Here is a 70,840-nt window from a genome sequence, read left to right as displayed (position 1 = left end):
AAAGCGAGAATCATTCGAGCCATTTTAACGCCAGCAAAGTTACTCTTGATTTACGAAGGGAGGAAAGAGGACGGGAACAATTTTCGCCGGCCGTGTGGCTCTTCCTTGTGCTGAGTTGTAAGGAAAATAATAATAATGCATACGGTAGTTACAGGTAGGTAGCCGTGTTGGTCTGAGAAGAAACAAAATTTTTTAAAAAATCCTTCAGTAGCACCTTAAAGACCAACTAAGTTTTCATTTTGGTATGAGCTTTTGTGTGCATGCACACTTCTTCAGATAATGCATGTTTTCACTTATATAAAAGGTAGGGAAATAGGAGGGTGTTGCACAATTACGCCTGTCTTACTTTGAGGTGTAACTTCTTTTAAAAACAGGAGCAACTTCCAATTTTGAAAGGGCTCCTTCTCCTTCAGTTCCACCAGGACCTCTTTTGAAATCCTTTATCTATATACTGTGTCGACCACAGCAAAATATGGCAAGTTCTTAAAGAAATGGGAGTGCCTGATCACCTCATCTGTCTCCTGAGAAATCTCTATGTGGGACAAGAAGCTACAGTTAGAACTGGATATGGAACAACTGATTGGTTCAAAATTGGGAAAGGAGTACGACAAGGTTGTATATTGTCTCCCGGCTTATTTAACTTATATGCAGAATTCATCATGCGAAAGGTTGGACTAGATGAATCCCAAGCCGGAATTAAGATTGCCGGAAGAAATATCAACAACCTCAGATATGCAGATGACACAACCTTGATGGCCGAAAGCGAGGAGGAATTAAAGAACCTTTTAATGAGGGTGAAAGAGGAGAGCGCAAAATATGGTCTGAAGCTCAACATCAAAAAAACCAAGATCATGGCCACTGGTCCCATCACCTCCTGGCAAATAGAAGGGGAAGAAATGGAGGCAGTGAGAGATTTTACTTTCTTGGGCTCCATGATCACTGCAGATGGTGACAGCAGTCACGAAATTAAAAGACGCCTGCTTCTTGGGAGAAAAGCAATGACAAACCTCGACAGCATCTTAAAAAGCAGAGACATCACCTTGCCTACAAAGGTCCGTATAGTTAAAGCTATGGTTTTCCCAGTAGTGATGTATGGAAGTGAGAGCTGGACCATCAAGAAGGCTGATCGCCGAAGAATTGATGCTTTTGAATTATGGTGCTGGAGGAGACTCTTGAGAGTCCCATGGACTGCAAGAAGATCAAACCTATCCATTCTGAAGGAAATCAGCCCTGAGTGCTCACTGGAAGGACAGATCGTGAAGCTGAGGCTCCAATACTTTGGCCACCTCATGAGAAGAGAAGAATCATTGGGAAAGACCCTGATGTTGGGAAAGATGGAGGGCACTAGGAGAAGGGGACGACAGAGGACAAGATGGTTGGACAGTGTTCTCGAAGCTACGAACATGAGTTTGACCAAACTGCGGGAGGCAATGGAAGACAGGAGTGCCTGGCGTGCTCTGGTCCATGGGGTCACGAAGAGTCGGACACGACTAAACGACTAAACAACAACAATCTATATTATAGATTGCCAACACCATCAACACCTGCTGTCACTTGGCTGGACGCTCCCAGATGATGCTCTCACATACCTCTGAATTCTTCCACCACGTACAAGTTTTCCAGGTAGACCATCCTCCCATGGTTGACATTGTACCCAAAGAAGTACAGGGCATGGCCAATAGGACGAGCTGCATTGGGGAAAATAGCATTCATACAATGGAGTAGCTACAGGTAGGAGTAATCGGCGGTAGGAGAAAAAAAATCTCCCTCTTGCTCTGTCCCTTCAACTTACTAGCACTTTACACCTTGGAGTAATTTACACCAAGGAGCTGAGCTTAGGGTGGGGGTGGCTCTCACCTGGCTTGCATCCCTTTTCCACAGGCTGCTCAGCCAGGAGGCATTTGAAGAAGGGGTCCTTGCCAAAGCCGTCCGCTTTTAGAACTGCGTGCCGGGAAGGAAAACAAGGAAGGAAAAAGTGTTTTAGGTCGAGTGCGCTCTGGACCTGGCCAAATGGAATTGCAGAGTTGGAAGGGACCCCCGAGGTCATCTAGTCCAACCCCCTGAAATGCAGGAATCGCAATTCAAGAATCTCCAATAGACGGCGATCAAACTTGTTTAAAAACCTCTGAAAGAGACTTCACCACCTTCCAAGGGAGTCCGTTCCGGTTTCAAACCACTTTCACCATCATAAAGTTCCTGCTCATTTTTAGTTGGCCTCTCCTGTTTTGCCGTTGGTTCAGGTGCAGTCGCAACCCATGAAAGAGGCAGAGCCAGCTAATTGTGGTAGTGTGGTGTAGTGGTTAGAGGGTTTCAAGGACTCAAGAAGAGCATTCTTATTGATGATTTTATTGTTTCAACCTTTTTTTTGGAAGCGGTTTTGAGGTTTGTTTGTTTGTTTTACAATCAAGGAGTGTACAGAACTTATCAAATAAATACAGTAAATAGGAAATAGAAAAGTCCCAGTATATATTAACTATATTAACAAGTAGGAACTTAAACAACACTTGGGACTGCATCGCCACTTGCTTAAGAGCAATGGGTTGAGTTGTATTTGCAACTTTTTTTTTGTAACAAGTTTAAAGGCAGTTTGCAGCAAAACTTCCTGGAACTCTTTCTAGGCACGGAGAGAGCACCCCCAGCTTTACCTTGAGAACTGATCGTCACGTCCTCCAGTAAATGGTGATAGTCAGCAATTTCCTGGGCGGAATGAAGAACGGAAAGCAGGCGTTCAAGTCAACGTTCAAAAGCTCCCTGGAGCTGGGCCAGGCCTTGCCCGCGATTCTCTGTGCACCAGACTTCTTCAGAGAAGTGATCTACTATGAGTGGTGTAGAATCACAGAACGGTAGAGTTGGAAGGGACCCCCAAGGGACATCTAGCCCAACCCCCCTGCAATGCAGGAATCTTTAGCCCGACGCAGGGGCAGACTCGAACCCGTGACATCCTGAGATGAAATGTCTTGTGCTCTACCGACTTGAGTCCAAAACCAGGGCCAGATTTAGGTTTGATGAGGCCCTAAGCTACTGAAGGTAATGGGGCCCTTTATATGTCCAGCTCATAGCTGTCAACCCTCCCTTTTTTTGCTGGAAATTCCCTTATTCCAGCGGCGTTTCCCGCTGCTATCCTGGATTGTTAGATATACCGTAGACTGTCCCGGGACAGGTGAGGCTGCTGCTGATCCCTTATTTTCAAATCCGAAAGTTGACAGCTATGGTCCAGCTGTCCTTTGTCAACGACAAAATGTTGCTGTTTTTTGTGTTGAATATAGGCTATATGGTAATTTGTGGACCTCACGGGTATCTAAAGCCATTTGCACATAACAAATAGGAGCCTACACAACACAAAGCACTGTTGCTGTATGTAGGTTTTATTTGTCTTTTATATTTTGAAAATGTAAATCAGGGGTTTTTTCCTTTAATTTTTTTGGGGGGGCCCCCCAAGAGAGTGGGGCCCTAAGCTATAGCTTGTTTAGCTTGTGCGTAAATCCGGCACTGCCCAGCAGCACCCTGTTCTCACAGCGGCGAGTAACCTGTCATTGGGATTCGAACTCAAGACCGCACTCACATGTATCAGGCTCATGAGGTTCTCGCAATCCTCGACGGTGGCTTCTCGGATGACACACTCCATCCTCCTCCGCCGCCGGCGACGCGGGTCTCCAAAACCTCCCCCTGAGTTATAGGGATGGAAGAACCGCTTTTTATTATACGCCCCACCCCACCCGTGGCAGGCGCAGCCTTCCCGATCTCTCGTGAAAAAGTGAGATCTTCTCCCACCTGGGATTCGTGTCAGGGAAAGGTGAAAAAGCGCGACTCCGCAGTCGCGTCCCAAAGCGTGGGAGTTTTAACACCAGCGGAGGAGCGCGTCTCTAACACGCCTGGGGCGGGAGCGGAGGGGGCGCCCGCCCACGCAAGGGGGCGGGGCAAGCGGTAGAGAACAAAGGGAGAACGCGCCCCACCGCCGCTGGAGCGACCCCAGCCCTGAGCGGGGGGGGGGGTTGTTGCGCCCTTCTGCCGCCCCCCTCCCCAGATCCGAGCATGGGCCTTGCCATGTGGGTGGGCAGCTGTCCCCACCCCCGTTAGATCAAGTAAGACAGTAAAAATATACTTAATCTAACTGACCAATCACGTCGGTTCTGCCCCCCTCCCAACAAAAGTCCTCCCCCCACCCCCCCAAAAACGTCCTGGCTACCTCCATGCGTCCGAGGAGGTAGTTTCACGCTGTAGTTTCAGGGTAGTTTCACGCTGAGGGTGGGCCCGGGAGGGGGGTCGGGCATCCTCCTGGCAACTAGTCGGGCAAAATAAGAGAGCGGTCGGGACAAGTCGGGAGGGGCTCAAAATTGCCTTTTACCTGGTGCAGAAATGCCTTCAAAGCAATCCATTACAGTGGTACCTCGGTTTATGAACACAATTGGTTCCGGATGTCTGCTCATAAACTGAAGCGAACTTTCCCATTGAAATAAAATAAAAAAATTCCTTCAGTAGCACCTTAAAGACCAACTAAGTTTTTATTTTGGTATGAGCTTTCGTGTGCATGCACACTTCTTCAGATACAGTGAAATAGGAGTCCCCAGGCACTTATGTAGAGAAGGGGGTCGCCATCTCAACCCTTGCTTTTTCATGCAAAACCATTTGCAGTCGTTTTCGGTCATCAACAGCTATCAGTCAGTCAATCACCCATTTCCACCACCCTTCTGAGTGATCCCCCCTCCCCTCCCCATCCCCACCCCCTCCCCACCCCTTCTCTACATAAGTGCCTGGGGACTCCTATTTCACTGTATCTGAAGAAGTGTGCATGCACACGAAAGCTCATACCAAAATAAAAACTTAGTTGGTCTTTAAGGTGCTACTGAAGGATTTTTTTTATTTTACTTCGACCCAGACCAACACGGCTACCTACCTGTAACCTTTCCCATTGAAAGTAATGGAAAGTGGATGAATCCGTTCCAAACGGGTCCGCGGAGTACTCAACCTGAAGCGTACTTAACCCAAAGCATGGGTGTAATTGGTTCCGGAAGTCTGTTCATAAACTGAAGCGTTCATAAACTAAAGCGAACTTTCCCATTGAAAGTAATGGAAAGTGAATTAGTGCGTTCCAGATGGGTCCGCGGCGTTTGTAAACCGAAAATTCGTAAACCGAGGTGGTCATAAACCGAGGTTCCACTGTACTATGGGTCGTTTCCGGTGCTCCTAGAGGAGACCCAATGAAATTTGCGGATCTAAGTTAGCAATGCGCCGTAATTTCAGTGACTCGCATCCTCTCCACCTGCTGAATTTCTACCTGTCAGAAGAAGGGTAAATGTAGAAACCCGGCCGGGGGAAAAGGAAGAGGGGTGAAGATCGCAACGAATTCTGTTTCTCTCGCTCACAGAGCTTTGCCTACTGTATTCAGCAGCGCTGTGGTGCAAAGCTCCCTCCGGCGCCCCCGTTTCCCCGAGTTTTTTAGGGAGGACAGCGCTGCCGGTGGCGCTGGAGGAGGCAGGCAGCAGTTGGAGGGCGGCTGGCTCCTCCGGCGGTGAAGAGGCGGAGGCTGGACGCGGCACCTCCCAGCTCAGCTGGCCGCTTCGTGCCGCGGGGGCCACGGCAGACGGAGGCTCCGGGCGCGGTGCTGCTTCGGTGCGGCATGGTGGAGGTGGGCAAGGGCAGATGAGCTGATGCCGAGAGGCGACGCGTCCAGCCTCCGCCTCTTCCCTGGCGCCCTCCAGAACTTGCGCCACTAGCCTCTATGGACAAGAAGCCCCTGGCACCCTGCATGTGAAGACAGGCTCTCTGGTGGATTGAGCAGAGGAGCCCAAGAGTAAGTTTTTCTCCCTCTCATAACCCTGGAACACGTGGGCAGCCAAATGTTGTGAAATTTAGCACAGAAGAAAGAAAGGATTTATTCGTGTGGCGCAGAGTTAAACTATGGCAGGGGTTCCCAACAAAATTTTCTCGAGGACCCCTCATCGAGCCGCTATTGTGACAAGGACCCCCATTAATTCCTAATCCTAAAATTAAAAAGTGAGAGCCAAATTAAGAGTCTTTTTATATTTTATATTTATACGTTTTTTACAGTTACAACAGAGTACTCCATCAGTATACAGTTTGTTTTAATTTTCAGCTCTTAATGAGATGAACCACTTTTTAACCAACGGTCCATTTTTAACTACGCGAACTGTAGCTTCCGCGAAAAACAACGCTTTGTTTACAAACACTACTGTTTTGCAAAGAGGCAGCGCGCGCCAGGGAGGAGGGAGGGGGATGGAGAAGACAGGGTACCTGCGCAGTAGCGCACAAATGAAGCCGACGCGCACAAAGCATCTTGGGGAGGTGAGCGTTAGTAGAATGCGCGCGCTGCCTCTTTGCAAAACAGTAGTGTTTGTAAAGCGCCACCTAACGGCATACAGCAGAACTACTGCCTCTATCTAATTCTAGTTTTGCGCTAGACTCTGCTCATGCAGGAAGCGGCCAAAACAAAAAATCTGTTATCATACGAAATATATTTAATATATTTTTTATTCTAATAGCATCTTGAGGACCCCTCTGGCATAGCTCGTGGACCCCTGGGGGTCCCCGGACCACCTGTTGGGAACCACTGAACTATGGAACTCCCTGCCACAGGAGGCAGTGATGGCCGCCCACCTGGATGGCTTTAAAAGAGGATTGGGCAAATTCCTGGAGGAGGAGAGGGCTATCAAGGGCTACCAGCCACAGGGGCTATACTTTTCCTCCCTGGTCAGAGGGAGCAATGCTTCTGAATGCCAGGTGCAGGAAACCCTGGGAGGGGAGAATGTTGCTCTTGTTTTCGAATCCTGCTTGCAGGTTTCCCATAATGGCCACTGTGAGAACAGGATGCTGGCCTAGATGGGACCTTTGCCTCATCCAGCAATCTACTCTTATGTCCTTCTTATGTTCCTTTCATTGATTTGTTAATTATCTATATACCAGTATATAATAATGTAAACTGGCCATGTCCGTTAGTATCCCCTTTTCACCAAAACCGCTTGACCGATTGCGTTCAAATTTTGACACAATGCCACATGTGAATATGAGAGTAACCCCAAATGGTTGCGTAGCAATATGTCACACCTATGCCAGGTAAAACAAAAACAAAAACCCATGTTTCAAAACAAACCACTCAGATGAAAATGCATGTTGGGAAAAGAACCAGGTTGCAAACCAGCACCCTCTAGTGGCAGCTACACTGGTACTGCACCTATAAAACCTTCCCTCTCAACAGCACCTCGGCTCCCATTTACATACTAGGCCATGGGTCCCCAGACTACGGCCCGCGGGCCGGATGCGGCCCAATTGGCCTGCCAATCCGGCCCGCGAAAGGTCTGGGGGTCAGCATGGCCATCCTGCACTAATTTTTTAGAGCCGAGAGCCAAGCCGAGAGCCATTTTTCCCCCTTCGTCGCCATTTCCCCCCTCCTTCATTGTGGCTGGCCAGTAGCAGCCAATCAAAAAGTTGAAGTGCTTCAGGCCCCAGCCAATGGGTGGGCAGCAGCTGCACGTGTACAGGAGGAAGGGGGCTGTGCTAAGCTGGCTGATCGCCATTTGCAGCAGCCGCTTCTTACCAGAGCAGAGCCAGCCGGAGAAACCCCTTTCTTTGCTGCCGCTCCACCCTCCGCCGCAAGGAGCCCCTGCTGCAAGACACAGATAAGTGTTTTGTGTGTGTGTGTGTGTGTGTTTCAGCGCTCCTTCTGCAACGCCCTGCGCAGCTGCTTAGCCGCGCTGCTGCTCCCGCCGCCGGAGCCGGGCTGGCCCGACCCGCCGCTTGAAGAGGAGTTGGCCTGGCGCCGCCGCCTCCCCCGCCGACGTTCTCTTTCTTGAGGCCCCTGCCGCGGCCGCCCGGATAGCCCCGCCGCCACCGCCGCCGCCTCCCCCTCCGCTCTCTTTCTTGCAGCTGCCCGGATGGCCGCTGCCGCCTCCCCCTCCCCCTCTGCTCATTTTCTTGCGGCCGCTACCGCGGCCACCCAGATAACACCGCCACCTCCCCCTCCGCTCTCTTTCTTGCAGCCGCTACTGCGGCCGCCCAGATGGCCACCGCCTCCCCCTCCTCCGCCGCTCTCTTTCTGCCGCGGCCGCCCGGATGGCCGCCTCTGCCTCCCCCTCTGCTCATTTTCTTGAGGCCGCTACCACGGCCGCCCGGATGACCGCCACCGCCTCCCCTCCCCCTCTGCTCATTTTCTTGAGGCCCCTGCCGCAGCCGCCCGGATGACCCCACCGCCGCCGCCTCCCCCTCCGCTCTTTGTCTTGCGGGCGCTACCACGGCCGCCCCGATAGCCGCCTCCGCCTCCCCTCTCTTTCTGCCGTGGCCACCCGGATAGCCGCCGCCGCCTCCCCCTCTGCTCTCTTTCTTGCAGTCGCTACCGCGGCCGCCCGGATGGCCCCCTCCGCTGCCGCTCTCTTGTGGCTCTCGGCGCCTGGATCACCTCAAAGAGCTGGCTTTGGGATCCTCCTCCGGTGTTGCCCAGGCCCCTGGCCCACCCCCAGTCCCGGTCAGGCTGCCGTTAGCCCCAGCCCCGGCCCCATCGCTGCCACTCAGCCTGAGCGCTCCAAATATGGCAGGCGGAGGTGAGCGGGAAAGCGGCTAGGGGCGCTGGGGTCTGGCGGGCTCCTGGCGGGGCTCTGTATGGTGTTGTTTTATTTTAAATATTATTTTGTGTTTATTATTTTGTGATTAAAATCATTATTTTAAATTTAAATATTGTATTGTTTTCCTGTTTTTTGTGCACCAAATGCAGTATGTTCAATGCACATAGGATTTCGGCTCCCCCCCACCCCCAAAAATATAGTCCGGCCCAGCACAGGGTCTGAGGGCGGTGGACCGGCCCCCGGCTGAAAAAGTTTGGGGACCCCTGTACTAGGCCGAAGCCTTTACAGACTAGGCAGAATGGAGGTACTGAGTCGCCTGGGTGGGGGTTGGGGGGAGGAGGAGATGGGATAAGTCAGGGCACGGTGGGACCAGTCACAGGGATGAGCGGGGGGGGGGAGGAGGTGGCGTGATACGTCATGGGTCGGGACAGGGTGGGGGGAATCACAGGGATAAACCGGGGTGGGGGGGGAGGGGCAGGATACGTTATGGATCGGCACAGGGTGGGGGGAATCACACTGATTAGCCACAGCAACGCGTGGCCGGGTCAGCTAATATTACATATAATTTATGCTGTACTCGTGACATTTTGTTGTGTCCCCGATATATATTGTTTAGGATTCATCTGGATGGAAAGCGACATAGAAATGTATAATCAATCAATCAATTAACCAATCAATCTGGGAGTGGCCGGCTAGACCACATAACACCGGTCCTGAAAGACCTTCATTGGCTCCCAGTACGTTTCCGAGCACAATTCAAAGTGTTGGTGCTGACCTTGAAAGCCCTAAACGGCCTCAAAGGCCCAGTATACCTGAAGGAGCGTCTCCACCCCCATCATTCAGCCCAGACACTCAGGTCCAGCTCCAAGGACCTTCTGGCAGTTCCCTCCCTGCGAGAAGTGAGGTTACAAGGAATCAGGCCTTCTCAGTAGTGGCGCCCGATCTGTGGAACTCCCTCCCACCAGATGTCAAGGAAATAAACAACTATTTGACTTTTAGAAGACATCTGAAGGCAGCCCTGTTTAGGGAAGTTTTTTTTTTAATATTTGATGTTTTATTGTGTTTTTCATATTCTGTGGGGAGCCGCCCAGAGTGGCTGGGGAGGCCCGGCCAGATGGGTGGGGTATAAGTAATAAATTATCATTATTGTTATTATTATCAATCACATGCTATCCTAGCTTACTTGCAGCTGCCATCAAGGGTTTTTCCTGCATGCAACTCCCCCCCCCTCAGTCTTATAGCCAAGCACATTTAATACAGCCGAAGCCCCATGACCAGGCATAGGCAAACTGCGGCCCTCCAGATGTTTTGGGCTACAACTCCCATGATCCCTGGCTAACAGGACCAGTGGTCAGGGATGATGGGAATTGTAGTCCAAAACATCTGGAGGGCTGAAGTCTGGGGATGCCTGGCCTATGCCTGCCCATGACACTCTCCTGACACGCACAAAAATATGTCAGTCTTTAAGATGCCACTGGGGTTTTCTTTTGTCTCTGAGTCAACGGGATTCTGCTCCGTGTGTGAACTCTGTGGTCGCCCCTTTACGAAATCTAACATAATTTTACATTTATGGACATAAATGGACATAAATGGACATAAATCTGACATCAGGAACTACAAGGCAGAGAAACCAGTAGGAGAACACTTCAATCTCCCAGGACATTCTATACAAGATCTCAAAGCAGCTGTTTTATTACAGAAAAATTTCAGAAACAGACTGGAAAGAGAAGTTTCTGAATTGGAACTCATTACCAAGCTTAAAACCATGGAGCCACCTGGGATGAACAAAGACATAGGATTCTTATCTCATTATGCATGATCAAGCTTTCTTTAGCGCCTCAGCCCTTGTTTTTCCCCGCAGGACCTATTGCAGTCATCAGCAGTCGTTAACAGCCATCAACAGGTTTACCACTCCTATCACCCATTCCCACCCACCCCCACCACCCTCTGAATATACATAAGGGTCTGGCTCTTCTGTTTCAGTGTATCTGAAGAAGTGTGCATGCACACGAAAGCTCATACCAAAATAAAAACTTAGTTGGTCTTTAAGGTATTTCTGAAGGAATTTTTTAATAATTTTACACAATCCAGATTACATGATCCAATTTACATGCATATTATGCCTCTGTCCCTGATATGTTATCGGCAAACAGGTATTTAAACCTTGTTTGGCAGCGTTTTCCCTTTTATATGCGTCAGAGAACCTAGTTGCTGAGTTAGGAGAAATTGTGGCACAGTGGTCGGCTCCTCCCCGTTCTCAAGGAAAAGGTTCGGTCCAAGGCGCAGCCTCATTCAACTCCCGTCCGACTCAGCATTTTCTTGACTGCGCACCGCTCCAGAGGTGGCTGCAATCGAAGGGGGCGTCTCCACTGACAACTTGAACCAGGAGGGGTCATCTTCAGGGATAGTCAAATAAATGGCTCCGAGTGGCAATGGCTGCTGTTTTTTCCTGCGAGATCCCATTTATACCTCCCCTGACCATAACACTCATTCTGCATTCGTAGGAAATCAATGCTTTAGTGTGGCAGCACCTGCGCTGTGGAACTCCCTGCCAATTGACACCACGCAGGCACTTTCACTGCGCACATCACCTGCTAAAAACACGCTTCTTTAGCCGAGCCGACCCAAATATGGAGAAAGAGGTACGAGGTGGTCCGAGGAGTCCTGGTTGTGTGGGAAAGGAAGCAAATTGGGGGAGATTCCCCCACCCCATAAAGAACACACTATAAATATATACATACACCCCCACTCCAATCCATGCAACTCTGCAAATTACCCACGATGCCTGCCTGGCAGGGGGTTGGACTAGATGACCCCTGGGGTCCCTTCTGACTCTACAGATCTATGATCAGCCAGGGTAAAGAGGGGCACCTGCAGCATTATTTGGAAGCTGAAAATGAAGTGGGGAGGAAGTTCCTCAGTTTAGCAGCCACCACAGAGGCACTTATTGGAGGGCAGTGTGGTGTAGTGGTTAGAGTTTTGGGCTAAGACGTTGGAGACCAGGGTTCGAATCCCTGCTCAAGCCATTAAGCTTCTTGATGACCTCGAGCCGGTCGCTCTCTCTCAGACTAACCTATCTAACAGGAACAAAATAAAAAAATTCCTTCCAGTAGCACCTTAGAGACCAACTAAGTTTGTCATTGGTACTGTATGAGCTTTCGTGTGCATGCACACTTCTTCAGATACCAATGCATGCACACGAAAGCTCATACCAATGACAAACTTAGTTTTTTATTTCGTTTTAGCTTATTGGTGTTAAGTGGGGTCGCCAGAAGCGGTTTAGTCATGCTGGCCACATGACCCGGAAAAACTGTCTGCAGACAAACACCGGCTCCCTCGGCCTACAGAGCGAGATGAGCGCCGCAACCCCAGAGTCATCCACGACTCGACCTAACGGTCAGGGGTCCCTTTACCTTTACCTTTATCTTGGTTTAAGAACAGCTTAGTTCATGAACAACTTGGATTAAGTATCTGACGAAGTGTGCATGCACACGAAAGCTCATACCAAAATAAAAACTTATTTGGTCTTTAAGGTGCTACTGAAGGAATTTTTTTTATTTTGTTTCGACTCAGACCAACACGGCTACCTACCTGTAACTAGAACTTGGATTAAGAATGCTGCAAACCCGGAAGTGGGTGTTTTGGTTTGTGAACTTTGCTTTGGAAGCAGAACATGTTCCGCTTCCTGTTGTGTGTGTTCCATTTGTAAACTGAGTCCCCCGCTGCTATGGGAAAGCACGCTTTGGTTTATTAACGGACTTCTGGAACGGACTAAGTTTGTAAACCAAGTTACCACTGCATGTTGAATATTTTAAATAGCTGCTTTTAAGTGCTTTTTTTTTTTACTGTGCAACTAGGACCAGGGAGGGACCCGGGTTCAAATTCCCACTCAGCCACGAAGCTCACTGGGTGACCTTGGGAGCCAGCCGCTGCCCCTCTCAGCCTAGCCTACCTCGCAGGGTTGTTGTGGGGGGGGGTTAATTGAGGAGTGGGGGAGAGCTGTGTACGTTGGGAGACAGATGCAATCGTCCCAAGAACATTATCGTCTTATTCTGTTCGTAAACTGCTTCGAGGTGTGTGCGTGCGCGCGCTTTACAATCAAGCGGTACATAAGAGTCTGCAAAATAAAGCATAGGATCGTAGCGTTGGAAGGGACCCTCAAGGGTCATCTAGCCCAACCCCCTGCAAAACTGAGCACGAGAACACTCCCACCGCCTTGCAGATCAAAGATGCATGAGAAGGCGGCGTAGGGGTCCGACCCCCTTTCTCCACACCTAGCGCTTCCATCTCCGCAAAACACGGGGAATGGTGCTGTCTTGATAGCCGCGTTTCTCAGGCAGCTTTTGTGCAGAAAGAAAGGAACGAAGGAGGAGGAGGAGGGGGCGATGGCAGTCACACAACAGAGACCTTTGAGCAGCGGAGTTTCAAGGTGTCTCCAGGTGAGCGTACCTGCCTTCCAAGCACTGAGAGGAGAGATTTCAGACGGATGCACCTTGGAACAGAAGCCAAGGGTTCAAGTCTGCCTTTACTGGGAAGGAAGGTGTGACGAAAGTCCTCTACTTTCCGTCTTTATTGTACAACCTACCGGTACTTCTCAGATTGTGCAAGGCTTTAATGGGGATGCCCTGAGGTAAAGTTCACCTCCCACTATCCCAGTTATTCTCCTTATAAACCCCCTCACAACCCTTGGAGTTTAAAGGTAAAATGAAAGTGCTCTTCCAGCCCAAAACGTGGCACGGTTTCTTTTAAGCTCTGAGGGGAAATATGAGACTATTCTTAATGTACACAACAGTAAGGGGTTCTCCTCACTCGAGCTTTACCCCCACTTGAAGCTTTCCTCCCACCTGAGGAAACTTTGTGTCACCCTCGAACCAGTCTCCCTCTTCCTCCACCTCTCGGTGCACTCAAGGGACAACAACCTTGAGTTTTGTCCTTCTAATGAGGATCCCCACCAGATGAGCCATAGATACCGTGTTTCCCCCTTTTTAAGGCGTAGTCATAAAATAAGCCATAGCAGCATTTCTAAGCATTTGAGAAATATAAACCGTACCCCGAAAATAAGCCATAGTGATAGGCGCTGTGCGGAAGAGATCACTGAGCTCCCCGAGTCAGCAGCAGCAACGCCGGCCGCAGCAGTGTTTGCTGAGTCCTTTCTTGCTTTTGGGACTTGGTTACTGTGCTGGCTTGGGATGGTGTGTGTGCAATTGCTGTTGCTGCTTCGTGTTTTTCAGCTGGATTCTCTGGGTTCTAAGCACTTTCCCCCGTTTGTTTGTGAAGCAGCACTCGGCTGCAGCCCCTGCCTCTCCCGACGGCTGCATGAATGCGAGGCTGGAGTTGATCGCTATCTCCTTTTCCATTTCTTTTGTCTTTGAGCACCCGGCCCCGCCCCCTCTCCCCTTCGTGGAATGAAGAACAGAGTTTTAGCAGCATTTCCTCATTATAAAAAAAAGGTCAGGAACTTTTACTTTAACCTCAAAAATGGGATATTTCCTCTCTCTAAAAACAACTCTGACCTGAACACCAATAAAACGGGGGTAGATCACCTCCAGTTTATAAATCCGCAAGTAGATCGCAGTCTCTTGGAAGTTGGGCTCTATACTTTGGCTGATTGCAAGCCTTTGCATCTTTAAAAAACAAAAACCATGCGCTTCTCAGTCTTAATTTTCCTTTAATTCATCCCCCTATACCCTCCTCCAACCATTGTCTCCTTCCATTCCTTACCCCCCTCCCTCTCTCCCCACTTCCCTCACTCCTGTGCGATCTCATTTAGTCATATACTTGCTTTTTCTGTTGTGTTGTCTATTTTATATTTAATATTATTACCCTTTATGATGTTATTTTTCCCCTTGCGATAATTATTTATTTTTTATCTTTAACTAACTTTCCTTTCCATATTTTTCCATATATAACTCAACACTTTCCCATTCCTTCTTAACTCTTTGGATAGAGTGCCCCCCCCCCCCATTATTGTTGTTAATTTTACAATTCCTGGATTTTTTATGGAACCGAACAGCTCGGGTGCTTCAGAATGTGCCTTCTGTTGCTACAGGGCTATGGGGCTTCACTATTTGACCCCCCACCCCAGGTTGGGATTTTTAAAGTAGTTCTGTGGGTCCCAGGGCACAGAATCACCCCGATCCTTTCCTTTGTCTAAACAGACCTCTTCCCCCCTGACTTTGGAAGGCTGTGCTTCAAGGGTGATACCAGGGGTTTTTTAAGACCTGCGCCTCTTAAGGATTGTTACGGTCCATAACTTCCATTGCTTTCTACAGGGTTGGGGGTTTAAAGCACTGCCACCCCCACCCCACCCTGCAGGCGCTCGGAACTGGCAGCGCCAACAACGCGCCCAGCAATGTGCAGAAGAGAGCACCGAGCATCCTGAGCCAGTGGGTCCCAGTTGTACCAGCACTTTTTTAAAAAAAAAAGACACCCCCTGAAAATAAGCCACTGTGTGTTTTTTTGAGGGAAAAAAGTTATAAGACGGTGTCTTAAAAAAGGGGAAACACGGTACCTCTGCTGGAAAGACCACACAGAAGATAATATGATAGCCATGATATGATAGCCATGCTCAAATATATGAAAGGATGTCATATGGAGGAGGGAGAAAGATTGTTTTCTGCTGCTCCAGAGAAGCGGACACGGAGCAATGGATTCAAACTACAAGAAAGACGATTCCACCTAAACATTAGGAAGAACTTCCTGACAGTAAGAGCTGTTCGGCAGTGGGATTTGCTGCCAAGGAGTGTGGTGGAGTCTCCTTCTCTGGAGGTCTTTAAGCAGAGGCTTGACAGCCATATGTCAAGAATGCTTTGAAGGTGTTTCCTGCTTGGCAGGGGGTTGGACTGGATGGCCCTTGTGGTCTCTTCCAACTCTATGATTCTATGATTCTATAATACAGATGGAACTTTAATTTAACATTTACAGTGGTGCCTCGCTTAACGAATGCCCTACTTAACGAAATTTCCGCTTAACGAAAGGATTTTTCGAGCGGAGGTTGCCTCGCTAGACGAATGAAAATTCGTCTAGCGAATCGCGGTTTCCCATAGGAATGCATTGAAATTCAATTAATGCGTTCCTATGGGCAAAAAACAATGCGAAAAAAAATTCAATGCATTCCTATGGGACTCGCTAGACGAATTTTTTCATTATAAGAAAAGACCCGTGGAACGAATTAAATTCGTCTAGCGAGGCACCACTGTAATGGCTTATGAACTTAATGGTTGCATTCAAGGTTCATGTGTACGAGCATGTGGTTTCAATGGAACTGTTCTTGTTAAACATATAACTTCAAACCTCACTAATTCCTCACCTAACACTACTCTATAAACCTATTCCACCCTCACCCAAGCTCACACGCCCCTGCTTCATCTCCCTCTCTCTCCCAACTGTCCACTGTCACTAACTGCCGTTTTGTCCTCATAATGTTCATCACTCCGCCCCCACAAGCATGTGATGTAACTCAGGGCAAGAGATGCATTAACCCATATACCGTACATCCAGGCTGAGGCCAAATATACCATCCTAGGGTTATTTCATTACAGAAGGTTTAGATAAAAGAGAACGGTTTGTGGAGGGGATTTTTTTTTATTATTTGCAGATTCAGAGGAAAACAGTACTGGCTGCAGTTTATTTCGTAGTTATTCTGTTTCTGTCCTGCTTTTCCAGCTCAAGGTGGCAAGCATGGTTCCCCCCCCTCCCCATTTGATCGTCACAACAACCCTGCGAGGCGGGTTAGGCCAGGGGCGTGGGGAACCTGTGGGCCGCAGACCAAGTCCACTTTGGTCCACACACTTGCCAGTCACTGAACATTGATGAGTGAAAGGGGGGGGGTTTCAGCGCTGCTTCAGCTGAGCACACCAGTTCCCTGTGGGGAACTGAGGAGTGAGGGTGGGGGTGGTTAGATCCTGCTTAGGGGAAATCTAAAGGTGGGGAGGTAATCCAAAAACAGCCCATGGAGGACCAATTTTGCTCAGCACAGAGCGTTGCGTTTTAGGGAGTATTAAAAAGGGGGGGGGGAGAAGGAATGGAATGGAGTGTACGGGAAGGGAGCGTGGCTCATGGAGCCCTAAACGGGATTACTCCATACCACAGGGAGAACCAATGTGGCGCCCTTCAAGTGTTCGCTGCTGGACTGCAGCTCCCATCGGCCCCTGCAACAGCCAGCCCAGCCAAGGGACAGGGCATCCATTTGTCTCGGGAGACAATGGAGTGTGCCTCCGGGGGTGGAGTCAAATCGCTGTGTTCGCAGCACCAAAGGGACCTCCTTGGGGTGCAAGCCTGGGGGGGTGGAGGTCCTGGGCTGCCCAGACAACGAGACCCCCATCTCGTGGTCCAAAGGAAAGCAGAGCAAGACGTTTGGCCCAAGCTTGGCTACAGGAGTTTGTGTCAGGTTTACTCCCGAGCCTTTTCTTCTCCAGGACAGATCCTGCAAGGAAGTGGAAGTTTAGAGTCAGAGCTTTCCTTCTCCAAGATGGGCTCCCCTCCCAGGCTGATGAGCCCCCCCCCATGCAGAAACCGCCTTCTTGACCATTGGATCCCTTTCTTTGCAGGCAGATGAAGTCCCTAACTCCCCGAAGGTTAGAGACCCATCACCTCCCCTCACCTGGTTTGGCGGCCAGCCTAAGCTGTTTCCAGGGTGTGGCTGCTCTCATAGAATCACAGGACTGTGGGGTTGGAAGGGAGCCATAGGATCATCTAGCCCAACCCCGTCCAATGCAAGAATAGTTTGCCCAGCGTGGGACTTGAACCCAGGACCCTGAGATTAAGTGCTATCCTGGCTGTACTGTAGTCCCATACCGACAGCTTGCAGGAGCTGCAGGTGAAATCTTGAGTGCAGTCTGAGGACCAAAGGGGGCAAAGCACCCCAAGAGGAACATGTCCCCCCCCCCTGAGGCACCACCCCTCTCCTAATACACTGGTTGTATATCCCAACAACATCTGGAAGCTGATACATTGCTTCCCCCCCCCCCCGTCCCCTCCCACCAATTCTGCAAATAGTTCCCCTTTGGACTTGTATTTCAGAACAAAACTACTTTTCGTCCTTATGGTTTGGTGTCTGGTGCCACCTTGTGATCAGGGAGGGGAAAAGGACATGGAAGCTGTGTTTGGTCCATCAGGAGAGAGAGAGACAAAATTTAAAAAATCCTTTATTTTGTTTCGACTCAGACCAACACGGCTACCTACCAGCAACTAGGAGAGAGAGAGAGATCCACAAACTATCGATACCTTTTGTTGTTGCTGTTGTAGTCATTTACTCCTGTCCGACTCTTCGTGCAAATATTACCATAATAAAGGACAAAAGTGGAAAGGACCTAACAGAAGCAGAAGACATCAAGAAGAGGTGGCAAGAATACACAGAGGAATTATACCAGAAAGATATGGAGGTCTCGTACACCTCAGGTAGTGTGGTTGCTGACCTGGAGCCAGACATCTTGGAGAGTGAAGTCAAATGGGCCTTAGAAAGCACTGCTAATAACAAGGCCAGTGGAAGTGATGATATTCCAGCTGAACTATTTAAAATGGTAAAAGATGATGCTGTTAAGGTGCTACACCCAATATGCCAGCAAGTTTGGAAAACTCAGCAATGGCCAGAGGACTGGAGAAGATCAGTCTACATCCCAATTCCAAAGAAGGGCAGTGCCAAAGAAAGCTCCAACTACCGCACAATTGTGCTCATTTCACATGCTAGCAAGGTTATGCTTAAAATTATACAGGGCATGCTTAAGCAGTATGTGGACCGAGAACTCCCAGAAGTGCAAGCTGGATTTCGAAGGGGCAGAGGAACCAGAGACCAAATTGCAAAAATGCGCTGGATTATGGAGAAAGCTAGAGGGTTCCAGAAAAACATCTACTTCTGCTTCATTGACTATGCAAAAGCCTTTGGCTGTGTCGGCCACAGCAAACTCTGGCAAGCTCTTAAAGAAATGGGAGTGCCTGATCACCTCATCTGTCTCCTGAGAATTCTCTATGTGGGACAAGAAGCTACAGTTAGAACTGGATTCAAAATTGGGAAAGTACCTAAGGGCCAACCAAAATATTACTAATAAAATAGAAAAACTCCTTCCAGTAGCACCTTAGAGACCAATTAAGTTTGTCATTGGTATGAGCTTTCGTGTGCATGCACACTTCTTCAGATACCACACGAAAGCTCATACGAATGACAAACTTAGTTGGTCTCTAAAGTGCTACTGGAAGGAATTTTTCCATTTTATTTTTATTTTGTTTCAATGGCAAACCAACACGGCTACCTACCTGTAATATTACTGAGTCACTAGGAAGCTTCCAGGTTCTACAGAACGCTTCATCAGGCTGGGGTTTAAACACAATAGGGAGGGCAGGGAGAAAGCTTGGCTTGGGGTATGCAAAGAGGAACAGAGGAATCATTGGTCTATTAAGCTCAGAATTGTCTCCCTCTTTTTTTAGTTTTTTATTTATACTTTTCAAATTTATACACTTTAATAAGTTTTACAATCAATTTTACATTTCAAAGTTTGACTCCCATTCCCCCTCTTTCTGCGGTTCCTTAAATTTATTTTTTAATATCTTCTGCATATCCAAATTCATTTGATTTACTCATTTGAATTATCTACTGCAGAGGTTCCCAACAAAATTTTCTCGAGGACCCCTCATCGAGCCACTATTGTGACAAGGACCCCCATTAATTCCTAATCCTAAAATTAAAAAGTGAGAGCCAAATTAAGAGTCTTTTTATATTTTATATTTATACGTTTTTTACAGTTACAACAGAGTACTCCATCAGTATACAGTTAGTTTTAATTTTCAGTTCTTAATGAGATGAGTTAAATCTGTCCTTTGAGTCCATTATTTCTGAAATATTAGGTTCCAAACTTGAAACTTTCACTCTGAAATCCGACCGCATGTCGAGCCGATTCCTATATTTGTTTTTCATGAAACACATGGAAGAAAATGCTTGCTCACACCGATATGTGGTTGCAAATGGAAGGATCTTTTTCATTGTCTTATTTCCAAGTTTCTTGTTTACAAACACTACTGTTTTGCAAAGAGGCAGCGCGCGCCAGGGAGGGGGGAGGGGGATGGAGAAGACAGGGTACCTGCGCAGTAGCACACAAATGAAGCCGACGCGTGCAAAGCATCTTGGGGAGGTGAGCGTTTAGAATGCGTGCGCTGCCTCTTTGCAAAACAGTAGTGTTTGTAAAGCGCCACCTAACGGCATACAGCAGAACTACTGCCTGTATCTAATTCTAGTTTAGCGCTAGACTCTGCTCATGCAGTAAACGGCCAAAACAAAAAATCTGTTATCATACGAAATATATTTAATATATTTTTTATTCTAATAGCATCTTGCGGACCCCTCTGGCATAGCTCGCGGACCCCTGGAGGTCCCCGGACCACCTGTTGGGAACCACTGATCTACTGTTAATATATACTCTTATAAAACTGCAGGTTATTACAATAATCCTGCCAATGTTTTTTATCTGTTTGCAATTTATCTGTAAATATTCAATAAGCCATTTCCATTCTTTTATTTAAAAAAAGGTTTCTTATTCTTCCGGTAAGTTTCGCCATTCCTGCATATGCCATAAGTTTTTGTATCCATTCTTCCTTTTCTGGGACTTCTTGCTTCTTTCCATTTTGTGGCAAGTAGCATTTTTTGCCGCTGCAGTCGCAGACATAAATAAATTTCTATACAATTTAGGTAGCTCTGTCCCTAGAATTCCCAAAGGAAAAGCTCAGTGCTGTATTGTCTACAGTACAATGACCATTGGACTGCCCTTCTTGAAAAGATATTGCATAAAAGTGTGTCTTAAGGGCAGAGCTCAAATGACTACATTTATATCTATATCTATATCTATATCTATATCTATATCTATATCTATATCTATATCTATATCTATATCTATATCTATATCTATCTATCTATCTATCTATCTATCTATCTATCTATCTATCTATCTATAATTGGTTTTATAACAATTACAAAAAATATAAAAAGAAAGAAAGACAAAAAACAAAAATTAGGAAAAAAGAAAAAAGCATAGAATAACTAATACTTCTTCACATTTGAGCTAACATATCATCAAACTTAGATTTCCTTAACAATAAAGAGCTCAAATATACTTTCTTACTCTGTCGGCTTCCTCCTTCCTCCCCCTCCACGTTTCTATTTATAATTAATATAGCACTCTCTACTTCTTAAATCATTTCTTCTTCTAAAATACTCATTATAAATCTTATTCTTGAGCCATATCCCCAAATTTCCAATATTTCAAAATATCGTTTGGATCTAGAAATCATGTTAATTATTTTACATTTAATCTTATTTTCTCCTACTATGTCTATTTGCTTCTTCAGCCTCTTTATACTTCCCCTTCCCTCAAATGACTACATCTATCTAGCACGATTTTATTTATTTTTACAAATATTGTGTCCCACATGATCACCCGGTGCCACCTATATATGAAGATGTTTGGGTCGTTTAAGGCAATACAGAACCTTTTATTCTGTTTGTTTGGCGAACAAATAAACAACTATTTAAAGGGTTAACTCTGAATACCAGACACCACACTGGGAGCTGACTGGGGGAGCTTTCCTCTGCTGGAGACAAAATGCTGGGCCACCTGATCGAGCACAAAGGGCTTTTGTTATGCTTTTAAACTGGAGGAGCCCCCCCCCTCCCCGTTTAGGAAAGTACCTGGAAGAAAAAGAATGAGTCATGCGGCAACACAAAAAACACACAGCTGGAAACTGGGCACCCTTTCACCAGGTTTTTAAGAAGGGAGAAGGTACCGTCCTCTTAACTATCTCCAATTAGCTTGCTAGATACTTCATGAAAGAATTTGTAGAGTTGGAAAGGGAACACAGGGGCCATCTAGTTATCTCTCGCTTGGACTACTGCAATGTGCTCTACGTGGGGCTACCTTTGAAGGTGACCCGGAAACTACAACTAACCCAGAATGCGGCAGCTAGACTGGGGGCTGGGAGCGGCCGCCGAGACCACATAACACCGGTCTTGAAAGATCTACATTGGCTCCCAGTACGTTTCCGAGCACAGTTCAAAGTGTTGGTGCTGACCTTTAAAGCCCTAGTTACAGGTAGGTAGCCGTGTTGGTCTGAGTCAAAGCAAAATAAAAAGATTCCTTCAGTAGCACCTTAAAGACCAACTAAGTTTATATTTTGGTATGAGCTTTCGTGTGCATGCACACTGTGTATCTGAAGAAGTGTGCATGCACACGAAAGCTCATACCAAAATATAAACTTAGTTGGTCTTTAAGGTGCTACTGAAGGAATTTTTTTATTTTGCTTTAAAGCCCTAAACGGCCTCGGTCCAGTATACCTAAAGGAGCGTCTCCACCCCCATTGTTCTGCCCGGACACTGAGGTCCAGGACCGAGGGCCTTCTGGCGGTTCCCTCATTGCGAGAAGCCAAGTTGCAGGGAACCAGGCAGAGGGCCTTCTCGGTGGTGGCGCCTGCCCTGTGGAACGCCCTCCCATCAGATGTCAAAGAGAAAAACAGCTACCAGATTTTTAGAAGACATCTGAAGGCAGCCCTGTTTAGGGAGGCTTTTAATGTTTAAGAAATGAGTGTATTTTAATGTTTCTGTTGGAAGCCGCCCAGAGTGGCTGGGGAAACCCAGCCAGATGGGCAGGGTATAAATAATAAATTATTATTGTTGTTGTTGTTGTTGTTGTTGTTGTTGTTATCTATTCTAGCCCAACCAACCCCCTGCAATGCAGGAATGTTTTGCCCAACATGGGGCTCGAACCCACGACCCTGAAATTAAGAGTCTCATGCTGTCGGCAAACTTTTTCAGCAGGGGGCCGGTCCGCTGTCCCGCAGACCTTGTGGGAGGACGGACTATATTTTGAAAAAATGAATGAATGAATGAACAGATTCCTATGCCCCACAAATAACCCAGAGATGCACTTTAAATAAAAGGACACATTCAACTCATGTAAAAACACACTGATACCCGGGACCGTCCGTGGGCCGGATTGAGAAGGCGATTGGGCCGGATCCGGCCCCCGGGGGGCCTTGGTTTGCCTACCCACTTTATGTTTTGCACCCTCTAAATAAACGATCCACTACCAGACTGCTTGCAAACTAGCCACATCATTCACAGGGGAAAAAAATCAGGGGAGGAGTTGATTCAAGGATTACATAGCAATACAGAGATGAAGGTCAGAGTTGGTGTAATAATAATAATAATAATAATAATAAAAATAAAAATAAAAATAATAATAAAAATAATAATTTATTATTTATACCCCGCCCATCTGGCCAGGTTCCCCCAGCCACTCTGGGCAGCTTCCAACCAAATATTAAATTACAGAAATCCATCAAACATTAAAAGCTTCCCTAAACAGTGTAAAGGGAGACTTGGCTGAAGCCTTTAATACGTTAAATGGTTTTATAATTTGGCTGAATATTTGGATTATTTGATTGATTGCTATTTGTATAATCTGTATAATTTGGAATATGATTGGATGGTTAAAGTGGAACATTTAGTAAAAATGATTTAAATAATAATAATAAAATGTTAAATGGAGCGAAACAAGGATGTATATTTAAAAAATTGTAAAAAATTTTTTAAAATATATATTTAGATTTTTTTTAGATGCTCTGGCTGCAAGGAAGATAGGAAACAGAGAGCTAGGGTTGCTTTATTTCAAGAGGTAAAAATCAGGACACCAAAAGTGATTGCCTGAGCTTGCCCCACCCCCCAACCCATAATGGACATTTGCTACAAAATGTCAGCATTTCCCCAGATGGGCATGTCAGCCCCCCAAAAGACGCCATCTCCAGGATTTCTCAGATGTATGGCAACCCTATTGTTGCAAAAAGATTCCTGAACTGCAAGAGGGTTGGACTAGATGACCCTCGGAACCCTTGCAACTCTATGCTTATAAGAGGTGGGGGGCTGGAGATTTGGAGGCCTAACGGAAGTGAAGCTAGGTATGAGCTGGTAGCAGATGGCACTTATAGATTCCGACAGCGTTTCTTTAAATCACCGATGCCTTGCTTTGTGCCCTTGCTGTGAGCAATGTAACATTTTGCGGTTTGGCAAATTGCAATGAAATTGTTCGGGCTTTTGGTTCGTACAATAAACACGCACTCACACCCCACCCACGCCAACCCCTGCATGTGCGGGCAAGACTAGCTGACACCCAAGAGCCGCTGGGCACAAATTCCAGAAGCAGGTCCGAACGCCTCCCTTCCTCGCCCAAAGTTTGCCTTTTTCTGCAAATTCAGGCAGGCCTCGGCTCTCGCCTCTTCCCACCTTGGGCTCTGCATCAGTGCCGGATTTGATGATTCTGTGATTCTATGAAGCCTATTCACACCACGTAGAATCATACATTTAAGGCTTCCTGCAAATAATCCTGGGAACTTTAGTTTGCTAAGGGTGCTGGGAGCTGTAGTTCTGCAAATTGTAATTAGTGGGATACTTAAGAGTGTAAGACGATCCAGTGACATAGACATGCCGAGTTGCAAGGGACCCCCAGGGCCATCTAGTCCAACCCCCTACAATGCAAGAAACTTTTGCCCAACGTGGGACTCCCAAAATTGGGAAAGGAGTACGACAAGGCTGTATATTGTCCCCCTGCTTGTTTAACTTATATGCAGAATTCATCATGCGAAAGGCTGGACTGGATGAAGGATGAATCCCAAGCCAGAATTAAGATTGCCGGAAGAAATATCAACAGCCTCAGATATGCTGATGACACAACCTTGATGGCAGAAAGTGAGGAGGAATTAAAGAACCTTTTAATGAATGCAAAAGAGGAGAGCGCAAAATATGGTCTGAAGCTCAACATCAAAAAAACTAAGATCATGGCCACTGGTCCCGTCACCTCCTGGCAAATAGAAGGGGAAGAAATGGAGGCAGTGAGAGATTTTACTTTCTTGGGCTCCTTGATCACTGCAGATGGTGACAGCAGTCACGAAATTAAAAGACGCCTGCTTCTTGGGAGAAAAGCAATGACAAACCTAGACAGCATCTTAAAAAGCAGAGATATCACCTTGCCGACAAAGGTCCGTATAGTTCAAGCTATGGTTTTCCCAGTAGTGATGTATGGAAGTGAGAGCTGGACCATCAAGAAGGCTGGTCGCCGAAGAATTGATACTTTTGAATTCTGGTGCTGGAGGAGACTCTTGAGAGTCCCATGGACTTCAAGAAGATCAAACCTATCCATTCTGAAGGAAAATAAAAAAATTCCTTCAGTAGCACCTTAAAGACCAACTAAGTTTTTATTTTGGTATGAGCTTTCGTGTGCATGCACACTTCTTCAGATACAGTGAAATGGAAGTTTCCAGGCACTTATGTAGAGAAGGGGTGGGGAGGGGTGGGGATGGGGAGGGGGGATCACTCAGAAGGGTGGTGGAAATGGGTGATTGACTGACTGATAGCTGTTGATGACCGCAAACGACTGCAAATGGTTTTGCATGAAAAAGCAAGGGTTGAGATGGCTGAAGATCGCTTATCATGTATAATGAGATAAGAACCCGATATCTCTGTTCAAACCAGGTCCCTCCATGGTTTTGAGCTTGGTGATAAGTTGCAATTCAGCAACTTCTCTTTCCAGTCTATTTCTGAAATTCTTTTGTAGTAAGACAGCTACTTTGAGATCTTGTATAGAATGTCCTGGGAGATTGAAGTGTTCTCCTACTGGTTTTTCTGTCTTCTGGTTCCTGATGTCAGATTTATGTCCATTTATCCTTTGGCGTAGGGTTTGGCCTGTTTGTCCAATATAGAGAGCTGAAGGGCACTGTTGGCATTTGATGGCATACACAATGTTAGAGGATGAGCAATTAAATAGTCCTGAGATAGTCTTACTACAAAAGAATTTCAGAAATAGACTGGAAAGAGAAGTTGCTGAATTGCAACTTATCACCAAGCTCAAAACCATGGAGGGACCTGGTTTGAACAGAGATATCGGGTTCTTATCTCATTATACATGATAAGCGATCTTCAGCCATCTCAACCCTTGCTTTTTCATGCAAAACCATTTGCAGTCGTTTGCGGTCATCAACAGCTATCAGTCAGTCAATCACCCATTTCCACCACCCTTCTGAGTGATCCCCCCTCCCCATCCCCACCCCTCCCCACCCCTTCTCTACATAAGTGCCTGGAAACTTCCATTTCACTGTATCTGAAGAAGTGTGCATGCACACGAAAGCTCATACCAAAATAAAAACTTAGTTGGTCTTTAAGGTGCTACTGAAGGAATTTTTTTATTTTACTTCGATCCAGACCAACACGGCTACCTACCTGTAACCATTCTGAAGGAAATCAGCCCTGAGTGCTCACTGGAAGGACAGATCGTGAAGCTGAGGCTCCAATACTTTGGCCACCTTATGAGAAGAGAAGACTCCCTGGAAAGGACCCTGATGTTGGGAAAGATTGAGGGCACAAGGAGGCCGAGACGGTTGGACAGTGTCCTCGAAGCTACCAACATGAGTCTGACCAAACTGTGGGAGGCAGTGGAAGACAGGAGTGCCTGGCGTGCTCTGGTTCATGGGGTCAGAAAGAGTCAGACACGACTAAACGACTAAACAACAAGATCGAAACTAGATTGTAGCAAGCCAGAGCCAGGTCATTTAAAGGGCTCTGGAAAGCTTGGAAATACTTAAAAATTAACATAAAATTAGAGACTTCATTGATTTGCACCATTTCAATGCCAGCTTTCTTTAATTATTAAGGACTTGGAAATCATTTGGTCCCAAAGCACCAAAACTACTCCCTTGAAGTAAATGCATTAGGAATGTGCTTTTGTATTGTTTATGCTCCTCTGAATGGATATATTTTCCTCCTTATATTCGAATACATCCCTTAGGCCTCTCCAATGTATTTTCATCTTGAAGTAGCTCTAGAAGTGTGTATTTTCTTCTTGGAATCAGAATGTATTTTTTGTTGAAAAATGTATCTTTTACTCCTTTATACTTGAAATGTATCTTTCGTTTAAAAGCGTATATTTCCCTTTATCATTGTATAAGAATGTATCTGTATACAGTACTTATTTTAATGAATGTGTTTATGAAATGTAACAAATGGCTTTGTATTACTTTAGTGTCTTTACCACAAAATGTTGAATTCTGTTTTACTTTTGTGCCACCATGGTAAAACCTTTAACCCCTCCTCTTCCGGAACTGTCAAAACTGCCAAACACTACAGCGCCACCTAGGGGGTCTACAACAGCTCACCAAATAAACATAAATCACAGGAAAAACAGTTCTAGTTACAGGTAGGTAGCCGTGTTGGTCTGGCGTAGTCAGAAAAAATTCAGTAGCACCTTAGAGACCAACTAAGTTTGTCATTGGTGTGAGCTTTAGTGTGCATGCACACGAAAGCTCATAGCAATGACAAACTTAGTTGGTCTCTAAGGAAAAACAGTTTTATTAACAAAGAGGGGAATTTCGGCCCAGCACCCCCACCCCCGGGGTCATGTCGGCCCGCGGACAGTCCGGGAATCAGCATGTTTTTACATGAGCAGAAGGTGTGCTTTTTATTTAAACCACATCTCTGGGTTATTTGTGGGGCATGGGAATTCGTTCATTTCCCCCTCAAAATATAGTCTGGCCCCCCCACGAGGTCTGAGGGCCAGTGGACCGGCCCCCTGCTGAAAAAGTTTGCTGACCCCTGATCTAGAGGGCCGAGTCTGGGAATGCCTGAGCTACAGGAATGGATCCTCCATAGCTACAGGCAGTGTATCTCTAAATACCAGGGGTTAAGAGGGATGTGGACTCCCTCCGTGTGGATTTCCTGGGGGATGTGGGGGCGGGTGGGCATTCTTGTGTCTGAAACTTTTATTTTCAACACAAAGCGCGGTAAGCGTGTTCAGAGAGACACAGTAACAGACTCTGGCGGCGGACAGCAGCAGCAAAGCCTAAGCCCCTCCCCAACCCCGGTGCCCTTCCTCAAGATGGCGCCCGCGGCTTCCCCTCGCGAGAACGAGCTCGCCCGCGAGAACCAAACAGGGGGAATCCCCGCAGCATGGCCATTTCCACGCCTCCCCTTATCCCATCCGATTTTGCCGCCGCTTTCAGTTCAGTCGGGCGGAGGGCTCGGGGCTGCTGCTGGAGGGTCCGCTACCTGGAGCAGGTAAAGAGATTTACACAGCCTTTGCCCTCCTTTTATTATTTTATTTTATTTTATTTTGGGGAGGGTAGAAAACCGAGTTCCTGCCCACCTGGGCAAAGGCCAGGCCGTGGTGGGCGCTCGCGGGTTATGCGGAATTGTTTATTTTGTTTCTGGCGGGGATGAGTCACCGGCCCATGCGCCGCTTCCGTCCCATCTATAAGCCCCGTTGAAAAAGGAGCGGGGCGTAGAACGTTGCCAGCGCCAGGGTTCGGAGGGCAGAACGTTGGCGGCCGCGGCGTTCCATCCCGTGGAACGTTGGCGGCCGCGGGGTTCCATCCCGTGGAACGTTGGCGCGGCCAACCCCGGGATTTCCCCGTGGGACGAGGAGGAGGCCTCGCTTTGGTGAGGAACTTTCACTTAGCACGGCGGGGGGGGGGAGAAAGGAGAGGCGCTTCCCGAACTTCTCCCCACCCCACTTTGCCCCCAAAGAGGATTGGAAAAACGGGGCTTTCCTTCTCTTCCACCCCCCCCCCCCGCTCCCCCGTTCTTGTGCGCCCCTCGGAGATGAAAAGTAGCTCGCGGCCCGATCCCAGCAGGCGTTTACTCGGGAAGTAAGCCGCTCTGAATCCTACGCGTGAATGCAAAACAAAAACGGAATTGCAACTTGCAAGTTTTAAATAAAGATTTTGCCAAGAGCCATTGTGCTTCCGTGGAAGGTAGATCCATTGTGTTCAGTGGTGTTTACTCCCAGGTAAACGGTGCGGAGAGGCAGCGTTTCTAGATCTTTCTGGGTGGGGAAAAAATGTTACTGTACTTTTTTTGCGGGGGGGGGCGATCCCGATCCTTGCAGATGCCTGACGCCCCGCCCCCAATGCAATTTTCCATTGAAGTGTGCAAAGATTGCAGGGAAGAGAGCAAAGATGCTCGGAAGTTTCCTGCTTAAAAAAATGTTTCCATCTCGGAGTTTTCGACCGCTCCACCCTCCTGAAAAGAGAAAGACGCTGGTGCCGTCCAGCTGCTTTGGAATGCAATAAAAAATAAAAATCTGGAGGGCGCCAGATGTTGAGGAAGACTGCTTTTGTGTATATGCGTTTGAGAGAGGGTAAATGGAACCGACGTAATATGTATGTCTCTCCCCCCCAAAAATAATCTGCCAACCCCCCCCCGCAATATTCTTGATTTATCGGTGTGCCCCGTGTCGGAGGTATTTCATATGCAAATAAGTTTACTGCGAGGGGAAGATGCTGCTACAAACATACTCCGTGCAGTAAATTTATTTGCATATGAAAGTCATTTGAGTGAAACTACTGGACGGTTTCCCACTTAGCAAGTGAGAAAACTTTTAACGTCTGCTTTAGAGCGTGCTATCCTTTATTGTTATTTTACCAGGTATGCAAAACTTAGTGGATCTTTTTGGGCCCTAAACTGCAGCTTTTCCTTGCTTTTGTACATAAACCCAGCACTAGCCCCAATCATTGATTTCCTTGTTCAACAGGCAGGCGGGAAAAAACAAACAAACCCCACCGTGGGAACGAATCCCTCCTAAATGTTTAATTAATAGAATTAAACCCTTGTTCTAGATTTACCATCTCCTCTTCTCCCCCCTCCCCCGCCTCCCCGGTCCGGAAACCCGATACAGTACTGTACATGGTACAGTCCGCTCTGGCATCACGCCTGGTGTCAGAAGGGACCATAACGATGCAAGGAGGGGTGATGGGGAACTGCTAGGCGCCTTATGCATTTGTGTGCGGCGCTTTTTGCTCTTCTGATAACTCGAGCTCCCTGCGTAAAGTCATACAGCAGTGCAGAAAAGATTGTGTGTGGAGACACGATAGGGAGCGAAGCGTAGTTGCCGAGCTTTCTCATTATACACCCCCCCCGCCGTAAGGAATGGTATGGCCCGGGCAAAAAAACCTTTTCCTGCCTGGAGGAGGCCGCAAAGAAACGTACTAAGAACGTTTCTGGCTGGGGAAGGAGAGTTTAGGCCTTCCTTTTATCTGTTTTTTTCCCCCCTACACTGATTGCTTGCTTAGGGTTATTTGTTTGTGTACACACAAAAAAGAATCAGTTTTATTTAATTTATCATTACAATTGTTATTATTAAAATTTATACAGTATCCTCTTCCTAATGAATAAATTGATTTTTAAACAATTTTTAAACCCGAAATGCATTTAAGTCAGTGGTGTCCGACCTTTTTTCAAAGAGGGCCAGATTTGATGAAGCGAAGGGGCGTGAGGGCCGACCAAAGTTGTTAACCTTTTTTTAGGGTTGAATGAAGTAGAGCCTTTTTTAAAAAATTAAGGATTTTACCCCAAAGTTGTTGAGCTTTTTTTTAGGGTTGAAGTTGTTGAGCTTTTTTTTATTAAGGATTTTACCCCAGGAAATAAACTGCCACAGGGTCCGGATTAAACTGACTGGCAGGCCGGATTAGACCCCCGAAATGGACTTGGGACATGCCTGATGTAACTGGTGGGGCTTCTGGTTTCAAATGCAGAGCTGCGGGAAATTTGGATTTCATATTCCCTCCCCCCCTGTTGGCCCCAAGCAAGGCAACAAAGGAGATGGGAAAAGGAGTGTAAGGGAATGGGAGCGGTATTTTTCTTATAACAAAGTGCATACTTTGATTGCATTTTTTATTTTAGTAAAAGCAAACAAGATGAATTTTAACAAGGAGAAATGTAAAGTACTACACTTGGGCAAAAAAATGAAAGGCACAAATACAGGATGGGTGACACCTGGCTTGAGAGCAGTACATGTGAAAAGGATCTAGGAGTCCTGGTAGACCACAAACTTGACATGAGTCAGCAGTGTGATGCAGCAGCTAAAAAAGCCAATGCAATTCTGGGCTGCATCAATAGGAGTATAGCATCTAGATCAAGGGAAGTAATAGTACCACTGTATTCTGCTCTGGTCAGACCTCACCTGGAGTACTGTGTCCAGTTCTGGGCACCACAGTTCAAGAAGGATACTGACAAGCTGGAACGTGTCCAGAAGAGGGCAACCAAAATGGTCAAAGGCCTAGAAACGATGCCTTAAGGGGAACGGCTTAGGGAGCTGGGTATGTTTAGCCTGGAGAAGAGAAGGTTAAGGGGTGATATGATAGCCATGTTCAAATATATAAAAGGATGTCATATAGAGGAGGGAGAAAGGTTGTTTTCTGCTGCTCCAGAGAAGCGGACACGGAGCAATGGATTCAAGCTACAAGAAAGAAGATTCCACCTAAACATTAGGAAGAACTTCCTGACAGTAAGAGCTGTTCGGCAGTGGAATTTGCTACCAAGGAGTGTGTTGGAGTCTCCTTTTTTGGAGGTCTTTAAGCAGAGGCTTGACAGGCATATGTCAAGAATGCTTTGATGGTGTTTCCTGCTCGGCAGGGGGTTGGACTGGATGGCCCTTGTGGTCTCTTCCAACTCTATGATTCTATGATTCTAAAAGCAGAGAAAAGTGAATAGATGAGGAGGCGGGGAGAAGAAGAAAAAACAACCACACTCGGGACCGGTGGCATGTTCCGTCCTGAATAAATATTTTCACGAGATTAGCATCAGGTATAGAAGAATGCCTTAGCATAAGCTGAGAAGCCGCTTCCTCCCTAAATACTCCACATTTTAAGCCAGCGTGCTTTGTGGGGATATGGGAAAGACATATTATTACGTGGTGCCCACGAGTTGCTGCTCTCATGATCAGATAATTGAGTTAAGTCTGTTTCCTGTGGTCAGTATTAGTTGGTAAAGCTTAGTGCTGTGCCAAGAGAGTTCAGCTTAGAGCCTGAGGATTTCGGGATATTTAAGATTCTGGGAGAATCCATAAGGGCACAAGGGTCTCTTCCTTGGCCGCTTGACACCTGTTTGGGGTCCTTGGGCAACTGAAAAGGGCCGTAAGCTTTCCTGCCTTTGCCATCTTCCCCATCCAATGAGAAATGATGGGTCTTAGTACAAGCGGTACCTTGGTTCTCAAACTTAATCCGTTCTGGAGGTCCGTTCCAAAGCGTTCCAAAACCAAGGCACATTTTCCCATAGAAAGTAATGCAAAACAGATTAATCCCTTCCAGACTTTTAAAAACAACCCTTCAAAAAGCCATTTACCATGAATTTTACTCTGTAACGAGAGCGTTGATGCATAAAATGAAAGCAATAAATGAAATGAAAGCAATAAATGAAAGCAACTGTCACACAGTCAATCAATCAGTAGCTGAACTGGGCTCCACACAGTCACAAAAACAGAACAAAATAGAGTCACAGAAACAGAAGCAAAAAATAAATACGGTAGTTAAAACAGACAGACTTCAGTGTAACACTGAAGCACGTTTGGCTTCTGAAAAAAGTTCGCAAACAAGAACACTTACTTCCGGGTTGGCAGTGTTTGGGTTCCAAGTTGTTTGAGTACCAAGGCGTTTGAGAACCAAGGAACCACTGTGGATTAAGTTGAATCCTGACAAGACAGAAGTACTGTTTTGGGGGGACAGGAGGCGGGCGGGTGTGGAGGATTCCCTGGTCTTGAATGGGGTAACTGTGCCCCTGAAGGACCAGGTGCGCAGCCTGAAAGTCATTTTGGACTCACAGCTGTGCATGGAGGCTCAGGTTAATTCTGTGTCCAGGGCGGCTGTCTACCAGCTCCATCTGGTACGCAGGATGAGACCCTACCTGCCCGCAGACTGTCTCGCCAGAGTGGTGCATGCTCTGGTTATCTCCCGCTTGTACTACTGCAATGCGCTCTACGTGGGGCTACCTTTGAAGGTGACATGGAAACTGCAATTAATCCAGAATGCGGCAGCTAGACTGGTGACTGGGAGCGGCCAGCAAGACCACATAACACCGGTCTTGAAAGACCTACATTGGCTCCCAGTATGTTTCCGAGCACAATTCAAAGTGTTGGTGCTGACCTTTAAAGCCTTAAACGGCCTCGGTCCTGTATACCTGAAGGAGCGTCTCCACCCCCACCATTCAGCCCGGACACTGAGGTCCAGCACCGAGGGCCTTCTGGCGGTTCCCTTCCTGCGAGAAGCCAAGTTACAGGGAACCAGACAGAGGGCCTTCTCAGTAGTGGCACCCGCCCTGTGGAACACCCTCCCAGCAGATGTCAAGGCAATAAGTAACTATTCTACTTTCAGAAGACAGTTGAAGGCGGCCCTGTTTAGGGAAGTTTTTAATGTTTGATGCTGTACTGTTTTTAATATTCGGTTGGAAGCCACCCAGAGTGGCTGGGGAAACCCAGCCAGATGGGCGGGTATAAATAATAAATTATTATTATTATTATTATTATTATTACTAGTCATGAGCCCAGCAGTGGGATGCAGCAGCAAAAAGAGCCAATGCGATTGTAGGCTGCATCCCAGGTGGATCTGATTTAAATCAAATCGATTTAAATCATGATTTAAATCCCTAGTCACTAAGACTTGATTTAAATCTTTTTTTCCTCCCAGAAAGACTACCAGTAATTCTTGCTGGTATAATCTTAACCCTTGATGGTTTTGTTTTGGTGTCTGGGAGAAAGAGAACTATGTTTAACAGATTACTGTACTTGTTTTGAAACGAAGTCCTCCTCCCTCAATCCGGTCCCCTTTCCAGATGTTTTAGACTACAACTCCCATCATCCACAGCAGAGGATGATGGGAGTTGTAGTCCGAAACGTCTGGAAAGGCATCGGACTGGAGAAGGCTGAATTAAGGAAATAGAGGGATTGAGATCTAACAAATCTGTATCTTATTTTCAAGCAACATCTGTCTGCTTCTCCTGCTCCCGGCTTTTGAGATGGAGCAATTGTTTGATGAAGCATTGAACGCCGACCCGGCATTCAACGAGATATGGCGTGACATGCCGCCCAGCGAATTTTTTGAGGTAAGTGGAATTTGTAGAATTGTAGAGTTGGAAAGGGACCCCTGAGGGTCATCCAGACCGGCCCCCTGCAATGCAGGAGTTTCTATTGTGGTCGCGCCACCGTCACTGTTGGGTGAGAAGGAGGACCCAGGAGTCCTGGGATGAACAGGAAAACATCATAGCATAACACCCCAGTTGTAATTAACTGCAGTGCATTTGCAAGGGGGGGGCACCCTTGAACGGTTTGATCTAATGCAGGGTGGATTTGATTTAAATCAAATCGATTTAAATCACTAGTCAGTAAAGACTTTGTTTAATCATTTTGTTTACAGAATGATTCATTCTTGCTGGTGTAATCTTAATATTTACAACCAGATGAAGGCTTCATTTTTGGAAGGAATAAAATTTCAGAGTACAGAATATTAAGCTCCACAAGGTTTATTTAACTTTTAACATTTTAATTGAAATTGTTCAAACCTACCCAAATAATTCAATATCTTTTCAAACCAATCCGCCTCTTTCTCATTGACCTGAAACGCTTTCATTTTACGCGTCTTCGCAGTTAGGTATTCTAAAATTAAAATGCTACTCAATTTCCCCCACCATTTGTTCACCCTGGATCTGACCTCCAGGCCTTAGGTTGCCTACCGCTGGGTTAAAAAGGTAAAGGGACCCCTGACCATTAGGTCCAGTCGTGACCGACTCTGGGGTTGCGGCGCTCATCTCGCGTTGTTGGCCAAGGGAGCCGGCGTACAGCTTCCAGGTCATGTGGCCAGCATGACAAAGCCGCTTGTGGCGAACCAGAGCAGCACATGGAAACGCCGTTTACCTTCCCGCTGTAGCGGTTCCTATTTATCTACTTGCATTTTGACGTGCTTTCGAACTGCTAGGTGGGCAGGAGCTGGGACCGGGCAACGGGAGCTCACCCCGTCACAGGGATTCGAACCGCCGACCTTCTGATCAGCAAGCCCTAGGCTCAGTGGTTTAACCACAGCGCTACCTGGGTCCTGGTTTAACCACCTGGGTTTAACCACACCGCTGGGTTATACTATTAGAAATACATAGACAGATAATTATGTCATTATTTTGAAGTTTAATAAGTTAACAGTTTATATTTGGACAACTTTTCTGGTGTACTTTATAGGAAGGGGAAAAATAATAGTTTCCTTAATAACAATTTAAACTATTTAACTAAAACAATAACTTTATAGCATACAGTGGTACCTTGGTTTGCGAACGCAATCCGTTCCGCGGTGGCGTTCCCTCGCCGAGGCGAAGGCACGCTTCTGCGCATGCACAAAGCACCAATAGAGCGCTTCTGCGCAAGCTGCGCAAATCGCGTCTGCGCATCCGACGCCGCGGAACCCGGATGTAAACACTTCTGGGTCTGCGGCGTTCGTAAGCGGAGGTTTTCGTAAACCGAGGTAGTCGTAAACCAAGGTTCCACTGTATGTATCCATGTTTGTCAACTGTGGTTAAACAGGTTTTTTAAAGAAAAAAACTTAGACTGAGTTTTAGCACAGATGAAAAACTTAAAACAAATCCTTATTTCCTGATGAATAGTCTTTGGACGATAATGGAGCTTAAACAGAAAACTATCTTTAGAAAAAAATTCCTCCAAAAGCTTTCATTTTTAAAATCCAATTTAAATTTAAAAAAATAGATTTTTTTAAATAAAAAAAATCTTATTTTTTTGATAAAAAAATTATTGATTTTTATCCACCCTGATCTAATAAGAAAGCTCTTTCATTATGGCAGCAAAGGGGCTTTGGAACTCCCTGCCTGTTGACGCCAGGCAGGTGCCTTCATTGTGCTATTTCTGGCGTCTGCTAAATCCACCCTCCCTTTATTTATTTATTTTAAAAGACATGCCTTCGCACATATGCATAATTTTAAGAATAACAGGTTTTTTAAAATTATTAATTTCCAGTATATATAACAATTACAGAAAAGAAAAAAAATTACAAAAACAAAATCCCAACTTCTCCCCCTTCCAGGATGGCTCAGTCTAGTTAAGTTTGCCAAAGTTTTTCGGTAGTTGCCATTCTTCAGGGTCATCAGTAAATTATTTTACGAAAGGACGCCACATTTCAACAAAATCGCCTGCATAATTTGTATTATTCGGCGCATGTGATATCACTGTCTATTTTTCTGATACAGACAACATCAGAGATGTTGACCGGTGTTTTTATCCGGCTTTTAGCTCATCGTTGGTTTTAATTCATTTTTTGGGCGTTTGAAATAATTCCTTTTAAACCCTTTTGTTACTGAGCATTTTGTGGTTTCATTCTTTTTTGCCAGCCGGCTGTGGGGCTTTATGACGAGAAATGTCTGTTAGCAAATGACATAGGGATCTTTTGAGAATGAGAGGGGCAATGAATGCAAAGCTCCTGCAATGCTTTAATAATAAAAATAATAATACAATGGTACCTTGGTTCTCAAATGCCTTGATCCTCAAACACAGGCTTCCTCAACCTCGGCCCTCCAGATGTTTTGAGACTACAATTCCCATCATCCCTGACCACTGGTCCTGTTAGCTAGGGATGATGAGAGTTGTAGTCCCAAAACATCTGGAGGGCCGAGGTTGAGGAAGCCTGCTCAAACAACTTGGAACCCAAACACTGCAGAACCCGGAAGTAAGTGTTCCGGTTTGCGAGCTTTTTTCAGAAGCTGAACGTGCTTCGTTTTGAGTGCCACACTTCCGTTTTGAGTGTTCTTCTGCGGTCTGTCTGTTTTTGCTATTTATTTTGTGCTTTTGTTTTTGTGGCTCTTTTTTGTGACTGCGTGGAACCTCGTTCAGCTACTGATTGATTGATTGATTGATTGATTGTGTGACTGCAGTACATTGTTTATTGCTTTCATTTTGTGGATCAACGCTCTCGTTAGAGAGTAAAATTCATGGCAAATGACTTCCGGAAGTCTGTTCATAAACTGAAGTGTTCATAAACTGAAGCGAACTTTCCCATTGAAAGTAATGGAAAGTGGATTAATCTGTTCCAGACAGTCCGCGGAGTACTTAAACTGAAGCGTTCATAAACTGAAGCGAACTTTCCCATTGAAAGTAATGGAAAGTGGATTAATCCGTTCCAGACGGGTCCGCGGAGGACTTAACCTGAAGCATTCATAAACTGAAGCATGGGTGTAATTGGTTCCGGAAGTCTGTTCATAAACTGAAGCGTTCATAAACTGAAGCGAACTTTCCCATTGAAAGTAATGGAAAGTGAATTAATCCATTCCAGATGGGTCCGCGGCGTTCATAAACTGAAAATTCATAAACCGAGGTGTTCATAAACCGAGGTTCCACTGTAAAAAGGTTGTTTTTAAAAGTCTGGAAGGGATTAATCCGTTTTGCGTTGCTTTCTATGGGAAAGTTTGCCTTGGTTTTGGAACGCTTTGGTTTTGGAACGGATTAAGTTTGAGAACCAAGGTTTGAGAACCAGGGTATAATAATAATAATAATAATAATAATAATAATAATAATAATAATAATTTGATGATGATTATGACAACGACGAGGAGGTTTGGACGCTTGTCCTGCTCAGACCACATTGCTGTGGCTCGCTCAGGTCCATTCAACTTGGAACCCTGTAATTCTCTTTTTAATTTCTTTCTCTCTCTCCCCCCCCCTTTCCAGGAGGAACTTCATAATGAGCCCCTGGAGTCCTTTGACCTACCTTTCCCACAGGAGGACAGTGCCCCCCAGGCGGGCGAATCGAGCAGCGATGCCACAATCCCCTCCACCACCTCCTCCGTTCCGTCCACGGAAGACTACCCTGGCAAGCACGGGTTCAAGCTGGAGTTTGAGCCGTCGTCGACCGCCAAATCCGTCACCTGCACCGTACGAAGCTGGGCAGGGGGTGGGAATGGGGGGGGAATCTATTCTTTTTTTAAAAAAAATGAGTTGGGGTGCATTCGGGTCCAGATTTAGGTTTGATGTGGCCCTCAGCTCCTGAAGGTAATGGGGCCCTTTCTATGTCCAGCTGTCCTTTGTCAAGAACAGTTTGTCGCTGTTTTTTGTCTTGGAATATATGCTGTATGGCCCTTGATGGACCTAACAGGTATCTAAAGCCATTTGGACGTAAGAAAATATGTATTTTTATCAAAGTCACTGTCGAACTGAAATACAATTTAGAAGTATGTTAATAGTGAAATGCAATTAAGAAGTCGTATGCTTGCTAATAGTGAAATAATTATTAAGCTCTAACTTTAAATGATTCTTTTTCTTCAAAGCTAACTTCATAATGCAAACACATTGGCATTTGACAATAACAAAAAATTCCTTTAGAGACACAGTTTACAAAGACTCATAACCTAGTCTCGGGGAAACTTGCTATAAGTATAACATGAAATAATAATAGGTGTAAATATATGGTGCAAACTATCCTATATAATAAAGTGCAAGTGTCTCCGCGTCCAGTATTCCCTGTGTCCCTGGGTTTGCGCTAATGCACATGTGCCCCACGGACACAGGGACTGGACGAAGAGGCGGGACGTACACACACGCGCGCTCTCTCCCCCCCTCAACCCTCTGCCTCCCGTTTCCCCGCGGCGGTGGACCAAGATGGCGGCATCGGGCTCCGGGGCCGCGGCCCTGGAGCCCAATGCCGCCATCTTGGTCCACCTCCTCCTGACAACCCTACCTGGCCCCGTGGGAGGAGCGGCGGGGCCGCGGCCTTCCCTCCCTCTCTGCGCTCGGCCGCGGGACACGACGGGAGAGCGCTTTGTTTAATTGCGTTCCCGGCGCGCTCCGCGGCCGAGCGCAGAAAGGGAGGGAAGGCCGCGCCCCCATCGCACCTCTAGCGCTTGTTTTCTTAACGGGCTGAATGAGACTAGTCTACTAATAATTATAAATAGCAGAATGTAGTCAACCCTATATATAGAAATGAGCAAACCCGTGATATTTTAGGGAGCAGGCTAGCAGGCGGGGGCCATTTCTTACATCATAGAAGCCCACACAACACAAAACACTGTTGCTCTATGTAGATTTTATTTTATTTGTTTTTTATCTTATATTTTGGAAATGTACATCCAGTTGTTGTTTTTCCTTTTAAAAACTTTTTTGGGGCCCCCCTAAGCTATAGCTTGTTTAGCTTATACGTAAATCCGGCATTGCGATACACCTGCCCTTGTTGTTTTTTTTGGGGGGGGAGCTTCGCCCGTGGAGGGGCATTGGCAAAGGTTGGTTTTTGGAAAGGTTGCATGTCAGAAACTCGCATAAATAAGCTAATTGCGAAATGGCGCGTTAAACAGGTTATGGTTGCCAGTAGAGAATGTCTAGACGTCTTAATTTTATTTTTTTCAATGAATTGTTTTTATTATTCCTATTAATGCCGTTTCTATATCTAAGGCAGAGGGCCTTCTCGGTGGTGGCGCCCTCCCTGTGGAACGCCCTCCCACCAGATGTCAAGGAAATAAACAGCTACAGTGGTACCTCGGTTTACAACCACAATTGGCTCCGGAAGTCTATCTTAAAACTGAAGCGTACTTAACGTGAAGCGAACTTTCCCATGGAAATGGATTAATCCGTTCCAGACAGTGAAAAACACCCCCTAAAACAGCAATTTAACACGAATTTTACTGTCTAATGAGGCCATTGATCCATAAAATGAAGGCAATAATCAATGTACAGTGGAACCTCGGTTTATGAACACCTCGGTTTACAGATTTTCAGTTTACGAACGCCGCAGACCCACCTGGAACGGATTAATTCACTTTCCATTACTTTCAATGGGAAAGTTCGCTTCAGTTTATGAACGCTTCAGTTTATGAACAGACTTCCGGAACCAATTACACCCATGCTTCGGGTTAAGTACGCTTCAGGTTGAGTACTCCGCGAACCGTCTGGAACAGATTAATCCACTTTCCATTACTTTCAATGGGAAAGTTCGCTTCAGTTTATGAACAAATTATTTGGGGTGATAACATTTATTTCTTACCTGGGCTGGTGATAGTCATTGTTTGGATGGGGGCTCAGGGTCCTCTTCCACAATCACAATGCCTTTGCGGAGGCCGGGCCACAGCGTCGATGGGAGTTGTAGTCCAAAACAGCTGGAGGGCGCCAGCTTCCGAATAAGAACTCCACCCAAAAACTTGGGGATTCTGTAAAAAGCACACATATTAATAGTCAAACATTGGACTGTAAAACATTATAAATAGAACCACAGCAGTTTTTAATGTCTGATGTTTTATCATGTTTTTAATATCCTGTTGGGAGTCGCTGGGGAGGCCCGGGCAGATGGGCTTGGGTATAAGTAACAAATTCCTATTATTATTATTATTATTATTATTATTATTATTATTATTCTAAAGGAAACATCATATGAAACCATCCCGAATAAACCAATTGCAAGCGTCAAGGAAAATAATCCAGATCCATCTCTAAGTGGCATTTTGCTTTCCCCAAATTTATTTACCTAGTTAATTGATACAGCTTCCCCATAGCAGAAGGACTCTTAGGAAGGCAGTGGGGTGTAGTGGTTAGAGTGTCGGTCTGGGACCTGGGAGATCAGGGTTCAAATCTCCACTGGGTGACCTTGGAGTCAGTCGCAACTTCACCTCCCTCGGAGGGTCGTTGTGGGGATTAACTGGGGCAGGGGTGAACCATGCGCTACTTGGAGAATAAAGTGGGCCATAAATGCAATAAATAAGTTATTCTGCTCCCAACCTGGCACCCAGAGATCTCCACGGGGCCGCAACTGGACCTGGTGCCTGGGGGATTTCGAACAAGGGTGGTCCTCCTTGGTGCCATAAATTCACCCCCAGCGCTCCCTAAAAGCACGATTCTGAATAGTGGCTTGCAGGACCCACAAAGGAAGAAAATAACAGCACAGTTAAATTCAAAGCATTAACAATGAATGGCACACCTGTTCAAAAACCCCGTTAAAACTCGCATGAAAGTCTTCATCGCAGGGCTGTGGGTTCGAGTCCCACATTGGGCAAAAGATTCCTGTGTCTGCAAGGGGTTGGACTAGATGACCCTCGGGTCCCTTCCAATTCTACTCTCTTTTTTTTTAATAAATCAGTTTCATGAATCAATGCACATCTCCTTTTTTATGTTTAGAGTGACTTTTTTTTTTTAAATAAACCAGTTTAATGAATCGATGCATACCCCCTTTGTTATGTTTAGGGCAGGCATCCCCAAACTTCGGCCCTCAAGATGTTTTGGACTACAATTCCCATCTTCCCCAACCACTGATCCTGTTAGCTAGGGATCATGGGAGTTGTAGGCCAAAACATCCGGAGGGCCGCAGTTTGGGGATGCCTGGTTTAGGGTGAAGTGTTATATAATTTTTATTTATTTTCCATTTAATAACGTACATTCACATCATCATTATCTACTTTACCGCCCTGGCTCTGTAAGAGCCTATCAACTTCCACCCCTCCTGCCTCATGGCTTACAAAATTAACTAACTCTACAATTAATTCTCAATTAGTTTAATCGATTAATAGAATCGTAGAATTATAGAGCCGGTTGTGTTTTCCAACCCCCTTGCAAGGCAGGAAGAGCTGGACTTGGCTCCAGTGATACCAGCTTTTCAAAGTCTTATCTCTTGGCGCCAATCTAGGGGTTCCCAAACAGAAGCCTGGCCTACGGAGAAAGCTTGCTCTCTCCTTCCCAAAATGTCTGATGGCGCCCGTCCTTGACTCCTGCCATGCCGCCCGGGGACCGGTGGGAGTTGTAGTTCAAAGCAGCTCGGGGGGGGGGGCACCCAGCTGAAGGATTTAGGCCACCTTGGTGCCATGCGTTTTAAGCACTAAGATAAGGTAAAGGTAAAGGGACCCCTGACCATTAGGTCCAGTCGTGACCGACTCTGGGGTTGCGCGCTCATCTCGCATTATTGGCCGAGGGAGCCGGCGTATAGCGTCCAGGTCATGTGGCCAGCATGACAAAGCCGCTTCTGGCAAACCAGAGCAGCACATGGAAACGCCGTTTACCTTCCCGCTGTAGCGGTTCCTATTTATCTACTTGCATTTTGACGTGCTTTCGAACTGCTAGGTTGGCAGGAGCTGGGACCGAGCAACGGGAGCTCACCCCGTCACAGGGATTCGAACCGCCGACCTTCTGATCAGCAAGCCCTAGGCTCAGTGGTTTAACCACAATGCCACCTGGGTCCCTTAAGCACTAGGATACCACATGACAAACAATCATGGCTTCCCTCCAAAGGATTCTGGGAGCTGTAGCTTGTTACAGGTGCTGAGAGACCCAGAGTAGTTAATAATAATAATAATAATAATAATAATAATAATAATAATAATAATAATTTATTATTTGTACCCCGCCCATCCGGCTGGCTTTCCCTCTTCCCAGGGAACTCTTGTAATAGGGATATTCAGACAGCTCGTAGCGCCCTTAATAAACTACAGTTTCCCTGATATTTTTTGGCAGGGAGGGGTGCTCAGTCTTTCCTGTTTAAAGGGTTTAAATGTACGGTGCAGATTTAAAAATTCCACTTTGAAGGCTTGTCGAGAAATACCTCCGGCCCCATTTTCACTAGACCGCCCCATTTTTAACCCGTCATGGCATCCTCCCACCAAAGAGTTCTGGGAGTTATAGTTTGTTAAGACTCCCTTCTTCCCCTCACAGAGCTACAATTCCCAGAAAAGAGGGAGTTGGTTGTTAAACTGCTCTGGGAATTACAGATCCAGGGGGGGGGGGGAGAGAAAGGCCTTCGTCGCCTCTGAGCACCTTCAGTAAACTACAATTCCCATAATTCTGCTCTGGTCAGACCTCACCTGGAGTACTGTGTCCAGTTCTGGGCACCACAGTTCAAGAAGGATACTGACAAGCTGGAACGTGTCCAGAGGAGGGCAACCAAAATGGTCAAAGGCCTGGAAACGATGCCTTATGAGGAACGGCTTAGGGAGCTGGGTATGTTTAGCCTGGAGAAGAGAAGGTTAAGGGGTGATATGACAGCCATGTTCAAATATATGAAAGGAGGAGGGAGGAGGTTGTTTTCTGCTGCTCCAGAGAAGCGGACACAGAGCAATGGATTCAAACTTCAAGAAAGAAGATTCCACCTAAACATCAGAAAGAACTTCCTGACAGTGAGAGCTGTTTGGCAGTGGAATTTGCTGCCAAGGAGTGTGGTGGAGTCTCCTTCTTTGGAGGTCTTTAAGCAGAGGCTTGACAGGCATATGTCAAGAATGCTTTGATGGTGTTTCCTGCTTGGCAGGGGGTTGAACTGGATGGCCCTTGTGGTCTCTTCCAACTCTATGATTCTATGATTCTAATTCTTTGGGCGGAAAAAAGTCCTGGCTTTTGGAAGTGACGCGCTTTGAATGCATGTTATGACTGCTACCCGAGTCACAGCTTTTTAAAGGCGGATATTTGAGGAGGCTGGCCTTGAGACCAGACCCCTTTTCTCCACGCCCCCACCCCCCAACAACTCCGCAGGGCAAGTCTGCACATGTCTTGGTCTCCTTGCGCATTTCATTGAGTTTCCTGCCTCGCTGGTGTTCAGCTGTTCAGAGGAACTGGAGGGATATTTTTTGGGGGGGGGGGACACGGATGGACGGACAGTGTTGCTCGGTCTCCGAAATTAAATCCCTTGATCTTGTGCCGTGATGGCAGAAAAGGTTAGTTGAACCTTGTCAAGAGCATGTTAAGAGGATCATGGTGTGTGTGTTTTTTTTGGGGGGGGGCGAATCCTGTGTGGTCGAGATCACTATCTCTCCCCCCCCAAAAAAAAGTGTCAGGAAAGGAAGTTGAATGTAAAGCAAAGGGCCAGCAAAAAGACTGCTGGGTTTTGTGGGGAGGGGGCGTTGACTAACAGGATGGATGTGAATTTTCTGAGGGGTGCTAAAAAATTTTGGGGGTGGCTCAGGCTTAATACATTCCTGTGGGGGTGAGGGGGGGCTGGATTATCCTGCAAGCTTGTAAGATCTAGGGCAGGGGTGGCCAACCCCCAAGAGACTGTGATCTACTCACAGTTAAAAACTGGCAGTGATCCACCTCTGTTTTTTAGGGGTTCAGATCAAATAATTTTTTTAGGAAGGAAAGGTCTATGGTCGTAAGTTTCTGAACTTTATTTAGGGGAACCAAAGTTCTTGAGCTTCTTTGGGGAGAGGCAGTGATCTACCGCAGGCTCCCAGTGATCTACCAGTAGTAGATCACTATCTACCTGTTGGACATGCCTGATCTAGGGCATTTGGGGAGAGAAGAGGGGATCTGGCGTGATGGTGGGGGTGGGAGAGAATTGTAGGGTTTACAGCTCCAGAATTAATATAGATTTGACTCCAAGGTTTGCGGGGGGGGGGGCGCGGCTGGACGCCTGGGTTCCCTCGGAGGCCAGTGGAGCCTGTTGTTTGGACATCTCACAGTTATCCTTTATAACTTTTAAGCTGTTTTTTTTTTATTAAAGTTGCTTGGGTGGTTGCAAGCTGCGCTGGGACCTTAGGAGAATTAACAGACTAAGCCACAGCAACGCGTGGCCGGGCCCAGCTAGTATTGTATAATTTTCATGTTATAATATTTTCTCTCCCTCTCTTTTTCTCTCCGCCCCAACGTAGTACTCACCGGATCTCAACAAGCTCTTCTGCCAGATGGGCAAGACATGCCCTGTCCTCATCAAGGTGGCCACGCCACCCCCTCCCTGGGCCGTCGTCCGCGCCACGGCCGTCTTCAAGAAGTCCGAGCACATCGCTGAGGTGGTCAAGCGATGCCCACACCATGAGCGCACTGGCGAGGGCAGCCACGGTAAGCTCCGGCAGAGGGAATGGGTTGCCTCTTTGGGGCAAGGGGGCTGGTCTCTGGGGCGGATCTCTGGGGACAAGGACTGGGGTGATGGCCCTGAGGAGTTGCCTATAAAGGATTCGAACCCGGCACACCCTTCCTCTTTCCTTCCCCGTCCAAATGCATGTTTTGTGGTCAGGGTGGGTTTGATTTAAATCTCATCAAATCAAATCGCGATTTAAATGACTAGTCAGTTAGACTTGATTTATATATACTGTATATATATATACATTTTAAATTTTTAAATTTTTCAGTTTTATTGCAAATACATACAAATCCAAACTTACTAACTTGAAAAAGGAAAAAGAAATTAAGAAAGGTTACAAAAAAAGAAGAGAAAGGGGAAAAAAGAAATCATGATTTAAATGACTAGTCAGTAAGACTTGATTTATATTTTTTTTAAAAAAATAAATCCCATTTTTTTTGCAAATAAATACAAATCAAAACACCAACTTGAAAAAGGAAAAAGAAATTAAGAAAGGTTACAAAAAAGAAGAAAAGAGAAAAAGTAAAAAGTAAATATACACGGATACAGTTAAATCTGAATAAAGAAAAGAGGAAATCACAACTAAAACAACATTAAGTCATTCATTATTAAACTAATACTTTGCAGATCAAACACATGTTTTAAACAATTACCTCTGCCTTGATTTAAATCACTAGTCAGTAAGACTTGATTTAAATCTCTCTTTTTTTCTTTTTTCAGAAAGACTCATTCTTGTGGGTATAATCTTAATATTTACAACCAGATGGAAGGTTTCATTTTTGGAATGAATAGATTTTCAGAGTAGTTTTTACAGTTATATCAAAAAAATTACTGATTTGGTTATACTGTTAGAAATACAAAGACAGGTATTTATGAAACAAAATTTAAAAATTCCTTCAGTAGCACCTTAAAGACCAACTAAGTTTTTATTTTGGTATGAGCTTTCGTGTGCATGCACACTTCTTCAGATACTTCAGGTATTTATGAAATTATTGTTTATACTTGGACAACTTTTCTGCTGTACTTTATTGGAAGGAGAAAAATAATCATTTCCTTAATAATTTATTTAACTTAAACAGTAACATTATAGCATATGCATCCATGTTTGTTAACTGATATGGTTAAACAATTTTTTTTTTTAAAAAAAACCGCACTTAAGACTGAGTTTTAGCACACATGAAAAACTTAAACAAATCCTTATTTCTTGATGAATCGCCTTTGGACTATAATGTAACTTAAATTGAAAACTATCTTTAGAAAGATCCCCCCAAAAGCATTTTATTTTAAAAATCCGATTTAAATAAAAAAAAATCTGATTTATTTATTTATTTATAATTGATTTTTATCCACCCTGCTTGTGGTTTTTATTGAGTCAGAATTTTGGCTCATCTACCCTGGCTAGCAGCAGGAGCAGTGGGTCTGTGGGGTTTTGCAAGCAAGGCAGATGCTTTAACCCAGTCCCCCAGCCCCCGAACATTTTGGGCAGTGCTAGAAATTAGCAAGCGCGATTTGCGACTGTCACTGGTCTGGTTGCAACCACAGGGAGATCTCTGGGTGCCTGGCTGGTGCCTGGGGAAAGCAAAATGTCCCTTAGAGAAGGATCTGAAATGTTTTCCTACAAAGCTTGGATTTGTTTTCTACTTGATCGTTCGATTCGATGTTTCAGTGGGTTGTAAGCCGCGTTGAGATGTGTTGTTTAAAATATAAAGTGGCGTAACAGTAGGTGAGCAAGTTAACTGAATTTCGGATATGCAGAAGGTATTAAAAGTAATATATTAAAATATGTAATATAGTAAAAATAATATTAATAATAATAATAATAAGGAGCCGCAGAAAGAGTGGGAAGGAAGTCAAGTTTTGAAATGTTAAAATTGATTTTAACTAATGAAATGTATAAACTTGAAAAGTATAAATAACAACAACAAAAAGGCCTAGCTGAAGAGAAATTTAAAATAAAAATAAAGTGGCGTAGAAATAAAAGCATTACTAATAATAATAATCCCCACGATAAAGAAAAGGTGCCTAGAGTAGACATTCAGTTTTGGCTACCGCAACCTAGGTTTAAGTGCGATTAGGTTATAAACGATCAAATTATAAAGCAGTTGCATTCTTGACTATAAACGGAGCAGTTGTTTCTTTTCATTTTCCGACGTATTTCTTAGCAATAAACAAATTTGGTGGAGCACGAGCAGATTTTTACAGTGGTACCTCTACTTACGAATTTAATGCGTTCCAAACACACATTTGTAAGTAGAAAAAAAATTGTAAGTCGAATCCCATAGGAATGCATTGGGAGAAAAAATTCGTAAGTAGAAGAAATCCTATCTAAACCGCATCCAAGATGGCGGATGGAGCTCCATTCGTAAGTAGAAACATTCGTAAGTAGAGTTATTCGTAAGTAGAGGTACCACTGTATTATGAAAATGCAGGGGGGAAAGTTCGAGAGCCAGTTGCCCTGCGCTATAAAAAGCGTTATTTGGACAGCGGACTCAGGGAGATGAGAATAACACCATAAATCTCAGAACAAGAGTGATGAAATGCGCATTGGTTCAGAATCAACGAACGGGGTGAGCTTGATCAGGCGAAACGGCCTTTCCTAAGTCGGGCAGTGATTTAGGGCCCGCTGCGCTCGCCTGACACCCCCCTTGCCTCTTAGCACCCCTCCGGTAACCCTCCTGGTTGAGATTTACTCCCAGCTACGTGGAGCAGGCTGTTTTGGGGTGGTTAGCCTCTGGTGTGGTGTGGGCCCTCTGCATGCGCTCAGAGGCCACACCGTTGAAATCATCATGTTGCACACATTCCCGTTTGGGACGGCGCCTGTGCTGCCCCCACACAATCCTTAGTCCTTTTTGTGAAGCAGCTGTCCCCACTTTTCTCTTCCCCCTCTTTCTCCCTCTCCCCCCGCCCGGCCCCGATCCGGTTCTGTGTCCTCCAGGAGGCGTTGCCCCCGCCGAGCACCTGATCCGGGTGGAAGGGAACCAGCAGGCCCAGTATTTCTCTGACCCGAACACCAAGCGCCACAGCGTCGTCGTTCCCTACGAGGCACCCCAGGTTATCGAAAATGGGGGGTTGGGGAGGGGGGAGGGGGCTTGGACCGGGAAAAGATCCCTGGATCACACTGGAGATCTACCCTTGCGCTCAGCTCTCGTGGCAGCCGGTGACGTCGGGCCAGGATCGGTGCAATAGGGTCAAGCTGTTTTGTCCCGGTGAGCGACCTGGCTGCCGAGTTCTGCTCCGAGCTGAAGTTCCCGAACCGTGTTTGGAGGCAGAGCGTTTTTATCTTGTGTCGACAGCGAAACCTCGGTTGTCGAACTGTAATCCGTTCCGGAAGGCCCGTTTGACTTCCGAAACGTCCGGCAACCGAGGCGCAATGGCCGGTCGGCAAAATCCATTGACAAAGATGGAGAACCGCGCCTCAGAAGTCGTTCGGCAACTGAGGCGCGTTCAAAAACGGAAGCATTTGCTCCCGGGTTTGTCCGCGTTTGGGTTCCGAAGCTTTCGACGACCGAGGTTCCGCTGTATTTTTATCGCTGTGAACCGCCCCAAGATTTTTGGATGAAGGCCTATAGTATGCACGTTTAATTAATAATGTTAATTATAATTATAATATGATGCGGCTTGCAAAGAAAGTTGCATGCTTTCTCCCTGCTGATAACCGTAATAATAGTAATTACAGTAAGGTGTCTACCAGCTCCATCTGGTACACAGGCTGAGACTCTACCTGCCTGCAGACTGTCTCGCCAGAGTGGTGCATGCTCTAGTTATCTCCCGCTTGGACTACTGCAATGCGCTCTCCGTGGGGCTACCTTTGAAGGTGACCCGGAAACTACAACTAATCCAGAATGCGGCAGCAGGACGGGTGACTGGGAGCGGCCGCCGAGACCACATAACACCGGTCTTGAAAGATCTACATTGGCTCCCAGTACGTTTCCGAGCACAATTCAAAGTGTTGGTGCTGACCTTGAAAGCCCTAAACGGCCTCGGTCCAGTATACCTGAAGAAGCGTCTCCACCCCCATTGTTCTGCCCGGTCACTGAGGTCCAGCACCGAGGGCCTTCTGGCGGTTCCCTCGTTGCGAGAAGCCAAGTTACAGGGAACCAGGCAGAGGGCCTTCTCGGTAGTGGCACCCACCCTGTGGAATGCCCTCCCACCAGAGGTCAAAGAGAAAAACAACTACAGTGGTGCCTCGCTTAACGAATGCCCTGCTTAACGAAATTTCCGCTTAACGAAAGGTTTTTTCTAGCGGAGGTTGCCTCGCAAGACGAATTCGTTTTGTGAAAAATTCGTCTAGCGAATCGCGGTTTCCCATAGGAACGCATTGAAATTCAATTAATGCGTTCCTATGGGCAAAAAAAAAATTCAAAAAAATTCAATGCATTCCTATGGGATTCGCTAGATGAATTTTTCGTTATAAGAAAAGACCCATGGAATGAATTAAATTCGTCTAGCGAGGCACCACTGTACCAGACTTTTAGAAGACATCTGAAGGCAGCCCTGTTTAGGGAGGCTTTTAATGTTTAATAGATTGTTGTGTTTTATTTTTCTGTTGGAAGCCGCCCAGGGTATAAATAATAAATTATTATTATTATTTTATTATTATTATCATCATCATCTTGCATTGCACTTTGCAAAGAAACCCCCCCCCCCAAGTTCCTTTCCCCCTTGAATAGTCTGGGGGGAGATCAGCAGGTGCCTGGGCCCCAATTCCTGCCCCCTCTTTGCCTTTCAGCTGGGGACGGAAAGCAGCAAGATCCTCTACAACTTCATGTGCAACAGCTCTTGCCAGGGGGGCATGAACCGCCGCCCCATCTTGATAATCATCACCCTGGAGACCTGTATGTGCGTAAAACACTTCTGATCCCCTTCCTCTCTTCTCTCCCCGGCACCTCCATGCCCCCCCCCCAAGGAAGGCCATTCGGGGTTCTCCGTCTCCTGGGTTCCAGGACTCCTGGGTTCTCTGGGAAGAATGAGGGGCATGGCCCCGAGGGGAGCCAGCGCCCCGGGTCTGTGGCCAGGAGACGGGGCTCAGAGCTTCTGTTTGCAGATAAGAGAAGTGACAGGCAGCGTTGAAGCAAGCCCTTAACTCTAGAACCAGATTTCTTGTGAGATCTGAGAACCAGCCTAAGGGTCACTCTTAAAATTTCTTTGCTGCTTGGCTCTAGATCCTTGCTCTAGGTATGGGTCCAGGGGTGGGGGGTGGGAGAAGGGTGCCCAGTGGCCCTAGAGATCTGTGACGGTGGGTGGGTGGGTACTGATCCTGTCGAACCGCAAGGAATGGGGGGTGGGTCCTGTCCAAATCTGGCTACAGTGGTTCTCAAACTTCATCTGCTCCGGAAGTCTGTTCCAAAACCAAAGCGTTCCAAAACCAAGGCACGCTTTTCCATAGAAAGTCCTGCAAAACGGATCAATCCGTTCCAGACTTTTAAAAACAACCCCTAAAGCAGCCTTTTGGCATGAATTTGCTCTCTAATGAGACCATCGGTCCATAAAATGAAAGCAATAAAACTGAAGGAGCGTCTCCACCTCCATCATTCTGCCCGGACACTGAGGTCCAGCACCGAGGGCCTTCTGGCGGTTCCCTCGTTGCGAGAAGCCAAGTTGCAGGGAACTAGGCGGAGGGCCTTCTCGGTGGTGGCGCCTGCCCTGTGGAACGCCCTCCCATCAGATGTCAAAAAGGAAAACAGCTACCAGACTTTTAGAAGACATCTGAAGGCAGCCCTGTTCGGGGAGGCTTTTAATGTTTAATAGATTACTGTGTTTTATTTTTCTGTTGGAAGCCGCCCAGAGTGGCTGGGGAAACCCAGCCAGATGGGCAGGGTATAAATAATATATTTATTATTATTATTATTAATCAGTCAGTAGCTGAAGCGGGTTCCGCACAGTCACAAAAACAAAACAAAAAGAGCCACAAAAAAAGGAAAAATAAATAGCAAAAACAGATGGACCTCAGCGTAACACTCCAAACAGAGGCGTGGCACTCAAAATGGAGCCCGTTCGGCTTCCGAAAAGAGTTCGCAAGCCAGAACACTTCCGGGTTTGCAGTGTTTGGGTTCCAAGTTGTTTGAGTACCAAGGCGTTTGAGAACCAAGGGACCATTGTAACCACCTGGGGGAACGGCCCTCGGACTCTCTGGCTGCGTTGAGAGCCTAGTTGGCAGAGGTAAAAATCCCATTCATTGCTTCATCCCTTTCTGCCTCTGCCACTTGCATGCGGCCCTCGGAAGTCTTCTCCAGAGGAGAATGCGGCCCTTGAGATACTCCCCCCCCCAAAAAGTTTCCTTCGCCTACTGTGCATGGAAAGTGATTTCTCGTCTCCTTATCCTGCCCCCTTTTCCCCGCAGGGGCCAGCTCCTTGGGCGCCGCTGCTTCGAGGCCCGGGTCTGCGCCTGCCCAGGCCGGGACCGCAAGACGGACGAAGAAAACTTCCAGAAAACCACTTCCTCCGGAAAGAACGCCAAGAGGAATAAACCCGACGCCGGCAGCGGCGGGGACGCCGGCAGCAGCGGGAACACCAAGCGGAGTCGACCGGAAGCCAGTGGCAGGAACGCCAAACAGTGTAAGCCTGAAGCGGAGGAGTCCCAGGAATGGTTGTCGGAGAGCCAAGGAGCGTGTAAGCAAGCCTGCTACTCATATATAATTTTTGTTTTCCATTTAATAATATACATTCACATCATCATCATCATCTACTTTACTGCCCCGGCACTTTAGAGCCTATATCGACTTCCTTCCTTCCTTCCTTCCTTCCTTCCTTCCTTCCTTCCTTCCTTCCTTCCTTCCTTCCTTCCTTCCTTCCTTCCTTCCTTCCTTCCTTCCTTCCTTCCTTCCTTCCTTCCTTCCTTCCCGCCTCACAGCTTTCGAAATTAAGCTTTATATCAGGGGTCAGCAACCTCTTTTCAGCCATGGGCTGTTCCACTGTCCCTCAGACCATGTGGTGGGCAGGACTATATATTTTTTGGGGGTGTGTGTGAATGAACTAATTCCTATGCCCCACAAATAACCCAGAGATGCATGTTCACTAAAAGCACACATTATACTCATGTAAAAACACCAGGCAGGCCCCACAAATAACCCAGAGATGCATTTTAAATAAAAAGGACACATTCTACTCATGTAAAAACACGCTGATTCCCGGACCGTCCGCGGGCCAGATTTAGAAGGCGATTGGGCCGCATCCGGCCCGCGGGCCTTAGGTTGCCTACCCCTGCTTTATATCATTGCATTTTGTGCCTTTTCCAAGGCTTAATTGCACTCATTACAAAATGACTCAAAATTTAAATACAGAAAGGTAGAAAATGTCTCATTTCAAGTCTTCAGACAACCCTGCTAGTGATGTTAATTGCTTACAGTAGTCTTTCAGATATCGTATGAATTTACTCCAGACCTTTTGGAATACTTGATCGTGCTGGTTTCAGATTTTTCTTGTCAAATTCGCCAGTTCTGCAAAGGCCATCATCTTCATCTGCCACTCTTCTTTCTTTGGTCCTTCTCGTTGTTTCCATTTTGGGGCTAAAAGAAGTCTTGCCGCAGTTGTCGCATTCATAAACAATCTTTTATCTTCCCATGGTATCTCTCCACCCACTATCTATATACAGTGGTACCTCGGCTTACGAACGACTCAACAACCCAATTTTTTGACTTGCGAATGGGGGTAATGGCCACACGCTTATGAATGTCTCAACATCCGGGGGGAAACCGCGGCGGTTTTAGATAGGGATTTTTCGACTTACGAATTTTTAGATAGGGTTGCTTCGACTTACAATTTTTTCCGTTTTCAATGCATTCCTATGGGAAATTGCGTTTCCAATGGCGTTTTTTGACTTATGAATTTTTCGACTTACAAAGGTGCCTTCGGAATGGATTAAATTCGTAAGTCGAGGCACCGCTGTATATAAAAATGTAAACTGGGCATGTGGGTTATTATCCACTTTACAGTGGTACCTCGGTTTATGAACACAATTGGTTCCGGAAGTCTGTTCATAAACTGAAGCGTTCATAAACTGAAGCGAACTTTCCCATTGAAAGTAATGGAAAGTGGATTAATCTGTTCCAGACGGTCCGCGGAGTAACCGTTCATAAACTGAAGCGAACTTTTCCATTGAAAGTAATGGAAAGTGGATTAATCCGTTCCAGATGGGTCCGCGGCGTTCGTAAACCGAAAATTCATAAACTGAGGTGTTCATAAACCGAGGTTCCACTGTACTCCGAAACCGCTTCACCGATTGCGTTCAAATTTGAACACAACATCCAAAGCGAATGTCCGAAGGCTCTTATAAGGTTTTCAAAGACAGATGCCACACCTCCGCCAGGTGAAACCCCCCCAAAAAAACCCTGTTCCAGAAAGCACCACTCAGCCGAAAGTGCATGCTGGGAAAAGAACCAGATTGCAAACCAGTGCCCTCTAGCGGCGGCTACACTGGTACTGCACGTATAAAACCTTCCCTCTCAACAGCACCTCAGCTGCCATTTACATACTAGGCCGACTCCTTTACAGACTAGGCCGAATGGAGGTGCTGGCTCGCCTGGGTGGGAGTTGGGGGAGGAGGGGGCGGGATAGATCAGGACATGGTGGGGCCAGTCACAGGGATGACTCTGGGGGGTGGGGGGAGGAGTGGGTGGGATACGTCATGCATTGACACAGGGTGGTGGCAGTCACAGGGATTAGCCACGGCAATGCGTGGCAGGGCCAGCTAGTCCCCAATGAAAAGGCTTCTGGTTTTTTAAAGAAAAGTATTTTTAAATGCAAGCCTGCTCCTCTCAATGCAATTCTCTCCCTCTGTACTAGTAAGGATAATTATAATTATAATTATTTATTTATACCCCGCCCATCTGGCTGGGATTCCCCTGCTATTCCGGGCGGCTAGGGTTGGGTTTGTTGTTTTTTGGGGGCGGAGGGCAGTTTTAAATGGGGACGCATATACAGTGGTACCTTGGTTCCCGAACTCAATCCGTTCTGGAAGCCCGCCCAACTTCAAAAAGGTTCGCAACGCCAACAGCCACATCAGACGTTCGGCTTCCGAAAAACGTTCACAAACCGGAACGCTCTCTTCGGGCTTCCTGGTGTTTGGGAGACAATTTGTTTGGGAGCCAAGGTACCACTATTAATATTTGTTCCTCTTCAACCAGAACTTTGGCTGATTGACATCTTTCACATGTGAGATGGTTGCTTTGGTTTTTATTGTCGTTACGCATTTTGCATTTCTACCATTGCAACCCGCCCTGAGAGCTGCGCATGAACCTGGGGGGGGGGGCATACAGATATAATAAATAAAATAAACCGACCATTCCTCCCGTCCCATTCCACAGCTTTCTCTCAGAGCAGCGAACCAGGAGGCTCCAAGAAGCGGATCGTGGACGCTCCCAGCGGCGTCGGCAGCAGCTCGGAAGAAAGAGTTTACATCATCCAGGTGACTTTTGCAAGGGGGGGGGCAAGAAAGCCTGAAAGCCGCGTCCTGGGCGTTGCGTACATGTTCAGGCCGAGCTGCGTCCGTTCGGCTTAAGTGTCCCCCCCCCTCTGGTTGTGAGGGGGCTACAAGATGGCCACTCCCTGGTTCGGCTGCTGGCTTAAAATTCTGCCCTTGAGAGGGGAGGAAGGGGGAGAGATTTGGGCAGCGGGTCTGGAAAAGGCAGGGGTGGGCGCCCTGAGGCAGAGAACGGGTGCGTTCGGATTTTCGCCTCGGGCTGCCTTCGCACGGAAAGCCCTGTGGCGCCTCTTTAAACTGCCATGGCGTCCCTCCCCCAGGGAATTCTGGGAAGTGTGGTTTTTGAAGGGCGCCAGGAATTTTGAGGAGATCCCCCTCTGACCCCAGCCCTCCTCACCGAGCTACAATTCCCAGGAAATCGCCCCTCTGTGAGGGGCCGGGACAGGGGGTGGTCTGGTCCTCGTTCTGTTTTATTTATTTATCCCACGCCTTTTCCCTGGCAGGGACCCAAGGTGCCGTGCCTATTTTTAAAAAACAAACAGCTAAAAATGTAGGGGGAGGCAGAATAATTAAACAAATACCGGTAATTAAACACACACACACACACACACACACACACACACACACACACAAAATAGAAAAGATCCCTTAGAAACATACAGATAAGCACGGCGCCAACTTTTTCCATTAAAAGCAGGCAGTTTCCCAAAGCATGTTGGAATGAGAAGGTCTTCACCTTCCGGCAGCAAGGAGGGAGCCAGTCTGGCTTCTCTAGGCAGGGAATTCCAAAGTTCCCTGGGAGGAGCCACCACCAAGAAGGCCCTGTGTATGGCTTGGGCCCAGGATGCCTGAGGACTGTATTTCCCTCATATGAACCTGCCCAGGCTCTGAGATCTTCGGGGGGGGGGGCTTCTCTCGGTCCTGCCACCCTCACGGGTGGGGACACGGAACAGGGCCTTCTCGGAAGCTGCTCCCAGACACCTTTGGAACTCCCTGCTTAGAGAAGCCAGACTGGCTCCCTCGTCCTTCCGCCGGCAGGTGAAGATGGTTTTATTTCAACAGGCCCTTGGGAACCAACGGAATTTTAAGGAAAGGGCTTTTAAATAGTCTAGTACAGTGCTGCTTTTATTATCTGCATTTTAATAGATATTTTTATTTTTAAAAAATTACATCTTAATTACGGTACTTTGGAGCAATTCTCTTCCACGCGCTTAGCTTTTTCGTATCTTAATCTGCGCTGTTTTAATTTTTGTAAGCCGCTTCAATTCCTGGTCTGTGGGGAAAGGCAAAGGTATAAATAAATACGATAGGAATAATTGATAACAACAATATTCCCTCCTTCCTTTCCTTTCCAGACTCGTGACCGGAAGCTGTACCATATGCTGAAGAAAATAAAAGAGGCCGTCGAGTTTCAAGATTTCATGATGCAAAACAAGGAACAGGCAAAAGAGTGAGTGGTTAAACGCTGCCTCCTTCGCCCTCCTCCTGACTCCATTTACCTCAAGTGTCGACTGGCACTGACTTCTACATGCCAAGCAGGTGTCCTGCACCCGGGCTGCATCCTTTCCCCCCCAAGGGTTAGCTGAGTAGCAGCAGCCCCTCAGAAAAGTCCGTCCGGGTTGTGGGGTGGGCAGTTTGGGTGGCTACACGCTGGTGTGCATCGTCCTCCCATCTCGCCAGGTCCATCACCAGTCTTGTCAGATTGGAGAGAGGGGTTTTCGCCTTGCTTGCTATTGCGGAGCGCAGCGGGGCTCGCTGACCCGAGCCGCTCGAGGCTCATTACGCCCTGCCTTAAGAGCTTGCTAATTCCTCCCCCCCAAAAATGGCTGCTCCTCCTCCTTCTGTGTCCAGGGCAGCTGTCTACCAGCTCCATCTGGTACGCAGGCTGAGACCCTACCTGCCTGCAGACTGTCTTGCCAGAGTGGTGCATGCTCTGGTTATCTCCTGCTTGGACTACTGCAATGCGCTCTACGTGGGGCTACCTTTGAAGGTGACTCGGAAACTAATCCAGAATGTGGCAGCTGGACTGGTGAATGGTGATGCTGTGTCTTCAGACGATGGGGGGCCATGAAAGGCCTGGTGGCCGCTGGAAAAACCACCAAATTAGCGTGGCCCTTGGAGGCCGGCACAAGGACTGCCAGAAACTCCAAAACGCCTAGCGCCCCCCCCCCCCAATTAAAACAAATAAAGTACCCTCCAGAACCGGGACGTTTCATGTAAAATGCAAAAATCTGCCCAGAGGGGCATGCCGACCCCCCAAAAGAGGACATGTCCAGGAAAACCTTGATGCATGGCAATCTTGCATTAACCGAACCTAAGCATTTATGTCTGCCTTCAAATCAACGATATTGTGGGGATGGGGGTCGTCGAGGAGTTGAGTCTCCTGTCCTTGGCAACGAAATTTGTCTGTGTTCATCCTTAAGTGGGAGGTGGGTGAATATTCAGGATAATCCGAAATTCCTTTCTTTGAGCCTGCGGTTGGCACCTGGCTTGTTCCAGAGTCACCAGAGGTCATCAGGGAAGGTCTTGAGTCATAATTAAGAGTTACGTTGATCTTACGCCACGATCTGCAGAGATAATAAATTCACATTAATTCGGGTTGCCCATATGCGCGGCACTTCCGACCTGGCTGGTATTCGGCCCTTGTAAACAGCGTACGGGCGGAAGTCGCTGAAATGTCGGAAGTGTCGATTTTGGCGGATTTCTTTTCAGATAGCTCAAAAACTCCAGATTGTCACTTTTTGAAATATGCCGACCCTAGATTAACACCTGCTCCCTCTCCCCCCCTCTCTTGTCTAGGCTCCAGAAGAAGATGGCTCTGTTTGTGAAGGACAACTGAATAGGGGCGCTGCTTCTCCTACCCCCACCCCCCCTATTCCACACACCCCCTCACTCCTCACCCTATTTTTCAGCCAAAAAGTCCCTTACTTGGGTTGAGCCATTCTCCTGCTACCTGATTGGGCCAGGTCACAGCAGCGCTGAACCCCCCCTGGACCAATCAGAGTTTCCCTGATAGCTGCTGTGGGAGGGGCGCCTTTTTCCTATCGCCCCTCCTGCCTCCAAATGGTTTGGGGGGCAGTCTGTGTTCTCCAAACTGCACAAGGTAACTGCCAGTTTTTTCGCGCACTGCCTCAATGAGAACTAGAGAACTGTTGCTCCGTTTTTTAATTTTTATAAAAATTTGGTTTCTCGACAGTATTCCTTTTTTTTATTCCTATTTTTGTTTTGCAAAAGAGCCGCTGCTTAGTTAGTAACACGGGGGGTGGAGGGCTGCAACTTGCCCCACCAGTATTTCCCCCCAGGTGAGGGCTTGCTAAGGAGCGGGAACGGTGAAATGGAGCTCTCGTTTCCGGCGGGGTGGGAAGTGGGGCTCCCACCCCCCATTTCAGTTCAGTATTAAGACTGCGGAGACCTGGCTATACTCCACATTTCTTGACAAAGCAGCCTTTCCCCAACCTGGTGCACCCTCTGGGTGCTCTGCACTACAATTCCCAGCGCTCTGTGCTGGCCATCGCTGTCGGGAGTTGAGCATCAGAACATCTGGAAAGGCAAACCAGGTTGGGGAGGAGGGTGTTTCCAAATGAAATCACCAGGGAAGGTAGGTAGGAAGAGAAAAACAAAACCCCAAACTACAACGTTCTGATGCATCGGCAAACTCTCTCCTACCGTCCTTCCTCCGTAATGAATTGTCCCGAAGTTTAGCAAAGCCCTCTCCTTTTTTTCCTCCGCCTCCCCCCCCCTCCGGTTAATTGCTTTGTAGTTTATTTTATATGCTTCGATTTTCTTCGCATGACTTTTTGTAGGAATCTCTCTTTTTTTGTACTTTAATAAAAGATCAAATTTGGTCCTGTTCCTGTTTTGTCTCTAACGTCCCTCTCCGAGCAGTAAATCGGGGGGGGGGGGACGCTCCAGATGTTCGTTTTTATATTATTTTGTTTTTGCTTATTTCTTTATTGTTCACTCTTTGCCATGAGCTGAAAATTGCTTTTCATTCTGGTCTTTTTTATATAAAATAAAATAAAATAATGCAATGCCAAACAACGTCCAGCCACAAAAATTAAGGTGGGTCGCCCAAAACAGCCACCTGGGGCATTGAAAGAGGTGTGTCTTCAGAGTCCTCTGAAATCTGGGCAATGAAGGTTTTGGGTGCACCTCTGGTGGGGGGGGAGGCAAGACCCCCCCCCCAGCGAGCTTCAGACCTGGAAGTCACAGCGACTCTTGCACCACACATCTTCCAGCTTGCTGTGCTACAACTCCCAGACTGTTGAAAACAGGCAGGCGACGAAAACCACCGCAACAAAAACCAACCACTTTCATTAAAAGCAGTCGGTTCCCCAAAGCCTGTTGAAAGAAGAAAATGTCTTCGCCTGCCATCGAAAGGACCGCAAGGAAGGGAGCCAATCTAAACTTCTCCAGGACGGGAGCCAGCAGCGAGAAGGCACTGTCTAACCATCACCACCAAGCATTCCTGGGAGGGGGGCTGGGGCAGAGAATGGCCGCCCCCAAAGATTGCAGAGCCTGGGCAGATTCATGGGGGAGAATATGGTCCTTCAGAGAGCCTAAGCCAGATGGGGATTTGTAGGTCACAACCAGCGCTTGGAATTGTGCCCAGATTTCTTTGGCGATCCCTCGTAGCTGAGCAAGATTGTCTTCCATGAAAACGCTTTTAGCACTGAGTCTGTAAGTGACTATGGAGGCCAATTCTGGATCCACACGTCCTTCCACAGTGGGGACATAGGTTTCCGGTCAGGAGTCCATCATGGTGTGGATTTGCCAAGTGTGCCTTCCTCTTAGCACATTTCTCCCTTGCGCCCTGAGTTCGAGTGTCTTCAAAGCCCATGACACCTTTGGTAAAGACTCTTGGAGGCTTGCAGGCCAGGGCTTCCCAACTGTTTATACTACATTTTTAAAAAGATTTGCTTTGAGGCAGTCTTTCAACCTCTTGTTGACCCACCAGCATTACGCTTTCCACTTTTAAGATCGGAATAGAGTAGTTGCTTTGGAGGTCGATCATCAGGCATCCGCACAACATGACCAGTCCAATGAAGTTGAGGTTGAAGAATCATTGCTTCGACACTGGTGATCTTTGCTTCTTCCAGGACACTCCCATTGTTGGAATCTTTTGAGGAGTTGGAGATGGCGTTGATAAGTGGTCCATGTTTTGCATTTTTCAGAAACAAGCTGGTGTCAGTGCCTTTCCTCTTACGAGGAACGGCTTAGGGAGCTCGGTATGTTTAGCCTGCAGAAGAGAAGGTTAAGGGGTGATATGATAGCCATGTTCAAATATATCAAAGGATGTCATATAGAGGAGGGAGAAAGGTTGTTTTCTGTTGCTCCAGAGAAGCGGACACGGAGCAATGGATTCAAACTACAAGAAAGAAGATTCCACCTAAACATCAGGAAGAACTTCCTGACAGTAAGAGCTGTTCGGCAGTGGAATTTGCTACCAAGGAGTGTGGTGGAGTCTCCTTCTTTGGAGGTCTTTAAGCAGAGGCTTGACAGGGATATGTCAAGTATGCTTTGATGGTTTTCCTGCTCGGCAGGGAGTTGGACTGGATGGCCCTTGTGATCTCTTCCAACTCTATGATTCTATGATTTTCTCAATGCCACCGGGAAATGCCAGAGATTGAACCAGGGGCCATCTGCGTGCAATGCAAATATCTTGTAACTATAGCTCTTCCCCCACAAGGATCAAAATGGAGAAACGTCTGCCTGCTGAACAAGGGGAAATCAGAATTGTGGAGTTGGAAGAGACCCCCAGCGGTCATCTAGCCCAACCCCCTGCCATGCTGGAGTCGCAGCAAGCAAACCCTGGACAGAGATTACCATCTGACCTCTTTAAAAATCTCTCAAGGGAGGAAAGCCCATATTTCGTCGGAATATCATTTCTTGCCCTGCTCCATCATCCACATTGACAGTCCTGCAGCCGTTTTGCACAGCTGGCTCCTTGGCCACTGAACAGTTGCCCAGGAGAGCGCTGCAGTTCCCATGCTGCGCCAGGAGGGGGCAGCGTTGCACAAGGCAGAAATGCGCTTCCCGGGGACCATTTTAGCTGCATCCATTCAAGAGCAAAAATAGGACTCTTATGAATGGGAGATGCAGGATTGTAAAAAGGGGGGGGGGCGTGGGCTGAATGGAAGCAGAGGACACAGCTTGCCTTTGCCGCTGCCAAATCCCTGCTCTCCCCCACCATAAAGAAGTCTTCTTGAGACTCCCCACCCCAATAAATTGGGTTTTTTTTCCTATGGGGGGGGGAGGCTGAGCCAAGACCCCCCCCACACACCCTCCTTTATATGAAAGTTCCATGCAAAGCAGACCCCGCACACGTCTCCTGGCACCCTCCAGATATTCGCTGTCTTTTTTTTTCTGCAGGGAGTTTGAGGGGGCCACGCGGTTCTCCCCCCTCCCTCATTTAACCTGCACAACAACCTTGCAAGGTAGGCTGGGTTGAGAGGCAGCGGGCTCAGGGAGCCTTGCTTCAGGGCGGCAGAGGGGAGATTTGAACCCTGGGCTCTCCCGGCTCTGACAAACCACTAGGCCACGCTGCCTGGGAGCTGTAGCCCAAAGCATCTGGAGGGCGCCAGGTTGGCGATGGCATGGCGACTTCACCACGTTTTTTGGGGGGGGAGCAGGGGGTGGAGGAAAGGGAATGGAGCCCGGCTCTCCTCCTTTCACCCGAAGCGTCTCGTCCCCCCACATCTCCCAGTCGGTGGGTGCTGCCAAGTTCCTCCTGCAAAGAGCCGCCTGGCATCCTGCCCTTCCGTTGACCTTGAAGTAGCCCTGATGGGGAGGCAGCTACGGGCTCGGCTTTTGCAGGGACAGGAGGGGAGCGAGCCTGGTTTCATTTTATCCCATCTTGTTTCCTTCTGTTTCTCACACGCTCAGCCTGCCTCGCAGGGTTGTTGTGTCGAGCTCTTTGGAGGAAAATAATAACAACCAGCGACAACAATTGGTACCCTCGCTCATTGCCCCAGCCACTCTGGGCAGCTTCCAACACATAGAAGAACATCGTAAAAACTTCCCTATGTATAATTTCTGCAGTTTGTTTAAAGCAGGCATCCCCAAACTGCGGCCCTCCAGATGTTTTGGCCTACAACTCCCATGATTCCTAGCTAAGAGGACCAGTGGTCAGGGATGATGGGAATTGTAGTCCAAAACATCTGGAGGGCCGAAGTCCGGGGGTGCCTGGTTTAAAGTTTGGAGTCACTTGGGGAGATCAGAACAAGCTTTGTTCCTGAGAGCTAAGCTATGGTAGACTATGAATGCAATAAAGAAGCAATATCATCATGTCAGAAAAGGCCATTTTGCACGTGAGTGGTCTTATTTAACATTAGTTACAGGTAGGTATTTTATTTATAATGGGACCCAGGTGGCACTGTGGGTTAAACCACTGAACCTAGGGCTTGCTGATCAGAAGGTCGGCGGTTCGAATCCCTGCGACGGGGTGAGCTCCCGTTGTTCGGTCCCAGCTCCTGCCCACCTAGCAGTTCGAAAGCACATCAAAGTGCAAGTAGATAAATAGGGACCGCTCCGGCGGGAAGGTAAACGGCATTTCCGTGCGCTGCTCTGGTTCGCCAGAAGCAGCTTTGTCATGCTGGCCACATGACCCGGAAGCTGGCTGCGGACAAACGCCGGCTCCCTCGGCCTATAGTCGGACACGACTGGACCTGATGGTCAGGGCCCCCTTTACCTTTTATCTTATTTATAAATAAGGTAACTTATTTAACATTAATTAAAAAAATTCCTTCAGTAGCACCTTAAAGACCAACTAAGTTTTTATTTTGGTATGAGCTTTCGTGTTCATGCACACTTCTTCAGATACACTTCTTCAGATACATTAGTTACGCCGCAACACCAGAGTCGTTCGCGACTGGACCTAATGGTCAGGGGTCCCTTTACCTTTACCTTTAAGGTGCTACTGGAAGGAATTTTATTTATTTATTATTTTTATTTTGTTTCAACTACATCAGACCAACACAGCTACCTACCTGTAAAGGTAAAGGGACCCCTGACCATTAGGTCCAGTCGCAAACGACTCTGAGGTTGCAGCGCACATCTCGCTTTATAGGCCAAGGGAGCCGGCGTACAGCTTCCAGGTCATGTGGCCAGCATGGCAAAGCCGCTTCTGGCAAACCAGAGCAGCGCACAGAAACACCGTTTACCTTCCCGCTGTAGCAGTGCCTATTTATCTACTTGCACTTTACTACAGTAGCACCTTAGAAACCAACTAAGTTTGTCATTGGTATGAGTGCAAACTTGGTCTCTTAAGGTGCTATACTGGAAGGAATTTTATTTATTTATTATTTTTATTTTATTTAACATTATTATTGGTGCAAAATACAAATACAAAAACAGCCTGGAGGGCCCCTAAATATTGCGGTTTTGTGTATTTTATTGCAGTTAAATCCCATCTTTTCCTCCAAGGTGTTCATGGTTGTCCTGTTCCTCCTCATTTAATCCCTAAAACAGGGGTTAGCAAACTTTTTCAGCAGGGGGCCGGTCCACTGTCCCTCAGACCTTGGGGGGGGGGGCGGACAATATTTTGAAAAAAAATATGAATGAATTCCTATGCCTCACAAATAACCCAGAGATGCATTTTAAATAAAAAGACACATTCTACTCATGTAAAAACAGCCTGATTCCCGAACCGTCCGCAGACCAGATTTAAAAGGCAATTGGGCCGCATCCGGCCCCAGGGCCTTAGTTTGGGGATCCCTGCCCTAAAACAACCCTGCAAGGCAGGGTCCTCTGGGAGAGGCAACGACTGTCATGTGGGAGATTTGAACCCAGGTCTCTCTCTCTCTCCCAGGTCCTAGAGACCTTTCCCCTTTCTCTTGGATTGCCTGTGGGCCTGCTTTACTCATTTCTAGAGAGCTTAATATTAATAGACAGCCCTATGGGTTTGCAACCGGGGGGGGGGGGGAACTAAGGTGAAAACAGTTAAAAAGAGCATTATTATTTTTTAACAAAAGGATAAAATAGGAACCGGTTTAAAATGAACCGTCAGTGATATCCGAGCTCTGATGGTGCTTATTCGCTTTCTTGCCCATTTGCCCCTCTCCCCACCCCCCAAAAAAAGTTGACCCTCGGATCTTTTCATTGCCCCCCACCAAGGGAAAAAACCACCCACCGCCCAGGCTACGCTGGAGAAAACAAGGTGGCAGGAGGCAATGGGAGTATTTATAGTCCCTCTATAAATACAGTATGGTGCCTCTCTTTGCAGAGACCACAGGCCAGTGGGGAGCCGGGGGGGGCGCTTGAGAGATGCTGTCTAAAGCCCCCCCTCCCTCCACGAAGGCCAGATAATCCCACCCCACCCCAAGGAAAATCCCATAAGCTGCTGCTCTTCCTCTGTCCTTGCAGAAGGATTAGTCCAGGTTAACGCTTTCGGCCCCAGAGCTCGGGGAGGCTGCACAGTTTGGGACAGAGGGACATTCTGGGCGGGGGTCTTTTTTTTGGTAGGGTGGGGGCTTTGGGACATGTGTGGTGGGGCCATGTGCAGCCATGATGTGCCCCTGTGGGTTTGCCTTTTTGCAGAGATGTTTTTATTTCGTTTAATAACACACAGAACCAGTGCTATCCCCCCCCAAAAAAATGTTTAGGGGGTTACTCATCTTTTCCAGTCTTGAAAGACCTACATTGGCTCCCAGTACGTTTCTGAGCACAATTCAAAGTGTTGGTGCTGACCTTTAAAGTCTTAAACGGCCTCAAAGGCCCAGTATACCTGAAGGAGCGTCTCCACCCCCATTATTCTGCCCGGACGCTGAGATCCAGCACCGAGGGCCTTCTGGCGGTTCCCTCATTGCGAGAAGCAAAGCTATAGGGAACCAGGCAGAGGGCCTTCTCGGTAGTGGCACCCACCCTGTGGAACGCCCTCCCATCAGAGGTCAGAGAGATGAACAACTACCTGACATTTAGAAAATACCTGAAGGCAGCCCTGTTTAGGGAAGTTTTTAATCTGTGATATTTGATGTATTTTAATGTTTGTAGGAGGGACCAGGTGGCGCTGTGGGCTAAACCACTGAGCCTAGGGCTTGTTGATCAGAAGGTTGGCGGTTCGAATCCCTGTGACGGGGTGAGCTCCCGTTGCTCGGTCCCAGCTCCTGCCAACCTAGCAGTTCAAAAGCACATCAAAATGCAAGTAGATAAATAGGAACCGCTACAGCGGGAAGGTAAACGGCGTTTCCATGTGCTTCTTTGGTTTGCCAGAAGCGGCTTTGTCATGCTGGCCACATGACCTGGAAGCTATACGCCGGCTCCCTTGGCCAATAATGCGAGATGAGCGTGCAACCCCAGAGTCGGTCATGACTGGACCTAATGGTCGGGGGTCCCTTTACCTTTACCTAATGTTTGTTGGAAGCCGCCCAGAGTGGCAGGGGAAGCCCAGCCAGATGGGCGGGGTATAAATAATATATTATTATTATTATTATTATTATTATTATTATTATTATTCCTGCTCATATTGAAATGAGGCCTCACAAAATGAGATTCACAAAATGTTTAGGGGTATGTGTCCCCCTGCATCGCCCCCAGAAAAAAAAAGCACTGCAGAGAACAGTTAGAATAGGTGGAAATTAAGAAATCATAGCATTATCAGGTTGGGAGGGGCCACGCGGGCCATCTAGTCTAACCCCCTGAAACGGAGGAATTTTTTTTGCACAAGGTGGGACTCAAACCCATAACCCTGAGCTTAAGAGCCTTGTGCTCTACTGACTGAGCGATCCTTCTGGAAAAGCGACAATGTCAAATGTGGCATGGGTACTGTTGCTCATGGGTTCATAGAACAAATGTCCCAGGAAATAATATTGGCATTTTCTGACCATCAAATGTAGTTCAGTTTCAGGTTTCCCAGGCTTGTGACGAGGGCAGTCTGAAAATGATGGTTCTGTTGCATAAGTAATAATCAATCAATAAGGCCACAACCATTTATTTGCAATTTCCCAACCCACAAACATAGTATAATAGAATAGAGCGCACGTCCATAGTACAAATCCGATATATCTGTAATAAAGGACTGTTCAATCGTATAAAGAAAGGAGGGTGTTGTCAAATTATTATCTAGTCATAATCTCAAATTATGTGTGATTTTCTCCATTATTGGTCTGTACCAGAATGCGTGCTCGGTGTACGATTTCCTGCTGTTTTGGGTTGAGCTGCAATTATTATTTGAGCCGGCAAGATAACCATAAGGCCAGTTATTTTGACAATGCATGGACATTGCCATAGCCAAAAATATTCAGCGGCATTCATTTTGGACAGCAGACAGAAGTTCCTTTGGTAATGCTTATCACTTTGTGTCAGAATCGAATCCCGAAAATCTCGCGCCGACTTGCATCGCCGTCATAAATGGTAATATGACTCAATACCTCGAGGAGCAGCAGGGCAGGAATCAATAACACAGGTGCTGCTTAGAAGAAGAAGAAGAAGAAGAAGCAATGAGGGAAAGCTCCACCGGGTGAATTTCAGCCTGTTGGTTAGCTTTGGAGCAGGAGAGGCGACAGTGGCGATAGCTATACTAACTGTTTCTCCGAGTTGGGAACATTCTGTACCGAAAGCCTTGCCCACACCCCCACACCCTGGCCACAAAACACCCCTCCCCAAGCGGTCTTGCTCCTTCCATTCACAAAAGCCCGGAGGTTCCTGGGCCAGGTGCCAGGTGTGTGTGTGTGTGTGTGTGTGTGTGTGAGAGAGAGAGAGAGAGAGAGAGAGAGGGAGAGGGAGAGGGAGAGGGAGAGAGAGACAGACTGATTCTGCAAGGATTTTATTTACGTGGTCCAAAGAGTGCCATATAGGCAAGGCACCCAGGAGGGACGGACCCCAAGATTTACAGACGCACAGGAAATATTTAGCAAGGGAACAGAATAAGACCCTAACTCTGGGCTACGTGAAAAGGGACTTTCTTTTTTCGTCTGCCCAGAACCCTGCAGCGTTCAGCTTCACTGAATGCCTAGTATATTTTTTTTGGGGGGGGGGGGAGAGAAAGTGATACTGATTATTGGAAAGCCAGGGCTGGATATCCAGGATGAGGCAAGGACTGGCAGGCAACAATCACCTCATCCCATGCTGCAACCCATGCTGCTAGAGTGGTGCATGCTCTGGTTATCTCCCGCTTGGACTACTGCAATGCGCTCTACGTGGGGCTACCCTTGAAGGTGACCCGGAAACTGCAACTAATCCAGAATGCGGCAGCTAGACTAATGACTGAGAGCGGTCGCCGAGACCACATAACACCGGTCTTGAAAGACCTACATTGGCTCCCAGGACGTTTCCGAGCACAGTTCAAAGTGTTGGTGCTGACCTTGAAAGCCCTAAACGGCCTCAAAGGCCCTGTAGACCTGAAGGAGCATCTCCACCCCCATCGTTCTGCCCGGACACCAAGGTCCAGCTCCGAGGGCCTTCTGGCGGTTCCCTCCCTGCGAGAAGCCAAGTTACAGGGAACCAAGCAGAGGGCCTTCTCGGTGGTGGCGCCCGCCCTGTGGAACGCCCTCCCATCAGATGTCAAGGAAATGAACAACTACCTGACCTTTAGAAGACATCTGAAGGCAGGCCTGTTTAGGGAAGTTTTGAATGTTTGACGTTTTATCGTGTTTTTTAATATTCTGTTGGGAGCCGCCCAGAGCGGCCCACCCAGATGGGCAGGGTATAAGTAATAAATTATTATAATTATTAGGAGTTTGTCCAAATGCAACTTCGCTTTTGAGCCTGCCCACCCACACCCAACGACCTCTTCCAGAAACCCCAGGCCTTCCTCCCCCCTGTTCAAGTGCTTCTTCCGTGACCCAGAGTGATAGCACTGCAGGACGAGTTCCCATTTTCTGCGCCTCTTCCACATCAACTTCGTTGGACTGGTCATGTTGTGCGGATGCCTGATGACCGTCTTCCAAAGCGACTACTCTATTCCGAACTTAAACATGGAAAGCGTAATGCTGGCGGTCAGCAAAAGAGGTTCAAAGACTGCCTCAAAGCAAATATTTAAAAAATGTAGTATAAACATCAACAACTGGGAAACACTTGCCTGCCAGTGCTCCAGCTGGAGAACAGCCTTTATCAAAGGTGTCATGGGCTTTGAAGACACTCGAACTCAGAACGCAAGGGAGAATCGTGCTAAGAGGAAGGCACGCTTGGCAAATCCACACCGTGATCAACTCCCACCCGGAGTGTCCCTACTGTGGAAGGACGTGTGGATCCAGAATTGGCCTCCACAGTCACTCATGGAACTCATTGTTAAAACCGTGTTTATGGAAGACAATCTTACTCGGCTACGAGGGATCACCAAAGAAGAAGACGAAGACCCCCTCCTCACCAGGCTGGGCTCCATAGCCTCTAGCGACTCCTGCTAGCCAGTCTGCGGCCAAATCGATTGGGTAATTGTTCCTGAACGAGGACACTTTATGTTGGCATCGATCTGCCCCTGGCAGGGGATTTCTATTTACAGTATTTGTTTTTGCAGGGTTGGGTGGGGCAGGAGTTTTGACTGCGAAGGAGGGGGGGTCTGATGCAAGAGGGACGTTGGTGGCACATATCTTGGGGGGGGGGAACGGGACGTGGCAACAGGAGACTAGCAGCAGGGCACAGCGCCAAGTCAGAATGCATTTCATGACTCTGCAGAGCCGAGGGCATGCGAGGCCGCAGCAAAAAGAGAGCTCCTCCCCCTCCCTGCCTTCTCTCCCCCCCCCCAGTCTGGCATCAAGCAGCACCGCAGCTGAGAAGCAGAGGGTGGCGAGGGGCCAGCTGGGCAGTCGGACAGAAATGCAGACTGAGAACCCTTGGGGAATATAAACTGGAGGCAGGCAGGGAGGGAGGGAGGGAGGCTGGTTGGTTGGTAAAGCGCAAGCCGCATTAAAACACACACACACACACACACACACACACACACACAAACACACAAGCTGCCTGCCTGTCTCGCAATCTGGAAGGTTGCAGGCAAGCGAGGCCTGCAATGAAATGTTGCAGCGCTAGTGTGCGGGGGTGCCAGCCCGCCAGCCCGCCCGCATCCCTAGGATTGTAGAATGGCAGAGTTTTGGAAGGGGGCACCCTGTGAAGCCAAACGTTGGTGAATTCAGGGCAGGTAAAAGAACGCAGGTGGCCCTGTGGTTAAACCACAGAGTCTAGGGCTTGCTGATCAGAAGGTCGGCTGTTCGAATCCCTGTGACGGGGTGAGCTCCCGTCCCAGCTCCTGCCAACCTAGCAGTTCGAAAGCACGTCAAAATGCAAGTAGATAAATAGGAACCGCTACAGAGGGAAGGTAAACGCCGTTTCCGTGCGCTGCTCTGGTTCGCCAGAAGCGGCTTTGTCATGCTGGCCACATGACCTGGAAGCTATACGCCGGCTCCCTCGGCCAATAATGCGAGATGAGCACGCAACCCCAGAGTCGGTCACGACTGGACCTAATGGTCAGGGGTCCCTTTACGTTTAAAAGAACGCAGCGTGGAGTTCAGCTGTGGAACTCCCTGCCACAGGAGGCCCCCGACCAAACTTTTGTGGAATTGTAGAGTTGGGAGGTCCTGTCCAACCCTCTACGATGCAGGGCTCTCAACTAAATCACCCAAGACACCCAACCTCTGCTCGGGAAAACTCCGAGGAAGGAAACTCCAACGAAACAGGCATGTGGTTGGGCATTGCGGTAAAAGGATGCTGGTCCAGGTGGGCCATTGGCCTGATCCAGATCTCCCATTGTGTCCTAATGAAACCCCAGCCAGCCACTTTTCGGGAAAGTGTAGGGGAAAATAGAAATAAGAGAAATAAAGGCAAAGTAATGTCAAGAAGACAACAATTAAAATTACAGTAATAACAATGAAGACACACTTTGATGAAAGGAAGTCAGTTTTTGTTTAGGGAGGCTTTTAATGTTAAAATGTTTTATTTCATTTTTCTGTTGTAAGCCGCCCAGAGTGGCTGGGGAAACCTACCTAAGAGGGGGATAGGATAGCTGCCTTCAGATAGCCAAAGACATGGATGGCGATGAGCGGCCGGTCAGAGGGAAGAGGAGGTCTCGGAAGCCGAAGAGGCGACAGGGCTTAGTGAGCTGGGAGAGTTTGTGGCAGAGAGAAGTCCGGAATCGGAGGCAGAAGCTGAAGGAGGAGAGGAGAGAGGCAGAGGGGTCTGGCTGGGGAAGAGGCACTGGTTTCCCCCCCTCCTGCTGGGACCAGCTCTCCTCCCCTCTGTTCTCCCAGAACCAGAAGAGGCATAGAAAGAGCGGAGGAGAGGTTAGCTGCAGGCAGGCGTAGTCTCCGAATGCTTGGGAAAACCCTGGAGAAGAGGGGACTGGGATGGCTGTGGGGAGGCGGGGACCTATAATCTTGGCAACTGATCCATTGGGGGGGCGCGAGTTCTTGTGCTCATTAGGCCTGACTGCCCATCAAGACTGTGCAGATCCTGTTCTTGCTAATAAAGAGTTAACTCCAACTGGCACAGTGTGATTTATTGCTGTCCCGCCCCTGTATCTGCCTTCTTACCTACCTATGTACGATGTTTTTAAGCAGATAGTGCTTTGCAGAGAGGGGCTTGCAGATTGTTGAGTGTCCCACGCCTAAATAATGTCTAGCGGCTCACACCAGAAGCTGATTGTGCTAGAGACCCAGGATGGAGATACTGCGTTACTCATGGAGATTAAGAGGGATACAATCTGTCTCGGTGAGGCAGCAGCTGATGCGAGACTGGCTGGCGTGGCTCGGGGTGGTGTGGTGGGGGAAGGATTAAGGATGATCCGGCCTTGAGAGGGAGAAGGGGAGAGAAGCAAAGGACCAATGATCGGGAGAGGGGAAGGGGGGGGGAGAGCGAGAAGATAAATTAATATAGCTGAAGGGGTGTGTGCAAATATAGGTTACTAGGGGAAAGCGACAGGAGGCTGGCGAAAGATATATTCTCTTCCCCTCCTCTCCTTCCACAAAAGTGTCCACCACAGTGCTGAAAGCAATGGATGCAGGTAGATCAAACCGTTGGATAACCCCGCTGTAAGAAAGCCAGCAGCTACAGACCGCAGCCCCGCTTTCCCATGGTGGAAATGAGTGCCAACAGCTGGTGGGGGGGTGCCTCCTGTTGACCCCAGGAGGGTGAGCAAGGAGGTCGCTTTGCCTTGTCACACTGGCTGAGCAGGGATTTGAACCCTAGTCCAGCACTCTAACCACTATGCCACACTGGCTCTGTTCTTATGCTTGTTACTCCCAGTGGCACTTGGTACCTGCAGGTCTTTTCCAAAAAACACACAATTTTTTTGCTCCCTCTGCAATGAACTGGGAAGCTCTCCCGGTCACCGCGGCAACCCTCCCTTGTGCAGAGATGCAGCTCCCCGTCGCCATGGCGACCGCATCACTTTGGGGAGCTGTCTCAGGTGCTGTTGCTGCTGCCTCAAGTGGATTCTGCATCATGTTGCCATCGCCACAGGCTCTCAGCCCCACAACACAAATTATGGCCTGGGCAAGCTGTTCTGCGTGCAGATTAGAGGCCAGGTGGGCCCAGAGAGCCAGGGTAGGCAGTCCTGAGGCCTGACTCTGTTCCCAGTGTTCCTCCTCGCCCCTGTAATCCAAAACAAGCAGCGAAAGAGAGGTGGTTTAAGGATGTTCTGACCTGGGCAGTGGACTCCCAGGCTCAGTCACTGCTGTGGGCAAATGCACTTTCACCTAGCCGCCTCCTTGTCAGCTGGGCCAGAAGGCTGTGGTACTCCCTGCTACAAGATGCGCCGGGGAGGGGGGGAAAGCAATTTCTGCCCAGCGACCCTCTTGGTCCAGAAAATCTTGAGCCCTGAAGCACATTGCAAAAGCTGCAGCCTGCACCCTAAGCAGGAATTCTCAGGGACATTTTATTACTGCAAGTTGTGCTGGGGAAAAGAGAGATATTTCATTGCTCTAGCAGTAGCAGAAGGACACTGAGGTTCTACCCTCCCCGGTGTGCTCCGAGAGAAGCCAGAAGTTTTATCGCCAGAATCGTGGACATCCTTGTGTTCAGCCGTGGGCTATGTTGCCTGTTAGGGAATTTTATGGGGGGGGGCACCCAAACGAGGCTTCATTTGGGAATCAAGATTGACACAAATGCCCTCAAGGGGACCCCGTCTGATCCTACAACACCACTCTAGTATCGCACCAACACGAACCCCTCAAGATCAAGCCCTGTGTAATAAAGGCTCCCTTTCCTACCCTTTCTCTGTTGCCTGAGACTCTATGTAACCATATTTCTTTATGAATGAATACCGTGTATCTGTATTTCTAAATGAAACCCCATTTTACGACTCTGGCCAAGGGCTCTCGGGGATGCAGGGAACAGC

The 70,840-nt window shown here is 47.4% G+C and overlaps 2 protein-coding genes across 4 annotated transcripts in view; one reads left to right on the top strand and one right to left on the bottom strand.

Moving 5' to 3' along the window:
- Positions 1-3,892, bottom strand: part of LOC118094982 (thialysine N-epsilon-acetyltransferase) — an 8,209-nt gene extending 4,317 nt beyond the window's left edge. The window contains exons 1-4 of the mRNA XM_035135810.3: positions 3,563-3,892; positions 2,646-2,697; positions 1,858-1,941; positions 1,590-1,688 (exon numbers count right to left, since the gene is read on the bottom strand). Of these exons, the coding sequence (XP_034991701.1) occupies positions 1,590-1,688; positions 1,858-1,941; positions 2,646-2,697; positions 3,563-3,625 (298 nt within the window). The 5' untranslated portion in view covers positions 3,626-3,892. The remainder of the gene's footprint in view (positions 1-1,589; positions 1,689-1,857; positions 1,942-2,645; positions 2,698-3,562) is intronic.
- Positions 3,893-27,461: 23,569 nt separating this feature from the next.
- On the top strand, positions 27,462-57,424 carry TP53 (tumor protein p53). 3 transcript variants are annotated; one of them, XM_088656266.1, is made up of 10 exons: positions 27,462-27,651; positions 33,342-33,465; positions 37,079-37,282; positions 43,954-44,140; positions 47,098-47,213; positions 48,892-49,001; positions 50,503-50,717; positions 53,465-53,565; positions 54,936-55,030; positions 56,380-57,424. In XM_088656266.1, the coding sequence occupies exons 1-10, from the start codon at positions 27,473-27,475 to the stop codon at positions 56,417-56,419; spliced, it is 1,371 nt and encodes a 456-aa protein (XP_088512392.1). In that variant the 5' UTR covers positions 27,462-27,472; the 3' UTR covers positions 56,420-57,424. The 3 variants fall into 3 exon arrangements, with proteins under 3 accessions (XP_088512392.1, XP_034991619.1, XP_034991618.1); XM_035135728.3 differs by having other exon boundaries at positions 27,595-27,651; positions 50,503-50,771; XM_035135727.3 differs by lacking the exon at positions 27,462-27,651 and adding an exon at positions 27,797-28,032 and having other exon boundaries at positions 50,503-50,771.
- Positions 57,425-70,840: the final 13,416 nt, after the last annotated feature.

The sequence above is a fragment of the Zootoca vivipara genome, chromosome 12 (assembly GCF_965207765.1).
Source record: "Zootoca vivipara chromosome 12, rZooViv2.hap1.1, whole genome shotgun sequence".
Classification (NCBI taxonomy): domain Eukaryota; kingdom Metazoa; phylum Chordata; class Lepidosauria; order Squamata; family Lacertidae; genus Zootoca; species Zootoca vivipara.
Note: the sequence above shows the minus strand (reverse complement) of the source record. Positions and strands in the feature narration are given on the sequence as shown.

What these genes read in the sequence shown, in the direction of transcription:
- TP53 (XM_088656266.1), top strand. Translation starts at nt 27,473, where the DNA reads ATGGCGCCCGCGGCTTCCCCTCGCGAGAACGAGCTCGCCCGCGAGAAC. An exon ending in CCAAATCCGTCACCTGCACC is followed by an intron (nt 37,283 to 43,953) that starts GTACGAAGCTGG and finishes GCCCCAACGTAG; the next exon opens with TACTCACCGGATCTCAACAA. An exon ending in TTCCCTACGAGGCACCCCAG is followed by an intron (nt 47,214 to 48,891) that starts GTTATCGAAAAT and finishes TTTGCCTTTCAG; the next exon opens with CTGGGGACGGAAAGCAGCAA.